The sequence below is a fragment of the Myotis nattereri genome (assembly GCF_964212035.1).
Source record: "Myotis nattereri genome assembly, chromosome: 11".
Lineage (NCBI taxonomy): Eukaryota > Metazoa > Chordata > Mammalia > Chiroptera > Vespertilionidae > Myotis > Myotis nattereri.
In genome coordinates, this window is record NC_138086.1 from 80,493,679 (window position 1) to 80,562,679 (window position 69,001).

At 57.3% G+C, this 69,001-nt stretch overlaps 2 protein-coding genes across 4 annotated transcripts; one reads left to right on the forward strand and one right to left on the reverse strand.

Moving 5' to 3' along the window:
* The first annotated feature begins 3,790 nt into the window (after positions 1-3,790).
* On the forward strand, positions 3,791-37,590 carry VOPP1 (VOPP1 WW domain binding protein). Of its 2 annotated transcripts, XM_081102048.1 has the most exons (5): positions 3,797-3,941; positions 25,785-25,843; positions 32,367-32,444; positions 33,231-33,367; positions 35,240-37,590. In XM_081102048.1, the coding sequence occupies exons 1-5, from the start codon at positions 3,888-3,890 to the stop codon at positions 35,428-35,430; spliced, it is 519 nt and encodes a 172-aa protein (XP_080958174.1). In that variant the 5' UTR covers positions 3,797-3,887; the 3' UTR covers positions 35,431-37,590. The 2 variants fall into 2 exon arrangements, with proteins under 2 accessions (XP_080958173.1, XP_080958174.1); XM_081102047.1 differs by lacking the exon at positions 25,785-25,843 and having other exon boundaries at positions 3,791-3,941.
* A 5,741-nt stretch (positions 37,591-43,331) lies between these two features.
* On the reverse strand, positions 43,332-54,523 carry LANCL2 (LanC like glutathione S-transferase 2). Of its 2 annotated transcripts, none has more exons than XM_081102158.1 (9): positions 54,198-54,523; positions 50,711-50,828; positions 50,060-50,267; positions 49,078-49,225; positions 47,720-47,866; positions 46,388-46,570; positions 45,393-45,569; positions 45,041-45,113; positions 43,332-44,305 (listed from the first exon to the last, which is right to left on the reverse strand). In XM_081102158.1, the coding sequence occupies exons 1-9, from the start codon at positions 54,402-54,404 to the stop codon at positions 44,202-44,204; spliced, it is 1,365 nt and encodes a 454-aa protein (XP_080958284.1). In that variant the 5' UTR covers positions 54,405-54,523; the 3' UTR covers positions 43,332-44,201. The 2 variants fall into 2 exon arrangements, with proteins under 2 accessions (XP_080958284.1, XP_080958283.1); XM_081102157.1 differs by lacking the exon at positions 54,198-54,523 and adding an exon at positions 53,380-54,014.
* Between the last annotated feature and the right edge of the window lie 14,478 nt (positions 54,524-69,001).

A 69,001-nucleotide genomic window follows, 5' to 3' on the forward strand; every position in this document is an offset into this window, starting at 1 on the left:
GTAGGTAAGGGCCTTGTTACCTATTCAGCTACTGTGTGTCCTTGGATGGGAGCACTTAATCCATTCCGTTCCTCCCCAACGGCCCTGGTGCTGTCCAGCCGCTGCCCCAGTGCTGGAGCTCCGAGGGAGTGAACCTGAGTAGGTCCGTGCCTGGGCCCTTTAAGAGGAACTACCTGGGGCTCCAGCAGCCTCCGTGTCACTCAGCCACATCCTTGCTGGTTTTTTACAGCCAGAATTTATGGGGAACTTTCTTCCTGGCACTGGGACCCTGGGCTGGGGGGCCTGGGGGTGGGGGGACACCTCCACAGCCAAGATAGCCTCCTGATTTTTTTAAACTATATTTTTACTGATTACAGAGAGGAAGAGAGAGAGAGAAACATCAATGAGAGAGAGAATCATTGATTGGCTGCCTCCTGCACGCCCCACACTGGGGATCAAGCCCGCAACCCGGGCATGTGCCATGACCGGGAATCGAACCGTGACCTCCTAGTCAATAGGTCAATGCTCAACCACTGAGCCACGCCAGCTGGGCTCTCGATTTTTATCTGCCTCACGTGGGTGTGGGACCAGCCCTCTCAGCGTCTCGGCCTCTCCTACCAGTCTCCATGTGGCTTCTTCTTTAAATCCCTATTCAGCTAGAATCCAGGTGGTTCTGAATGAGGGTGGTTCTGTGTCCAGGTGTCATTTTGACCTGGTTGTGGGAAGATCTGAGTCCTGCATTTCCCAACACCCACGGCTTGACCACAAGCTCTCTCCTGCTCCCTTTAAATTCTGAAACATGACTTACAACTCAAGCATGAATCCTCAGGGAAATGGATGGTGACCAGCTCATCCTCTCCGGATTCTCTTCCTGAATGAGGAGACCTCCTGCCACTTACCGTCTCACAAACAAATGCAGCAGGCGGACAATTGGAAAACGGTTAGTACTTTAACTATGGCTTCTCACATGCTAAAAACGACGCATTTCCTACACCCTAAAGTGACTGCAAATATTGCCACAAACAGACTAAATGAGAATTCTGTTCTGCATCTCCCCGGCCCCCAGCCTAGCAAACTTCTTTAAGATTGATGAGTTGGCATCCACTTCTGAACTGCTGTACGGTCACTGAGGGGCGCTCAGACTCGCTTTCTTATAGACTCGGAAGAAACAGTAACGGGACAGAGACGACGCCCCCGGGAGGGGAAATCTAGGACGTGTTTTCAAACTTTCATTCGGTACAGCCCATGGGAAGCCCAGGTGCTTTCCATATGACTTGCAGACGCCACAGGGGAACCTTTCACAATCACTTCCCTGCTCAGCTTGGGCCTAAAGCTTCACTGGAGTCCCCTGAGCTTGCCTTGCTGTGGCGTCCTCGTGTGGTGCACGCTGTGTGGCGCGCTCCTCCGGGCACCCTCGGGGGCTAGTTCGCAGCTGTGTGTGTGAGTGAAGTGAGCGGAGGTGGTCCCCGGCGGCCTGCACTGCTCCGATTTGCAGTGAGAGCTGCTCACTAACAGGGGAGACACCTGGTGCCCAAGGTGCTTTCAGGGGAAGGAGGTCAGTTCAGAAGGAGCCAGAGGCAGGAGCGCACATGCCACGTGTGATGCCGGAGGGAGCGGAAACGGTTGCTCAGACCTAGGACAGCTGGACGACCGACCCCTGGGGCAAGTGGCTACCAGGCTGGAAGGTCACCCAGGAGATGGTGGAGACCATAGGGACAGAGGGCTGGCCCGGGCAGTCAGGCCACCTGCCGTCTGCTCACCCAGGTGCCTTCCCTCCCCTGATCCTCCCCAGCTCCTACTCTCCGGGCCACCAAGTTGGGCCCCTAACCAGGCCTTCCTCCTCCTCCTCCTTCTCCTCCTCCTCCTCCTTCTTCTAATATATTTTTATTGATTTCAGAGCAGAAGGGAGAGGGAGAGAGAGATAGAAACATCAGTGATGAGATTCATGGATCAGCTGCCTCCTGCACGCCCCCGGCTGGGGATCAAGCCCACAACCCGGGCACGTGCCCTTGACTGGGATCAAAGCTGGGACCCTTCAGTCCACAGGCTGAGGTTCTATCCACTGAGCCAAACCGCTAGGACAGGAATTGTTAAACGCTGAGTGGACCTTTACCTGCTGCCCTTGCTACTGTTCCGATCCAGGGCGTTCTGAACTGGATGCTCTGAAGCCAAAGGGAACCGCCTCGCAGAGGCTTCCCCAGGGAATGCAGCCCACACAGGAACCGGCGGCTGTGCAGCCTCCATCGTGGTCCAGGCACAACTCTCCAGCTGGGGATCTAGAAAAACTGGCCAGAGCGGCCCAACAGCTGGCTTCAGAAAAAGAAACACCAGTTAGGCTGGGACTGTCACAATCGCTGGTTGGATAAAAGGGAACGCTCTGGTCCAGCCAAACACGGCCACGGGCTCCCAGGCCTGCTCGCGCTGAGGGGCAATCCTTCCTTTCGCCCCCATACATCCTCTTGGGGCGGGAATACCTAGTGATGCGGCTTCCCAGTGGACAGCACCCGTGTCACTACACCTGTTACCTAGCGAGCACCTGTCGCACTTGTGTTTGAATCCACTCACCAGGGAACCTGATGGTGACAGAGGAGTCACACGGGAATGCAGGCCACTGCCCTGCACACACAGCCAGTGGAAAGGGAGGGGCGGGAGGGAACTCTTGGGGTGAAATTGATAAATTAGGTAGAAAGCTGGTTAAGGTTCCGTCCCCAGCCGAGGGCATTTGCATTTCACAGGAGACCAGTCACCTCACCAGTGGGGGGTTAAGGCATTTGCATCTCTATTGACAACAAGGCTTGCGGCTTAGTTTCCAGCACAGTTAACTTTTGCCCTTAAAAGGCAGTGAGATGCCCCATTGGTAAACAGTCCCAGTTACTGGAGCCCAAAGACTCGGGGGCTTCTCTGCTGGCCCCGACCGGAGGGCAGGCCTCGCGCACCTCTGCTTGGCCTGCAGGTCTGGGTCCGGCAGGGAGAGTCCCCGGTGCCTGTTGCATGGTCACCAGGTGAGTTCTTGCATCGAAGGTTGGAAGGTGTTTGGGACTGGCCTTCGGTGACGTCTGTCTCCATGACCCCATGCCCTCCACTCTGGTCATGGGCGGTCCGTGTCCTCCGTGCCCTGTGCCATCCCACCCCGGGGGTCTGCACTCAGCACCCTGAACCATGGCTTCTTCGCTCCCTACACGGCTCTCCAGCTCAGGCTGCGGTACAAGTTCCATAGCTCGTTGAGTAACCGCAGGGAAGAGACGGGAACCGAGCCACGGTGTGAACCCCATAGGGTGGGGGCCGGGGGGGGGGCGCGGAGGGACGGCTCAGCGGAGGGGAGGACCCGCACACGCAGCCGCGGGAGGTGGACTTCCACGTGGGGTCCGGGTGAGGGCCGGGCGGGCGGGGCGGCATGAAGAGCCCTGACAAGCGAGAGGCCAGGCGCCGGGGCCTGCGGCTGGCAGGCGGCCTCCTGCGCCCTTGGGTTGTCCTTGCCGTCACGTGTGGGTTGGGTGCACGGCCCCTCGGTTCGCGGGGATCAGGGGGAGGGAAGAACCGAGGCCCCGGGTGCGAGAAGGAGCGATGGCTTCGGGGACAGCCACCTCCCTCCGGAGCGAGCCACACCCCGCGGAGACGTTGCGCCTTTGAAAACCCTCCCCGGGTCTATTTGGGGAAACAGGACGGCCCCCGGCGGAGGCGACCCCGGCCAGGCAGCTCCCCAGCCTCTCGCGGGGCCGGACGCCCATCCTGGGGTCCCCCCGCCGCCGAGCGCCCCGGGCGGGGCTCCAGGTGTCCGCGGGCGCGCGCCGGGCGCGTTCCGGCCGAGGGCGGGGCGCGGGGCGGAGCGCGGCGAGGGCGGCGGGTCCTGGCTCCTGCTGCCGCCGGCCGGGCCCAGCGGGGACGTGTCGCCGGGAGAGGACGGAGCCATGAGCCGCCTGCCCCCGAGCGCGGCGGCGCTGCTGCTGGCGCTGCTGGCGGAGGTAGGGCCGGGCGGCCGGGCGCGCGCCGGGGCGCGAACAATGCGGGGCGGGGAGCGGGGAGCGGCCGCGCCGCCCGGGTCCTGCGTGTGTCCGGCGCTGGGACGCGGAGGGACCCGAGGTCGGGGGGCTCCCCGCGGCGCCCGCTTCTGTCCCCACCCGGCCCGCCCCACCCCGGGGCCGGAGCGGCTGATTTCTCCCGCTTCCAGCGCCGCCCGGGACCGGGAGAGACCCTTCCGCGCAGCCCTGCCGGTCTCCTCCCCGCGGGGACGTGGATCCCGGGGTGGGGGTGGGGTGGGGGTGGGGGGCAGGATGAGGGGGGCGGGGGCGGCGCAGGCGCAGAGGCGGGGCGGGTGGGCGCGGGGAGAGTTTGGAGAGAAAGTCCCGGGAGCCGGCGAGATAGCGGGGCGGCGGGAGCGAGCGCTCCTGCGGGCGCCGAGGCGCGGGGCTCCCGGGGCGCGGGCGGGAGGGTGCGGGCAGCCCGGAGGGAACGGGGAGGAGGGGGGAGTGGTGAGCGCCCGGGGACCGCCTCCCTCCCGGGGACCCGGCTGTCCCAGGCGGCGGCTCTGCGCTGGGTTGCCCCGCGCCGCCGGCGTTTCCGGGCGTGGGAACGGGCTCCGTCCGCTCCGTCCGCTCCCGCGCTTGGAAGGACGTTTGCACGCGGTTCCTGGGCCGCGGGAGGTGGTCGGCGGGACCGGAGGCTGTGCGACTCCAGCGGTGCGAGCGCCCGGACCCCGGCTCCCCGTGCTGAGTGCGAGGAGTTGGGGTCACCGGCGGGTGAGGGGGACCCGCTCCCTGGGAGGGCGGCGGACGGGCAAGGTTTGGCCCCGGGCTCCGGTGGGTGCGTTCTGGCTGCCCCCGGCCGGCGCTCGTGCCTTTGTGGGCGCCTCCCGCTGGCAGGCTCCCCACGGCCGGGATGGTAAAACCGTAGGAACAACTTCCCCGGGTGAGGCACCGGCCGCTGTTTATCCAGAAGCACCGGCGCCGGGACCTCCCCGCCCCTTTAAGGTCCGCGCCGGCTGGACCCCAGCGGCCTGGCTGGTCATCGCTGTGTGTGGCCGGTGCCCTGCAGCCCAGACCAGACCGCCTCAGGGTTCTGGCCAAAAGAGCTGTTCGGGCCCTGGCTGGTGTGCTCAGTGGTTAGAGCGTTGGCCAGCGCGGGAGGGTCCCAGGTTCAATTCCCCGTCAAGGGCCAGTACCTGGGTTGCAGGCTCCATCCCTGGCCCTGGTCAGGGCAGTCAGGGCACCCAGGTGGGAGTCAACCAATCAATGCGTCTTTCTCCCATTGGTCGATGTTTCTCTCTCTCTCTCTCCCCCCCTCTCCCCCTCTCCTCCCTCCTCCATCCCTTCCGCTCGCACTAAAAATCAGTGGAAAAATACTCTGGAGTGAGGATTAACAACAACAAATGCCTGTTTTGTGGGTAGGCATTCCTCATCTGGGTGGAGAGTTCGGGTCTTGTCCGAGGGGTTGACGGGTCTTAAAAGTGAGCCTGTGGCCGCGCGGACTCCTCACCGTCAGCCGGGCTTGCTCTGCGCGGACGGGTGACTGTTCCACGGGCTGCGTGGTGCGGCCCATCTCGCGGTGATCGTCCTGAGGTGTGCGAGGAACTCGGGACATTCCTTTGTGACTCATCACGCGGAATCTTACACGGGAGATCGAGATCTGAGATGTTTGCCTCTTAAACTGGTCGCCCGGGTTTCGTCTCCAACCTGTTGTTATCAGAACGCCTTGGATGCGTTCCAGTCCCAAGCCACGCACACAGAGCCGCCCCCCCCCCCCCAGAGGTGTGTGGGGACGCAGGGGGCTCTCTTGCGTTTGAGGGCAGCCCAGTTGAGGGAGGCATCTGACGGCTCCCACAGCACCCGGATGCTTGTCTTTGTTCCGCTCGAGCTGCTTGCATTGCACTTGCTAGTTGATCATAAACCACCTGGAATGTCGGGCCCTGGTGACAGTGGTGGCTCCACGCTGACCGCTCGCCCCCTGCTCCTTGCTGGTACCGCCCAGGGTCACAATTGAGGGGACCTAACACCTGTTTGGAGAAGGGCTCCCTCCCCCCCATGACCTCCTCCACGCACTTCACCCCTTTGTAGAAACTCACGTACCTGTTAGACATAAAGGCTGAGGATTCGTGGTTTTCCTTAGCAAGCGCCTTGGTAGGGCGCTTCTTCTGTCAGCCGTTGCTCTGAGCACTTTACAAATATCCGCTCCCTAAAAGAAACAAAACAAAAGCAGAATCAACTCCTTCATCCTCTTGGCCATTCCTTTTCTCCCCATTTTCACTTCAAATGGGAGGGAGGTGCTGAAGAAATTGTCAGGAGGGTCCCTGCCGGTCCCTGGGGTGGAGATACACCCAGCCCCAGGGGCCGAGGGGCCCACCTGTCCGGCCGAGGCCTCGTGGCTGCAGGGAGGCCGCAGGCACGTTCATGCAGAGAGTTTACAAACAGGGTGTCCAGGCTGACGGCGACCTGGGCGGTGGTCATCCCATCACACACGGGAACCAGCGGCTGGGCCTCAGGACTCAGGCACAGGTCCTCAGGGGGCTGTACCATTTAGCATCCAACTCCTGACACCGGGGGAGGGACATGGGGCAGTGAGCCAGGGGGCCCCTCGGCCTCTCCAGAGCTGTCCGCCTGGTGGCAGGCTCGCCCGGAAACCCAGACAAGGCTTTAAGGAGCAGCCCTGACCGCACCCTCCTCCCCAGGTGGCTTCTCAGGACCCATCCGAAGTGACCTTTCCGTTTTTGTATATATAAATGTTGTTATTGATTTCAGAGCGGAAGGGAGAGGGAGGGAGAGAGAAACATCCATGATGAGAGAATCATGGATCAGCTGCCTCCTGCACGCCCCCTAGTGGGAATCGAACCCACCACCTGGGCATGTGCCCTGACTGGGAATCGAACCCGTGACCTCCTGGTTCATAGGTCGATGCTCAACCACTGAGCCACGCGGGCCGGGCCATGTAGTCATTTTTGTTCTAAGGGCTCCATTACTGAAGTGAGCCCAGAAATGGGTGCTCTGCCATTTGGTGTTAACCCCCCCCCCCGCCCCCCCCGTGCAGGGCTGGGGTTCACCGGTCGTTCCCGGGGGTGCCCCCCACCAGGTTATTTCAGTCAAGGCCCGGGCTCGGCATCTTCTTGATTCTCCCTGGAACTAGGACCCTGTACGCGAGGCTGCCATGTGTCTCCAAGTCGTTCTGGCAGGAGAACAGCCCGTCTTGGGCTAGAACAAGGGGGTCTGCTCTGAGGCGGTTGGACATGGGCCTTGTCTTCTAGCACTGGGGTCGGGAAGGGAAGGAGATCAGTGCGTGTTTTCATAAAGCCCTGTGTACGCTCACGCCCAGGAGTTTTGAATCGGAACCCAGTTACGTTTCAGAGTTTCTGTGGGATTTTTGTCTCATGCCAAATGTTTTTCATGCCCTGGGACCCAGTGAATGTGGCAGCCCCGGGTGCCAATTTTCTGAAATAATCCTCTTCAGGCCTCCCACTCGGTAGAGTTTTTGGAATCTGAGCAACATGCAATTTGAATGAAAAAGAAGCGTGGAGGGAGGTTTTCTCTGGAAGCTCCCGGGAGGCTGGGTGCCTGCAGGAGAGGTGACAGTGATGCATGAGCAGATGGGCGGGACTCTGCTGTGCCAAGGGGACCCCTGGCTCCTGGGGGCCGGGAGGGCCAGGCTCGTGCCCAGACTTGGACCCCTAACAGGCTCTGCTTCCTTTGGGCTTCAGTGACCCTAGACGTTCCTGGATGAGGCCACGGTTTCTCTCGCCAGGGGTGGCTGGTCATTTTCCCGGTTATCTTTTCTCACTCAAATGTCACCCTCTCAGTGAGCCTGTCTTGGCCACCGTATATAAGATGCCACCTCTTTCCCTTCCCAGCCCCCTCACTCTGCCAGTTCCCTCCCTGCTCTGTATCTGTTACCTCCCAGTATGATGGGATTTATTCTCTACCATCTAAGCATTAGAGGGTCAAAGGTTTTGCTCTCTCTTTTTTAAAAAATATTTTTATTGATTTCAGAGAGAAAGGGAGAGAGGGAGAGAGAGAGAGAAAGAGAAAGAGATAGAAACATAATGATGAGACAGAATCATTGATCGGCTGCCTCCTGCACGCCCCACACTGGAGATCAAGCCGGCAACCTGGGCCTGTGCCCTGACCAGGAATCAAACCGGTGACCTCCTGGTTCATAGGTCGATGCTCAACCACTGAGTCACACCAGCTGGGCTAATGATGTTTAATTACATTTCACATTACTTCTTTTATCTCATTTTCTTACACCTGTCAACATCTGTCTGAATACTGTTGTTATTTTTTATAATATAAAATTTTATCATGCTCACTTTAAAGGTGAGAAGTCTGGCCCATGTAGTGAGTAGGAAGGCACAGCATGAGGGTGAATTGCACAGCTTTAAAGGTGATGCTCTTCCTACTGCCCGTGGCTGACTTGGTCAGGGATGAGCTCCCTGTTCGCAGACCCTGGTGTTAATCCTGGTTCTGTCAAAACTGAGCAGCGTGACCGAGGACATTTTAATAAAGTGCAGTAGGCGAGGACACGTCTGTTATGCACAGAATCCAGCATCACTTCCTGCTCTCACGTTGAATGTTCTATACACCTTTACACTTACAAGTGTGTGTCTGAACCCTTTTTTTAAAAAACATTTGGTGTCCTTGATGGGTTTGTGCCATCTGCAGGTTTGATGATCATGCCATTGATCCAACTGATTAATAAAAAGGTTGAGCAGAGCTCCGTCGAAGCTGGAGGCTGATGCTGGGATTGAGACAGATGAGCGAGATTGTGACGTGGAGACACCGATGGCCTTCATTTTATTAACAAGTCAGGATTCCGCTTCAGATGGGATGTGTGTTGACGTGTTCGGTTGTTTGCCCTTGGTGGGGAGAGATGCACCACAAAGGGGAGTCCAGAGCGCCAGGAGCAGACGTCTACATGTGGGGGTTGTTTGCACTCAGGCGGCCCAGGGCCCAGCGGGAGCCCAGGCAAGGCCATTGTGTTGGGTGATTAGAAGTGTGACCTTCGCCGGTTGGGGTTAAGGAGTCCAGGGCTCCGGGAAGACAGGGAGGCAGTGGATATAGGCAGAGAGATCATTGCAGGGCGCACAGCTGCGGACTTCCACCCTCGGGAGGAGAGAATGGCAGCCTCGGGCCAGAGCAGAGAGAGAGAGTCCTATACCTCAGGTTTGGGAAGGACCCATTGTGGGCCTGAGGCACGGGAGCCCTGGACGTAGTTAAGTTTCCTGCCTGGAGGGTGTCTTGGTTGGTTGGGAGGGCTGTAACCTAATTCCCCCTCCTGGCTTGGGGACTTGGGACTGGGGCTGGGGACTGCACTAGGAACTGTCCCCTAAACCCCTCCTCTTTGGGAAAAAAAATTCCTGAATCCCAAAGACACAAATAGCTGGTATACCAGATGTACCTCGTTTCTCACAGCCTCCGGCGTGGCACGCCGTCAGGAGGGAGTTCACGAGACACAATCAGCTCGCGTGTCTCGTTAACTCCCCGAGTGCTTCCAAGCTTAATTTATTTTAGGGAGATTGACAGTTATAATTATGTTGTCAAGCCTTTGTCATTCTCACGGAAGTGACAACGTGGAAACCCAGACAGAAAGCCACGCCCTGGCTTTGCCTCGGGGCGGGCCTGGACCCGAGCCCTGGCAGCAACTGCGTCCGGGGAGCCTGTCTTGTCGCCATGGCGCCGGGTCGCCTGCCTGGGTGCGCACGGAGCTCAGGCCGAGGCTCTGGGGAGGACCGGCTCCCGGCCGCCGCCTCTCCTCCTGTAAGTGAAGGCCTTATTCAGGGACAGTAGGTCTGCTCTGCCTTAGGAGGGAGGTGGGTGCTCGACCTGGGTCTCCCCGAGTTTTCGGAGGTGATGGAATGTGGTGGGAAAACAGGCATCTTCGGAGCAGACAGACCTGAGTTTCCGGCGGACTCCAGCGTTTTCTTGTTTGTCACGCACGTGGCTTCCCCGAGTTCACTTACAACACCGGGCTCTCCTGCTTGCCTGGCAGGAGACGTGCTCTTAGAGATCCTGCCTGAGCCCTGGCCAGTTTGCTCAGTGGTTAGAGCATCAGCCCACAGACCAAGGGGTCCTGGGTTCCATTCCCAGTCAAGGGCATGGACCTCGGTTGGAGGTTCGATCCCCGGCCCCGGTCGGGCCACGTGGGAGGCAGCCAATCAATGTGTCTCTCTCACATTGATGTTTCTCTCTCTCACCCTCCCTCCTCCCTTCTCTCACTTTCTCTAAAAATCAATGGAAAAAAATATCCTTGGATGAGGATTAAAAACAACAAAAAAGATCCTGTGTGAGTGTGGAGGTTTGTCCAATAGTAAATAAGTGTCTGTCACAGCGGCTGCTGGCCCTACTGTGTGCCATTTGCATCTGATAGGGACAAGTGTGGAAGATGGGAATGGGAATGGGAACGGGAACATGTTGGCCCCCATTCTAGCCTCTGAAGGCGAGTCCAATCTCCCGGAGGCAGGCGTTTTGTGCAGAGCTTCTAAAATCAGCCATCTGGATCCCTTCTCTCGCCGCTGCTTCTCAGTCCAGAAGGCGCTTGTGTTTGTCCGAGTCACTTGTCCTTCAGTGGACGCCTCCCCCTGGGTGCCTGCCAAAGCCCGCAGAGGCACAGCCCTGACTGTGACGGGTCCCACGCCTCCCCTCCTCCCCTGTCCCTGGTCCCCACGCTGTCCCTCCCTCTCCCCGTCCTTGTCAACTCAACATCCATTTCGTATTTGTTCAGCTCTCATTTCCCCTTCCCTGGGGTTCCGTTTGCCCCCCTACGGTGTAAAAGGGGAACCGGCCCCCCTCCTCTGCCCAGGGGCCCCTCCCCCTTCAGCGTTTCTTTGGAGAAAGGGGTCGACCTTCCGTCCTCTTTCCTGCGCATTTAACCGTGGGCTTGGACGGAGCACGGGCCCGTGGGACGTGCGGGGAGGAGAGCTCGGAGTCGGATTGGACACAGAGCGCACTGTGTGCTGTGACCCCCACGCAGGGACACGGGGGGGGGGGCGGGCGGGGGGGGGTGCCTACCTGCACGCCGGGTCCCAGGTTGCCTCTCCTCACATCCAGGGCGTGGCCTGCATCTAAATGAGCACACCACTGACTTTAGAAGCCATTAGACTCCTGCAAGGGTGGCCCGATCCAGTTGATCCAGTTCCGTCCCGTGGCCTGCTACCGGGAATGGCAGCCTCAGGCCGGTGTTCAATGGGAAAGAAGTCGGGAAGAAAGCCGCTCAGACCGAGAGCCAGGGGGCTGTGGGTGAGGAGGGGGCGTGCTGGCTTCATGTGCCAGCCAAACCCCAGCGCCCAGAGTTTCTGAGCTAGAGGGCACCCCCCCTCGCTCCCCGCCCCGCCATCCAGCCCCCTTTGCTTCTGGTCATGCTGTTTCCTCCTCTCCTCTGGGAAAGGCTTCTCCATCTTTCTGTTCTCATTTCACATCCAGCCTTTCCCAGGAGGCCATTCTGACTGCTCGAGCCAACGGAATCTCTCACTTTCAGATGGTGGCGTTAGACCGGTGCTTTATTTAGTGCGAGAAGAAAGCTAATGCGTTCTAATTGCGGAGTAGCTGGGAGGGAGAGGCAGACACAGAGAAACAAGGATGCGGCCTCACAAGGCAGCACTCGGAGCTGCTGCTAAGCTGCTAAACCTGGTGGCGCTTCGCTCAAGGTTGAGCCATAAACATCCCGGACCCGCTGTTACAGGGACTTGACTTCCTCCTTGTAGTTTTTGCCCCTTCATTTGCATATTGGAACTAACCAATCCCTGTGGACCTAGCCTGATCCTTCATTTGCATGAAAGCATTACCCGCGTGGTTTCGCCTTTATAACCTCTCTGTCTTCTCCCCGGAGAGCTGTTGGGTTGCTCCCTGAATCCGAGCCTCCTGAGCTGCAGCCCCTTTTGCTCAAATAAATGCTTTTATATTCTTATTTACCATCTGAAAGTAATGCTGGTCGAAAGATTTTTCACAAAAAAGCTGGACATCTAGGTTTTCCTGTGATGTTACCTTATCTTACGGTAAAGCTACCAGTATTGTGAGCCAAAAAGCGCACGGGCCTGGGCGGCCGGGTGGAGGGGACCGCTCCTGACTCCGTTTCCAGTGAGCGCCTGAGTGACTGGCCCCCTTCGGTCTGTGTGCAGAGGTCTCTGCAGTTGCTGCTTCTGGAATTGACGTGACCCTGTAGCTCCCACGAAGCTAGCGAGACTGATGGGTATGAAGAGAGAAGTTGAAATGATCCCTATACTTAAACGTCAGAGAACAGGTCTCCGCTTTGAAAGTAGCCACAGTGCCCTGCTGAGCCTCAGGTTTGGGTGGCATCATAGTTAAAAAGAGCCAGAGAGGTTCCCTCGCTGCTGCTCCCCAAACTCCTCCCAGCTGGTAGCAGGGGTGTCACCTTGTCTTTCTCCCCAGCCTCAGAATGGGACAGGGCCTGGCCTGGCTGTCAGCGGGCCTCCTGGGGATACCAAGGCCCCTGCTACTTCCTAGAGCCGCGTGTCCCTCACAGCTGACCCGCCCCCCTCACAGCTCACCCGCCCCCCTCACAGCTCACCCGCCCCCCTCACAGCTCACCCGCCCCCCTCACAGCTCACCCGCCCCCCTCACAGCTCACCCGCCCCCCTCACAGCTGACCCGGCTGCAGCACCCAGCCCCGCTTTCATTTCCCCTGCAGTGGGTTTCTGTTTGCCCTCCCCCTTCCCCTCCCCCCCCCCCCCCCCATCAGCGTTTCTTAGGTAAAGCAGTCAACCTTCCATTCTTTTTCTCGCGCCTTTAGATGTGGGCTTGGACGGGAACACGGACCTGTGAGCCGTGCTGGGAGGAGCCCTAGGAGTCGGATTGGACACGGAGCACACTGTGTGCTGTGACCCCCACGCAGGGCACAGTGGGGAGTGCCTGCCTGCAAGCCGGGTTGTAATGTGGGTCAACAGAGCGCTTCCTCTCACTCACTCACATGCTGAGTAATCTCTGCTTTGCTGGTTCATGCATTTGCGAACCAGAGGCTGCCCTTGACCCAGGGCCTGAGGCATGCTGGGAGGGGCCTGATGCAGCCTTCGGGTGTCCCTGGCTCCCCATTACCCCCCTCCCCCCCAGACCAGAGTCCTACAAGGTGGCCAGAGGCCCTGGGTGGCCTGCACCCTCCCCGTCACCCAGGTCTGCTCTCTGCCTTCAGAGCCAGGGCCTTCCCTCCGGTTTCTGTTGCTGATCTGTTCTGGGCGCAGTATGCTTGTGACCAGCTTTAATTTGGGAACAACGTTAGATTTATAGGAAAGTTGCGAAGCTAATGCAGAGGTCCTGGTGCCTCTCACTAGCTGACACCAACTTCACACCCTCTATTGCCTTATCCATCTGCTACAAGAGAGACCTGTGTTGACATAGTCCCATTAAGGCAACTTCAGGCTTCATTTGTATCTCACTGGTTTTCCTCTGTTCCCGGACCTGTCCTGTCCCGATGCCTGATGGAATTCATGCTTCAGCTTCCCAAGCACTTCCTGCTCCTGACGCCGCCCTTCCCTTCTCTTAAGGTGTTCTCTCCGTAGAATCGCTCAAAACTGTGAATTCCCTGGGAAGAGTGACATATTCATCTGTGAACTGATTTTTAAACACCGGAGCCTTCGCCCCCTCCTTCCCCAGGGGTGGGCCTGCGGGCTTGGAAGGCATATGCCCTCAAACAGGAGCCAGCGGAGACCCCCCAGGAGTCGAGGGACAGGGTCAGAGCGGAGGCCCTTAGACACAGCTGTCACCCCTGAGCCCTGTCGGGTGTCACAGGGTGACGCTGAGCTGGGACTGCAGCTGCGGTCGTGTCTGTTTCACTTTCTGTCGCACCAGCGTGGGGTCGTGCCTGCGCTGTCCTCCAGGGCAGATGTGGCTATGCAGTGCCTGAGTGTATAAGGGGGAGAGGAGAGGACAGATCTCGGCCCCGGCCCAGGCGCGGGGGGTTGTGCCCAGGCCTCACCCATGCTGGCTGTGTGCTGCTCTGTGTTGGTGGTGGGACACTGGGAGGGGACAGGTAGGTCAGTCCTTGAGGGTGAGGGGCGACAGGACCAAAGTGACATTGATGGCTCCCGTGGTCTAGCCAGGCCAGATCCCTGGCACACGGTCATTTCTCTCCCGCTTGGTGGGGGCCTGGGGCGCAGTTGCAGACTCTGCAGCAAGCAGTTCAGGGCCAGTGCAGCTCAAGGACAGGCTGGGAGTCATTTATTTTATGGGCTTAGGAGGAATGTGGGGCCTCGCCAGGAAATGGAGCCGACATTTGTACCATTATTTCTGTGAGAAAGGGGTCCTCAACTCTAAATCACCAGTTTCCATACAGACTTTGGAAATACGATCCGTTTCTACGTTGGGATGTTTCGGTGTTAATTCATTGGTGTTCTTTTCAGTAGCTACTCCGAAACATGGGGGCCTGTGTGTGTGTCCAATTTTATGTCATATATGTATAAAACATTTACCCCTTGTGGGCCCCAAGAAGAATAGACCCACAAAAAGGACGCCTTGTGGTTCATCCCAGGTAAATTGTTTGCTGAGGTCCCTCACGCTCGCTGCATTTCCGACTGGGCTGCCAAGCCTCCTGCCCTCTGTCAACCAGGATAAGAGAGCTCCTAGGATCGAAATTCCACCAATAGGACTGAGACTTTCCCCGTCCAATCAGAGCTGGGCAGCTACATCCTCATTTGCATCTTCACTGAGTAATCTAGTGGTCCTCAACCTTCCTAATGCCTTGACCCTTTAATACAGTTCCTCATGTTGTGGTGACTCCCAATTTCATTGTTACAAATTGAACATAATTAAAGCAGAGTGATTAATCACAGAAACAATATGTAATTATATATGTGTTTCCGATGGTCTTAGGCGACCCCTGTGAAAGAAAGGGTCGTTCGACCCCCAAAGGGGTCGCCACCCACAGGTTGAGAACCACTGGACTAATCAGAGCATCTTTATTCTGGCAGAGCATTTATGGTGCTATTTGGACCAATCGTGGTGTGGGGTCCTCATTTGCATAGGAATGGACCAATCAGGAAATGGGGCGGGTAAATTTTCCTATAAGTGACAGCTTCACCTCTGCCTCAGGGGAGTGCACTTCAGTTTCCATGGAAGGCTGCATTGCCGGGGAGGGGCCGGTGCTGCAACATCCGAGCTGTGTCCACTGAATAAAGTCTCTCCCCTCCTTGCACCCCAGATTGGAGATTTCTGTCGGTGTTGAATTGATGACAGCGACCTTTAGGTGACACCCCATTCTTCTGCATCGTTGTTTGTATAGTTGGTTTAGCAACCATTTATTTATATTTAGTTAGTTTTACTTTTTTTATTGACTTTAGAGAGAGGAAGGGAGGGAGGGAGGGAGGGAGGGAGGGAGAGAGAGAGAGAGAGAGAGAGAGAGACAGACATTGATGTGAGAGAAACATGGGTCAGTTGCCTCCCGCAAGGGCCTTGACCTAGGATCGAACCTGCAACCCGGGTATGTGCTCTGACCAGGAATCGAACCTGCCGCCTTTTGGTGCACGGGACGCGATGCTCCAACCAGCGGAGCTACACCTGCCAGGGCACCAACCATTTCTCGATCCCACTACGGCCACCGTTGTCCCAGGAGCATGGCCGGAAGGCGGGATACCCAGGACTCTGTCCTCAAGGCCTCGCAGTCCATCAGGGAAGCGCCTGAACTCCAGCCAAGGCAGGGCCTGTGGCTCTTGCTCCCGGGAGACCTGGGTGTCCAGTGGTGAGTGTTCAGAGCCGGTTCCTCTTCCTTGGGGCCTGCATTTGGCCATCTCACAGCTCATTAGTTTTGCTTTAAGGACGGGCGGGGCGGGGGAGAGAGGAGCAGGGGGAAACGGAATTCAGTTGTCTGAAGCTTTGCTGCAAAGGGGCGAAATCCGAGTGGCGTGCCCTCTTACGTTACTTTCATCTGTGTTGGCCTCGCTGCCTGTTTTCATAGATAAGGGATCATGGATTAGATGGTTATAATTTCCTGAACAAAGTGAGGCATGAATGTGGTTTTAAAAGGTGTAAAACAATGTGAGCGCCTCTCCCTCCCACTGCCTCCCAACCTTAGACTTTCTCTGCAGGGGGAGTTACGGCTAAATTTCTTTCCCAGTCCTCTGGATTAAAAAATATATATACTCAGATACTTCGTTAAAAGTACCCAGATGGGGCCATATTATACACAGTGTTCCGCATCCTTCTTCTTTCTTTTGTGAGCGGTATTTCTTGGAGGCGTGCCTGTGTCGGCATGCACACACCCACTGCAGAATCACAGAGTGTTCTTTGGTAGGAATGAGCATTAACCGGCTTTCCTTCGATGGACGTGGAGTTTGTTTCTAGCTCCTTCCTGTTGAACACAATGTCCCGTGAAATGCTTGGCAAGCGTCTGCCTTCTGCTCTTTCGCAAGTTCGCGTGGAGGGATTGTTGCGTTTGTCATCCAGCCAGGGAAGGTCACGGTTGACGTGCCTCCCGGCTGGGCTGTGGGCCCGCCAGCCTTCGGATGGCACCTGAGGCCTCCGTCGCGTGTGGCGTGGGTGCGGCTTGGTCAGAAAGGTTCATGCTCTGATCTTGAGAAGGTGCTTGAACATCAAGTTACGAAAAGGCCCGAATAAAATCCTTCCTTTCAGGGGGCGGGGCTGCTTCCCTGCATCTTCGTATCACTTCCGAAGCGGGAAGGACCTGGCTACATGTTTGCTGGGGCTTGGAGGGGGCGGGAGGGGCCCCCGAGGTCAGAGACGCCAGGTCCTAGTAGCAGTCTGGTGGCCGTCTGTCTGTCCGTTCGTCCGCAGTGCGGCTGCGTGAGAGTTGGATTTGATGACGTGGTTTGGAAGAGTTGAGGGGGGAGAGGTGGCAGCGCTGGGAGGGGGTTGTTTGGTATGGCCTGGGGGAGGGGGGCAGTCCTATTTTTGTGCTTTGCACACATTCCTTCTAAAATGTCATTCACGCCCTGGCCGGTTTGGCTCAGTGAATAGAGCATTGGCCTGCGGACTGAAGGGTCCCAGGTTCGATTCCGGTCAAGGGCACATGCCCAGGTTGTGGGCTCGATCCCCAGTAGGGGACGTGCAAGAGGCACCTGATCAATGATTCCCTCATCATTGATGTTTCTATCTCTTTCTCTCTCCCTCTCCCTTCCTCTCTGAAATCAATAAAAATATATTTTAAAAAAATAAATAAAATGTCACTCTGCAGGGAGGGTAGTGGGCACCCTGAGGCCGGCAGTCCCTCTGCGCTTTCTGGCGTTTTGCTCCTGAAGCCGCTGTCCTTATCAGCCTCTGGGCATGTCTGTCCCAAGGCGAGACGCTGGTATTTCCCCGAGTCTGCTGGTTACCTGCTGGTTACGTTGTGGACCTGCTGGCAACGATTGCGGCCCAACTGGAAGGGAGTGGCAGGGAGAGAGAGGAACGTCAGTGATGAGAGACTCACCGATCCGCTGCCTCCTGCACGCCCCCTGCTGGGGACCGAGCCCGCAACCCGGGCCTATGCCCGGACCGGGAATCAAACTGTGACCTCCTGGTTCCTAGGTCAGTGCTCGACCACTGAGCCACGCCGGCCCGGCTGAAGGAGTGGTTTCTGAAAGACAGGTCTGTTCTCCCATGTGGGGGCCCTGAGTGACAAGGTTGGGCGCTCCCGACCTTTCCCTGTTCTCAGTCACTTCCTGTGATGGCAACACAGCCGGGTGCCCAGCTGTGACCTCTGCCCAGTGCTCCCTGTGCCCTGACAGCAGAGGTGCCACCGTCCTGGGTCCTGCCCTTAGGGAGCACGTCCGAGGTCCGGTCTCTGCCCAGTGCTCCCTGCCCAATGCTCCGCTGGACGTGGCCGGGCAGGGCTGATGGCCTTCATGTGGCGCTGGCAGAACCCGGCGCTGCTGTTCCCCTGTCACCGCGAGCAGCGCTAATTAAATCGCCGCCTCGGCCTGTGGGGGGGGGGGGTGCTGGGGGCCTGAGGGCAAATGGCCTGGCCGCAAACCTCCTTGGCTGCAGCCCACGCCTTCGTTTCCAGCTGCTCTGCGCCCTCACGCTGCCCTCGAGTGTTTTTAGCAGCTTCAAAGCCTCTTTGGAGGGAGCAAGAGGTTGGGGTGGCGGTGAGCCCCGGCGGGGGCCCTGGGCTCTGGGTGGGAGTTAATGGACAGGTCAGCCTCTGAGCAGATGGCAGCCTTCTTGGCAGAGCTGCTACGCCCTTGTCACGGCTGTTGTTCTGGGAGAACCAGTAATGAGGGTGCAGTGCTGAAGGGTGCTCTAGGCACAGCCCTAGGAGCTCCTATGGCCTGTTGGGGGGCTGGGAGGAGGGCGTTCATGTGGCTTCAGCATCATTCTCGTTTCCTCTGGGCCGAGAAGTAACACCCAAGGTTCACCTACGCCCGTGAGAGGGGCCGGGCGTCCCGACGATGGGGCCATGGGTGGGAGAGGCTCTGCTGCCCGTTCTTCCTCCTCTGAAGAAACGTTTATTTCTCACGGTTAAAATACATACCGATAACGTGCTTTAAAGGATCGCATACAACGAGCAGTGTCCATGATGTTCAACTTTCTATAACGGGCGTTTCAATTGCTGGCTCTGTATTTGTTTCAGTATACCTTTCCTTGTGTGTAAGTTTTCACAAACTCGGCTCATCTGTTACTTTTTACTTAACTCCTAATTGGGTAATGCTCACTTTTGTGAACCAATGATATTTCCTTAAATTAAATATCCCTTTACATTCACTCTCCATTTCTTTCTTTTTTCTTTTTTAAATATATTTTTATTGATTCCAGAGAGGAAGGAAGAGGGAGAGAGAGATAGAAACATCCATGATGAGAGAGAATCATGGATCGGCTGCCTCCTGCATGCCTCCCACTGGGGATCGAGCCCACAACCCGGGCCTGTGCCCTTGACCGGAATCGAACCTGGGACCTTTCAGTTCATAGGCTGACGCTCTATCCACTGAGCCAAACCAGCTAGGGTCACTCTCCATTTCTTCATTGGGCCATAAGTGATCTGCTTTTTTAAAAAAGTAAAATTTAATGGGAAATTTTAAAACAAAATGTTACAAGTTCCATACAGAAAACTTGGAGGCCAGTCACCAACATGTACAATGAAAAACAGATCATCTCTAATATCACCAAAAAGACCATTTATCGTCAGTGTTTTTGTACCTGTCTCCCCATATTATTTTCTCCTATTGGGTATAATATATGCTTCTAGACACACTCTTTAATTGGCTTCATTTTTCTGAGCAAAATGTTCTCATACTGTTACCCGTTTCCTTACCATCTGATAGGACATGCCTGCTCACATGTCTCTTGGATGTATTATTAGTTTGTTAACCAAGCACACGTTTTGAAACTCGGTTATTAAGAGCATGTATTCACAATTGTTACTCTCACGTTCCCGGGGTCAGTGTGACCACCCTGTGTAGGGGATGTACATTTTAAGGGCTTTTTGATCCGCATTGAAACACTGTCCTCTTGAGACGTTACATTTACATTCCACACACGTCGTGCGATGACTTTTCTCTCGTGCCCTCACGGCACTGGCTGCCGGGGTTTTGACAGATAAAACCTCCCACTGCACTTCACGTGTATTTCACTACTAATGAATCTTATCTTCTGAAATGGGCTTGTTGGCCTTTTTGTGTTTCTTCTTTGAAGAATTCTCCCATCTATTTCACTTTTTCCCTATTGGGATTTTTATCTTTTTCTTACTAAGTTATACACACCCCGTATTCTTTACAGACATTAACCTTATAATATGTCATTACGTTGCTCTCTTGTTTGCCTTTGAATTTTGGTTAGTGATTCATTTTCATGGCCTGGCGACAGGGCGTTTACCTCCTGGGATTAGGGACTTTGAGATCTGCCTCCGTACCTTCCTTTTGTTAAGAGCTCAGGCAGGGAAAGCAGACAACGCGACTTCATCCAGAGGAATTGCGAGAGTTCACGGGCTTTCCCGGGACCTGCAGCTGGAGCTAATCGCGGCCCAGCCTCACGTCCCAGCTGTAGATGGTGCTTTGTGTCTGCTGGCTCTTTGCTGGCACTGTAGGCATGGCTGATGTGGCTTCGTCTGCAAGACACTGGAGGGGCTCTTGCGTCTGTCTTTGTGTTTCTTTGCTCTCTTCCCTTTGATAAATGATGCTTGTGAGATGCCTCAGACTCTTATTTGTAAAAAAATAAATAAAAAAAAAATCAAGGTTCCTTGGAGCTGACATGTTCCTGAAAATCAGGCTGTTCGTCAGCCCAAGGAGGAAGTAATTGGCATGTAGGGATTGATTAAAATTCCAGCGCCGGAATTGAAAGCAGGGTCCTCCTGTCCTTTGACATTCAGGGACTTTGCGGTCATGAGCTGTCACCCCTCCTTGTGTTTTTTTGCTGTGATGGCGACAAGCCCGCTGCCTCTGTCCCTGGTCCTAAAACCCACCTGCCAGCATCCAGTGCCTCCTTTGTTCGGAGTCTGTGTGGAGCGTGGACTCTGATTGGCAGGCCCCGGGCGCAGCTGGGGTCTCAGGGCTGATGAAGGAGACAGCAGCACCCGGCGCCTCCCCTTCGACAAGGAGCCATCGGCTGGTCCTCGGGGGCCGCCTGGCCATTTGGAGGCAAATAGCGGCCTCACGGGCTCAGGACAGGCTGCCTGGCGCTTCCCCACAGTAAGTGGTCGGAGGGATTCGTGCTGGAGGGAGGCGTTCCCTTGGCAGCCGGCGATGCCTGTGAAGATCCCACCTCGCGCCCTGTGAACAAGGAGAAGGGGCAGAATTGGGTCAAACCCACAGTGTTTTGAACCCTAGACCCTAGCTCTTCGCTCCCCAGTGTCCAAAGTCACAGATTCCTCACGTTCTCTCAGCGCCGTGCAGGCTCCTCAGACACAGGTATTAGGGGAAGCGACGTTACCAAGCTCCTGAGAACCAAGATGCTAGACAGGTGATACCTTATGTATTCGTGTGGGAGTTTGCCAAACTCTCTGTAGGAAGAGCAAACATTTTTAAAAAATATATTTGTATTGATTTCAGAGAGGAAGGGAGAGGGAGATAGAAACATCAATGATGCGAGAGAATCATGGATCGGCTGCCTCCTGCAGGCCCCCTACCGGGGATTGAACCCCCAACCCGGACCTGTACCCTTGACGGGACTCGAAACTGGGACCCTTCAGTCCGCAGGCCAACACGCTATCCACTGAGCCAAACCAGCCAGGGCCCAAGAAATGTTTAAAAAGTGAATAAGCTATGAAAAAAATCCATGTCAGGGTTTTATGTCCCCCTAAAAGTAGCTCTGCCCTCTCTGTGAAGATTTCCACTGTGGTTTCCTAAGACGCGCCCGTCCGCTGACCAAGAAAATGTGTGTGTGAAGAGTGGCCAGGTCAGCGCTTGCTGTCAGCCCCCGAGCACCCGCCATAACTGGGGTGCTGCCCACGGCTCTGCTCTGCATGGACTGCAGCCCCTCCGTAATCACTGGGGTGCGGTTACTTTCTAAACTGGGAACAGAAAAAGGACGTCTATTCCTTTTATCCAACGGTGGCATCGGGGCTCCTGAACTGAGCAGGGCTGGATGCAGACTAATTTACATCAGTGAGAGGATTTCCGCTGGGGGTCAGCGAGGATTTGTTCTTCGGGCGTATTTAGGTGCTCACTTCGGATGACTATATTTAGGAGGGCTCAGCTGCAGTGATGCACAGCCTGGTCTTTGAATAAGGCCGCCAGTTTAATGTCAGCCTCCCTCCGTGGAATGGCTCCTCAGTGGATGCTTTCTCACAAGCCTGCGCGCTCTGCTTTGTTAATGGTTTGTAAATTGTCGGTGTCTACTCTCTTTTTTATATATAGTTTTTATTCATTTCAGAGAGGAAGGAAGAGGGAGAGAGATAGAAACATCATTGATGGGAGAGAATCATTGATTGTCTTCCTCCTGCATGCCCCCGCTGGGGATCGAGCCTGCAACCTGGGCATGTGCCCTTGACCGGAATCGAACCGGGGACCCTGTATTCCGCAGGTCAATGCTCTATCCACTGAGCCAAACCAGCCAGGACTAGGTGTCTACTCTTACGATCACTTCAAGAAGTAGATAGCGATGTTCCATCAGAGAGACAGGTGCCACAGCGTCTCACTCACAGGTGGAATCGAATGAAAAAAATAAACTGCTGATCAAAATAGATCCAGAGACACAGAGCCATGGAACAGATGCGGAACCTCACAGGGAAGGCGGGGGTGGGTGGGAAGTGATCAACTGAAGAACTTGTGAGCATAGATGCATGGCCCATGGACACTGACAATAGGGGGTGAGGGCCTGGGATGGGGGCAGGGGCAGGCAAAAGGGGTCAATGGGGGAAAGGGGACCTATGTAATACTTTCAACAATAAAGATTAAAAAATAATTTAAAAAATAGATGGCTGTGCTATTGCTTCCCTGACACCCCTGGAAGGAATATTAATTATGAGCCCAGGGAGGGGCTGCGGTCCATGTAGAACCGTGGACAGCGCTCTGGTTGTGGCGGGTGCTCAGCACACACACTGGCTTTCCCAGCAGAGGAGCGATGCTTAAGCAGCCACGGAGGAAGGCTTTGCAGTGGGTAGAGCTCTTTTCCTGGGTGGACATAAGACCCTGAAATGGATTTTCCTTAGTTCACTTTTTAAACACCTTTTTGGAGATGGGTTTGCTCTTTCTGGGGAGCCTTTGGAATACGACCACACGAATAAATGTCAGGAGTTGCATGTCTAGCTCCCTTGTTCCGGGGGCCTGGCAGCCCTGCGTCTGCTTCGGTGACCGAGGGTCCCAGGAGAACGAACCCTGGAAGCCGCTGGGTCCGGATCTGGTGGTTCCTCTGATGCGTCCGACCAAAGTCCACTGGAACCTTCTGGAAAGGACTCACCATCTCGGTGCCACTAGAGACACTTGTGGTCGTGGGAGGAGGTCACAAGATGAACGTCGGCAGGCGTTTAAGAGAAGGTGACCCCAGCCCTCAGGGCGACTTGGAGGGGTCAGGACTTCAGAGGGTTCAAGACGTGGCAGAAGCAGCAGGATGAGAAGTGGGGCCAGAGGGAGGGACTGCACGGCTGCTTCTCCCGGCAGCTCTGCCAGCAAACGGGCATGCGGCCCGCCGGGCGCGAGTCTGACCTGCTTGCCAGGAGCTGTTCCCCAGGGTCGGGCAGAGAATGCGGGTTCTCGAGGTGGCTCCCCCCACCCCCGGGGAGATGCCGTGAGGACAGCTGGAAGGACAGCGGGGACCGAACATCACGCACGGCCAGGCCGTGGAGCAGCGGCGGGTCCGAGGTTCGGACTCCGCTTTTGGAAGAGGTGCTGCTGCGGGTCACGCTGTCCGACCGCGTCGCGTGCTGCAGAGCGGAGCCCAGGGACGCGGCCGCCGCCACTGCCTGCAGCCACCCCCAGTGAGCGGGACCCTCGCCACAGAGATGCGGGCTGCAGGCTCCGACGGTGGTTGGCATGTTTGAGCAGTAAAGCGCTTTTGGTTTTTTAAATATATTTTATTGATTTTTTACAGAGCAAAAGGGACAGGGATAGAGAGTTAGAAACATCGATGAGAGAGAAACATCCATCAGCTGCCTCCTGCACACTCCCTACTGGGGATGTGCCCGCAACCCAGGTACATGCCCTTGACCGGAATCGAACCTGGGACCCTTCAGTCCGCAGGCCGACGCTCTATCCACTGAGCCAAACCGGTCAGGGCAGCAGAGCGCTTTTTAAATGAAGGTGTGCGCTCGATCCTTTAGACGTGATGCTGTTGCACACTTAGGAGCCTCCAGGGCAGTGCGAACGTGACTTGTATGTGCACCCCAAAACAAAGACGTTCACGGCGCTGCGTGCGGGGAGCCGCGCTCCACTGCGGTCTGCCCCGACCCTGCACTGTCCCCGAGGCCTGCCTGCTTGGCTGCGCATGGTCACAATGCTGCTTCGGACCGCGACGTCCCACTGGTACCACAGTGGTCCCGTAAGACTCTAATGGAGCTGAACAGCTTCTGTTGCCTAGCGACGTAGCCATGGTAACATTGCAACACAACACATTGCATGTCTGTGGTGATGCTGGTGTCAACACTTGCTGCCCTGCCGGGCGCATGACAGTAGATCACATACAGTTATGTGCATGCAGTATGTCACCTTGATAATGGACATAAGTGACTGTTCTGGTTCAGGTACTTACTATACTATGCTTTTTATTGTTATTTTAGAGTGTACTCTTTCTGCTTACTAAAAAAATTGCTGTAGTCCGGCCGGCGTGGCTCAGTGGTTGAGTGTTGACCTATGAACCAGCAGGTCCCAGGGGCAATTCTTGGTCAGGGCACCCGCCTGGAATGTGGGCTCGATCCCCAGTCGGGGGCCAATCAATGGTTCTCTCTCGTCATTGATGTTTCTCTCTCTCTCCCCTTCCTTCCTCTCTGAAATCAATAAAAAAAAATGGAAAGACATTGCTGTAAACCAGCAGCCATGCTACCCCAGCGGCAGCCTTGTGCATCTCGTGTTGACTGCATCTGTTGAGCTTGATTCCCTCTCCGGCGGTTTTATAAATTTAGTGCAGCCTGAGGGTGCAGTGTCGTCAAGTCCACAGCCGTGTCCAGTCACGTCCTGGGCCTTCACGTGCCCCCGCCACTCACTCCCTGACTCGAGGAGCGTCGCCCAGTCCCGCGGGCTGCCTTCAGGGCGAGCCCTGTCCTGGTGCACCACCTGTCCCTTTATGAAGCCGTGTGCGGGGCTCTTCTCTGTTTGGATGTGTGTAGACACACAGATACCACGCGTCACAGGTGCCCACAGCTCATCACAGACACAAGCTGAACAGGTCTGCAGAGGCGGTAGCATCCAGGTGCGTGTACACGCCTCTGGGCTGCTGGCCAGCGACGACATCGGACATGGCTGATGCTGCGTGTCTCGGACGCTGTATTTTTTTAAAAGATATTTTCATTTATTTCAGAGACAGGAAGGGGGAGGGGGAGAGAGGGAAACATCAATGATGAGAGAGAATCATGGATCGGCTGCCTCCTCCTGCACGCCCCACGCTGGGGATCGAGCCCACAACCCAGGCATGTGCCCTGACGGGAATCGAACCGTGACCTCCTGGTTCATAGGTGGACGCTCAACCACTGAGCCACGCCGGCCGGGCTGTCCTGTATTATTTCGAAGGCGCTATATATCCACCAGGGGTCAGTGGACAGATCGTGGCGGTAGGAGGTGGTGAATTAAAACAGAGATGGCACGAGGGGCATGAGTTTAGAAAACACCCGTTCGGAGAGGTCGGAGCAGTCCTGCTCAGCGTCCTCATGTGCAGGGGGTGCGCCTGGCCGCTGTCCCTGTGAGAGTCCCCCACCAGCTGGCTTCCCACCTGCTCTGCCCGCCCCTCCGGAATGCCAGGTGCCTGGCTTCTTTGGGAAGCACAGGGGGCTCCTGTGGTCTTTTCTGCCCCCCCTTCTCACCCTGGAAATGGGGGAGGGGGCCGTGAATCCTGACTTAGAGTCCATCCGGCACAGGGCTGCATGGGGGACCTGTGATTTAGATGTGGCTTTTAGAATATTCTGGAATATAAAGATCTAGGAAGGTGAAAACTATGGGCAATGTCTTTCACAAATGGAAATGGGGGGAGGGGTGGAAATCTTTGGAATGTCTGCTTCTAGCGTTCTTTACATATCAGCACCACGTGCATTTGACATGGATTGCCTTTGCCTTTTCATAAATGGGCTACCAGTGCGTTCAGAGAGATGATAGGCTAGAGAAATCATCGGGAAATACTTGTTTTCCTACGTTTCTTTTCCCTTTTAAGAAACTTAAAGCAAAGGTCCGGGTGGGGCCTCTCCCCGTCGCCGCCTCTCCCAGGGCCAGCTCCCCGCCTGCGGCCCCGCCCTCTCTCCCGCCTGTGTCCTCTGGGCTGTCTCCCCACCGGGCAGGCGCCCCAATGACCGCGCTTCTCTTCTCTTTGCAGTGCACGGAGGCCAAAAAGCACTGCTGGTATTTCGAAGGACTCTACCCGACATACTACATGTGAGTACCTGCCCGCCCGCTGATGCTGTGGTTACGGTTCTTTCACGGGACTGGTTATGGGACGGGGAAAGCCCTGTTGGGAGGCCCTCAGCCGGCTCACCGGCCTCTGCTCACTGGTGCGCAGAGACCCCCCGGGACACCACCCGCTCAGGCCAGGAGGACGGCGCTGTGGTGCCTCCCACGCGATTGGTCAAAAGGGGCAAGATGTGTGGGCAAGGCCAGCGTGACGCTGGCTTGTATGGCTTCTAGGCCGAGGGTGTGAGGACACGGGGAGTGGGATTTTGAACTTGAGCGGGAAAAACAACCCCCTCGGCTGCTGTGACCGTGTGTGTGTGTGTGTGTGTGTGTGTGTGTGTGTGTGTCCCTGTGCCCCGCACCTGCCAGCCTCGCTCTAGGAAGGCACCGGTGCGTTCCCCGTTTGCATGCGTTTTTCATTTCTGCCGTCTTAGTCACTGGCTGTTCTTGCACCACCTGCCTAGGCGGCCAGGTTAACTATCGAGGTTTCCAATTATTGTTATCACTGGAGGCCTGGTGCATGAAATTCGTGCACTCGGGGCGGTGGGGCTCTCTCAGTCCCGCCTGCGCCCTCTCACAGTCCAGGAGCCCTCGGGGGTGTCCGCTCCCTATGGGGAGCAGGCCTAAGCCGGCAGTCAGACCTTCTTCGCGTTGCCTCAGAGGCGGGAGAGCTTTGCCAGTTGTGAGCCCGGCTGTGGCTGAGCGGCGCTCCCCCTGTGGGAGCACCCTGACCCCCAGGGGGCGGCTTCCGAGTTGAGCATCTGCCCCTGGTGGTCAGTGCATGTCATAGCGACCAGTTATTCTACCATTCAGTTGATTTGCACATTAGCCTTTTATTATATAGGATTATTTAAAAATTGTAAATGTATTTATTGATTTTTAGAGAGAGAGGAAGGGAGAGGGAGAAAGAGAGAGAAACATTGATTGGCTGCCTCCTGTATGCGTCCAACCCGGGCATGTGCCCTGACCAGGAATCGAACCCGTGACCTCCTAGCGGGACTCAGTGATTACTTTTGATTGTGTTTTGATGTCCCATAGTTTTGCAGGAATGCCTCAAACCAGCCCTCCCCCCCCCAAGACTGTTATTTTTAGCATTGAGTTTTGCAAAACATGAGATTTTTCGTAATACATTTAATGTTACAGCAGAAACGCCATATATTGTGGTGTCCAGGAAAAGGGGGCAGGAAATATATAACAGCGGCCAGAAGGGTGATTGCTTCACTGGCCAGTACGTACATCTTTCTTGCCGGTCGCCCCAGGGGTTTCTGCTCCTGAGGAGGCAGGTGGGCGGGGAGGGCTGCTGGCCGTGCGAGGAAGCGCAGGAGAGGGGCCGAGAGGGGCCGCTTCCGTGTGGCTTTGTGTTGAGACACCTGACACGCGGAGCCCTGACGCCCCACCAGAGAGTCTGTTCCCAGCATCTGAGTCTTTAACAGTCATTGTAACAGCAATGCAGGCGGTGGATGCTCCTGTTACAGACTTACTGTCTGCATAGTAATGCAAGTCAGCGTTATCTATAACAATAAAAGCATGATATGCTAATTAGGCTGGACGACCTTCCGGTCGAAGCCGGGGCTGCAAGGGAATCCCGGGTCCCGGGTGCCAGAGGGAAGCCGGTGCCGGCAGCCAGGGGAAGGAAGGCCTACTCTGGCACGGATTTCGTGCATCAGGCCTCTAGTTAGAAAAGAAAATCTCTGCCCCTAACGAGACTTCGCATTAATGTGAAAGAAGTTTTGACCCTAAAGTTTAAACAAGAAGTCGTTTTTCACTGATAAAATAATTGAAACATGACTGACTCTGCAAGTCCTTTGTAATTTTTATTATTTTTATTTTTTCCGTCACCATTTATCCCCTCTCCGCCCTCTTCCCTCTCCGCCCTCCCCCTCCCCTCCAATCTTTTTGACAAATGCTTCGGAAGTCATCAGAGGGGAGTTTTTTCCCGGGCCCCCTTTCTCCTGCCCTCTATTCTCCGTCCCTCTCAGCAGGTCACACGAGGAATGCAAACTCAAGAATTCCAGGTGAGAGGTATACTTCTGCCTCAGAGAAACCACTACCTCCTCTGTGTAGTGAAAACAAAATAAGAAATTGAATAGAACCAGACTTTTCTCAAAAAACAAATCCAAGCTGAGAAAAACAAATACAGATTAGGGTGTAAATAAGGGTATTTCTGGAAAACAGGTGTTTCCTCTCTTTCTACTAGAAATAGCAGAACGCCCCCTAATACTTGCTTTTCTTTCCCGATTGCCTGGTTCACTAGCATGCGTCCCAGCAGGGCGATCGGAGAACATTGCTAGGCAGAGGCACTGACGGGATTTCCTCCGAAGATGTGGCTAATTCTGCGGCCGAGAAAACAGTGTTTGGGCTCTAATTAGTCAGGAAACAGCGCCGATCTCGTTTTGAGGCGTCAGCCAGTGTGACCCAGCGAACCTCTGGGGAGGGCGCCTTCCAACAGAGGTCTCCCAGGACCCAGAGGTGCTCCGTGACCTGGAGCCCTTTGGCTGTTCTCTCCTGGAAGGACGGAGAGGTGGTGAGCCCACACCCGCCACGAAGGATGCGGGTTCCCTGTGAGGCTGGTCACGGGACCTCACAGTGAGCGCAGCGTCCCTCATCAAAGTGGCTCCAGCCCCTCTGCCCTCAGCTGTGTCTTTGCTGCCACTGACATACGTGGACCCGACCGTGGCCGGTGTCTCTGGGGACGGCTGTGTAGGGCGTCCTTGGTCTTCCTTCTCCTTGGGTTCTCACTGGACTTTGACAGCCTGTTTCCTAGAGACGTTCTCCCCCCACCGCTGTGCTATCTGGGCCCTGCAGCCGGCAGCGGGGATGGGCAGGAAGGGCGGCGCTGGGCTGTCAGCGAGGCGGGCAGGCGGGCTCCAGGCCAGGGGCCGGGCGGGAACCAGCGAGTCCTGGCAGGAAGCCTGGCTCCTGGGGAAAGCAGAGCCTTGGGAACTGAGGCAGCAGCGGGGAGACGGGGGTCCGGTCGCAGCGCCGCCCGGTGGAGGGGAAGGGGCTGGGCAGCGGGGGAGCGCACGCTTAGTTCTTCTGGGAACAGTGGCCTTTCCTGGTCGGCTCTGCTTCCTTGACTCCGCTCGGGCAGGCGTGGCCACCCTTGTCCCGTGACACGGCCTTCCTCATGTTTCATAGATTAGCCAGGGCGCATCCCCCGGCTCCCAGAGGCTGCAGGGGGGCCGTTCCTGTTTCATTGTTGATCTGTTCCCGATTTCCTGGCTCAGGATGGAGGCGAACGTCTTTGCTGTGGACGGAGAAGACGAAGGCGAGCCGTTCCTGTCACTCAGACCTGCTGGTCTGGGCTCTGTCGCCCCCTCCCTCCCCCTAGTGAGGGGAAGGGGCCTGAGAAGTTAAAACTGTCCTCACTCTGTTATTAGAGCTCCGAAAAGCCGTTGCCACCATCAACATCAGGGCTTCTTCCCCACGTGGCGGGGGGGGGGGGGGCGGGGGGGGGCGGGCAGGGGAGGAGGCAGCAGGAGGAGGAGCTGGTGCCAGGCACGCAGACTCGTGAGTCCGATTGTGGGGCAGGGACCCCAGGCCGTCTCCGAAGGCCAAGGAGGAGAAAGACCCTGACAGGGGGGTGGGGGGTGGGGGTGGGGGCCAGTGCGACCTCACACTGATGCCCCCGTCTGGCATCACCGGGGCCCACCCAGTTCCCACATCTCCCTCAGACCGAGACAGAGAGTGTGTCCTTGATTTCCCAGACGGGCCCCCCACGGAGTCAGGGGGGATCTATATACATAAAAGGCTAATATGCGAAGTGTTCCCTCGGGAATTCCATCGCTTGCTATGACGTACACTGACCACCAGGGGGCGGCGTGGAATATGGCAGGCGACCAACAGCGGCAGTGGGGTGCTGAGGGAGCGAGGGAAGGAGGAGGTGGGGAGGCGGGGAGACGGGGAACCTGATAGGCCCTGGTCACCGGTCAGGCCTAGGGACCCTACCCATGCATGCATTTTGCGCACCGGGCCCCTAGTTACTTATAACAAAGACTGACTGTGATCACAGCTGACATGTCCCCTCCCTGGACTGGGAGCTGGTGGAGGGCCGGAGCCGGTGACTTCCACACCTCCAGTGACCTGGAAGGCGCTCCTACACACGCAGGACCCAGGGAAGGGCAGCGAGGAACCGGGGACTGGCAGCCTGCCCTGGTGCTGGGAAGTGTTTCGGGGGCTGGCAGTCAGACCTTCTCCAGTCCTGCTCTGCTGCTGTGTGATCTTGGGCAGACCTCCTCCCCTCTCTGGGCCCCAGTCGCCTGTGCCGGATTATCTCCAAGGTCCGATCCTGCTTCTGGGACTCGCTCGGGCGGCTGCACGGAATAATTTAGAGCGGCCCCGCCGATGATGTGTTGTGGCAGCGACAAGCGTACAGATGTCAGAGGGATCGGAGCTCCCACCTGCCTGCCAAGTGCAAGCAGCCGCTCAAGTTTCCCTTCGAAGGGGGTCGTCTTTCTCCCGCGGGCCTCGGGGTGACACACCGGGGAAGGGCGTGCATCGCAGCGGCAGCGCCTGGGCCCCAGGAGCCGTGAGCGCTCAGTTCCAGCTGCTGAGGTCCTCAGGCAGCCGTGCCGGTGCCGGTGCCGGTGCCGGTGCGGGCGGGAGCTTCCCACAGTCAGCCACGGGCATCGTCTGACGTGGCGACTTTCTTCATGCGATGCTGCCAGTGAGTCAGAGAAGGCCGGTGACTCAGAGGAGCCAGCTTCCTGCTCTTCAGGAATGGAAATGACTGGAATTCGGCCCAGAAGACGGGGTGGGGAGAAGCGGGTTGGGCTCCTTAGCTGGCCTCCAGGGATTTGCGAGCGAGAACAGGCCGTGGCCTCTGGCAGGGGGTCCTTGTCACCTGCATTTTACTGAGAAAACCTTAGGGCCAGCGGACTAGTTTCATGAGTGACATCGCCGATGGCGGAGGTGTCAACCCTTCCCTGGGCTCCTGTGCGACTGGTCCCTCTCGGGTGGTGGATGCAGCAGGGTGCTGGGTGCTGGGTGCTGGGTGTCCTGTGTACACACTTGTAGTTTGGGGTTCGGATCGCAGTGCCGCTGAAGGAGAGAAGCGGGGGGCTCTGAAGTCAGCGGCACGGAGATGAGGCAGCCCACACCCCTTGCCCCGCCGCGGGGAGGAGGCAGGAGACCGACAGGTGCAGGGAAGGCGTCCGCTCAGTGCGACAGGAGATGGGACGGGGATTAGTGACGCGGTGACAGAATCAGTGAGCACGCCCAGCAGCTCACGCCTCGATGCCTCTGGGTCCGTGGAGACCAGTCACTTCCACGCCCCTGAAGGGGCCAGGGACGAGCGTGTGGGCACCGTGGGACTGAGGACAAGGGCGGCAGGCTCGCCCTGCAGGAACTCCGGCCTGGCTTACCCTCTGCACCCCCTGACCCCCCACCGACCCCGCACCCCCAGTGCGTGCCGGGGCGGGCAGAGCCCACTCCTCCTGCTGCCTGCTCTGCCTGTGGCCTTGACCAGGTCATTCCGGGCCCTGTCCCCAGCCTCCCGTCGGGGTGTGCCGCTCCTTTAGACGGGGCTCACCTCAGCCTCAGCCTGGCTGACTGTGTCTGGTGCGTCCTCGCTGTGAATAATGGATGGCGTGAGTGGGGAGGTGCTGTTCGCAGGTGTCTGAGCAGGAGGCGGAAGCAGCTCCATAGAGCCAGTGCCTGGCCGGCTGCCCGACCTGCCTGCTGGCGCTGGAGAGCCAGACCAGGTCCGGAGGCGCTGGTGTGCCCACCTCCTGGCTCCTGGCAGACCTGGGCCTGATGGGCCCCTCTGTGCGGGTGAGGTCAGCTCTCCTGCTTGGGGTGTGCGGGGTGGGAAGGGCGGGGCACAAATAGTGAAGGAGGCAGCGATGAGGCCTCGAGGCCTGGGGGGGTCCCGTCCCTGGCGAGGGCCTTCCTCGGCTCCTCTTCTGGGGGAGGAACAGCCCCCTGAGTGTCCACAGGAGCCTGAAGCCTCAGGCGTGGGGTGCGGGAGGGCTGGCGAGGGCAGGGACAGTGCCTGTGGGCACTTCTGTAAGGACAGCGGCACCGTGACCGTGTCCTGTCCTCGCGCCCATTTTGCTCAGGAAACTGAGGCTCCCAGAGGCCCCACCATTAGTGGCAAGACCAGGAGAAGCCCCCTAGCCGGTCCGGCCCTGCAGGCTCTGTCTTTAACCCCCTGCCCCCTGAGCGCTGCCGTCCCGTCTTTGGAACCGTTGGGGGTCGGGCCGAGCAGGACTCACAGTGCTCAGTGCCAGCCTGTGGCAGAACCGGCGGGTCACACGCTCCTTGGCTGTGGCGCTTCCCCGGAGGAGCCGTCGTGATTGGGCGCACGGGGCCTGCGGGACGTGGTGCCGTGAATTACACTGACAGTGTCTGTCTCGCACCTTCCATTTGGGCCACGAGACAGACGTGGTCAGCGTGGCCGTTTCGTGGCCTGCGGCGGTGGCTGTCCGTCCTCTGGCCTGAGCTCTGCCCAGGTCTCTGACAGTCCGCCCTTCCCGGGATCGGCCCTGACCCTGTGCCTCTCCCGCAGATGCCGCCCCTACGAGGACTGCTGCGGGTCCCGGTGCTGCGTGCGGGCGCTCTCCATCCAGCGGCTGTGGTACTTCTGGTAGGTCACACCCCGCCTGCCCATGGCTTCTCCCCCTACCCCGGGGCCCTGGGGCGCCACCTTCCTGTCGCCTTCCCGGGTCACTGTCTCGGGGGCTGCCTCGTAGCAGGCAGGTGTGTCTGCCTGGCCTCGCGGTAGCATTTCTGCTCCCCGAGTTGCCGGGAGCCCCTCCCGGGTCCCAGGCAGCGGCTGGGGGAGAAGGCTGATTCCTTCAGACGGGGGCTGGGCAGCACCTCATCCTCCAGCAGCTCCTGGCCAGTGTCCGAAACAACACTCAGGTCAACTGTCCTTTTATTGTTAAAGATATTTTAGGGGGGTCGGCGGGGAGAGAGAGAGAAACACTGATGTGAGAGAGAGACATGCATCAGCCGCCTCCTGCACACCCCCTCCCGGGGATCGAGCTCACAACCCGCACATGTGCCCTGACTGGGAATCGAACAGGCGACTTCTGTGCAGGGGACCAGGCCCAACCAGCCCAGCCACACGGGCCAGGGCTCAGCCTCCTAAAGATCAGAGAGTCTGCAAATCTCACGGTAAAATTCCTGCTGCCTCGGCGTCTCCCCTTCTCATCGTGTGGGCTGCCTCCCGACTCGGGACAGACGCTGGGCCCTGCCATGGCCAGCTCTCCGAGGGAGGAGGCCCCCGCCAGCGGCCAGGCTGCAGGGCAGTGTCTGCACAGACCCTTACCGGGGAGCCGAGGCCCGGGCTCCGGGCAGCGCGGCCTCTGACCCGCAGAGTGGGAGCCTGGGCCGCCCTGGCCCTCACGCTGGGCCTGTGCCCCCCCAGGTTCCTCCTCATGATGGGCGTCCTCTTCTGCTGCGGAGCCGGCTTCTTCATCCGGAGGCGCATGTACCCGCCGCCGCTGATCGAGGAGCCCGCCTTCAACGTGTCCTACTCCAGGCAGCCCCCGAACCCGGCGCCAGGTCAGCCGCCCCTCCGGCCTCGCCCCTCCCGCCGTCCAGGCGTCTTCCTAAACATTCTGCGTTCCCTTTGCTGCGGGGACACGGCCCCACTTCACCATCCTAGGCCTCCCAGCCCCCTTGGCATTCTCCTCATCCTCCGTGAATACCGGGTTCTCTTCCTGTCGCCACTGTCAGGCTTCCCCACCGCCCGCTCCTCGGCCATGTGTCCCTGCCTGCACACTGCGTGGGTGGCTGTAACCACCATGGACCGGTCCCCGCCCCGCCCTTCTCCTGAGCTCGGCCCTCCTCCTGTAGAACCTCCCTCCTCCTGTAGCTCCGCCCTCCTCCTGTAGCCCCGCCCTCCTGTAGCTCCGCCCTCCTCCTGTAGCCCCGCCCTCCTGTAGAACCGCCTTTCTCCTGTAGCCCCGCCCCTCTCCTGTAACCTTGCTCTTGCTCCGTGGGACCTCTATCAAGGCCAGAAGCCAGTCATTTCTATGTAGACCTCTTCTCTGTCCCATGCAGTCCACACTGGGTTTGCCCCCAGGTCCTCCCGAATACCTCTTCTTCTCGACTCCCCATTTCGTCTCTCCTCTTCGGAGCCTCCCATTGCCTATCCTGGACTATTACAATAGCTTCTTTTTAAAATCTTAATCTTTAAGATATAAAGGGATCGGAGATAAATAAAGCATAACCTCTGCCTTTCGGAAACTCATGGGAGGTGAAGGGCTTGTGGGCAGACATGGCCCAGGGCAGTGGGCGGCCGCACCAGGGAAGCAGGTGCCGCCTGTCAGACGTGCAGGAGAGAGAGGAGGCCCCGGCTGGCAGATTGCCCTCCTGCCGACTCCTTCAGATGCACTTAAGGCCTCGTGTTTCTGTTCTCATTCTCCCCGCAGCACGGGAGGTCCCAGGCCTGACGTGTGCAGGCGTGAGACCCCTCGCACACCCGGTGGGCATCTTGGCGGGCATCAGACCGCCATGCAGTTAAACTAGCACAGGGAGACCCTCCGCCATATGTACTGGGACGAAGGCTCTGAGGCTCCCAGTGTCTCCGGGGCTAAAGGAGGCCTCGCTCAAACAGACCTGCGTCCACTCAGTCAGCTTAGCCCAGCGAGCCCCAAGCTCCCGCTCCGTGTCCTGGTTCTTTGTGTGTGTTCAGTGCTCTGTCCATGGTATCAGCATGACCAGAGGAAGCAGATCTGAGACACATGCTCCAGAGCAGCAGCTCAGATCGAGCTGAGGGGGTCACCTTGGAGCAGAGCCGCTCCCACCAGCATCGGTACACAGGTGCCCAGCCGCCCGTAGCGTCCCCCGTGGCGGCCTCCCTGTCTGAGCCGGGCTCACCTATGCCAGGTGGTCCTCTCCCTGATCAAATGTTCCCCGGCCGGTGGGAATGGCGGCCGTACTTCTGACTTGAGTCTCAGCAGATGGTTCTCGAAGGGCCGTGGAGCTGCGGAGTGGGGGGATGGTGGGGGTGAGGGGGTGGGGGTGGGGGGATTCTGGCCGAGACTCAGGAAATCGGCTCTTGCCGAGTTCATTAGCTGGGAAGTGACTTCCCTTGCCGCCGGTTTTGTTGACTCGGCAGTGCGGGCGCCCTCTCTGCTGGTCGTGTTTCCGGCGCGTGCTCCCCAGGCCTCCGCAGAGTGGCCTTGGCTCTCCGTCCAGGTTCCGGTTGGCGAGGTCCGAGCCCTCAGCCCACCTGTGCCCTGTCCCTTAGCCACCTGGGGTGTGTGTCACTGGATGCCCGCACCCGGAGGTTAGAAGCTCCAGGAGGCCAGGTGCTGAGGGCCCGGCACCTTGTCGGCCACACTGGCCCCGGAGGCCTGGCCGCTGGAGGAGCTGGGGTCGATGGGCAGCGGGGTGTCTGCTGGGCTCACACTGCTCTCTCTCTTTCAGGAGCCCAGCCGCCGGGGCTGCCATATTACACCGACCCCGGAGGACCCGGCATGAATCCTGCCGTGAATCCCATGGCGATGGCTTTCCAGGTTCAACCCAACTCACCCCAGGGGAGCGTGCCCTACCCCCCGCCCCCTTCCTACTGCAACACGCCCCCACCCCCCTACGAACAGGTGGTGAAGGCCAAGTAGCGGGGTGCTGCCCGGAGCCGGCCTGGGCGGCGCTGTGGACACGGAGGAGCCGTCGCCGGCCGCCCGCGTCCCATCAGCGCTGGCTTCCCGAACGGTCTTAGGAGCCACAAGGGCACGTCCCTCTTCGACACCCTCAGAGCAAGCACAGCCCCTCCCGTTTTCTATAGATGACCAATCTCTGCACTCGCCGCGTCCTGTTTCTGATGTCGCCTGTGCTTCGGCAGAGTGTGGACAGTCCCCGAGGGCCGGCCCCCGAAGGTGGCGCGCCCTCAGCCTCAGGCAGGACTAGAGGGAGCCAGTGAGGGCCGGGCGTGGGGAGAGCACGGGAGACGCCTCCCCCGCTGGAGCCCTGAGCCAGGCGGCCGCTGGACTGAGGCCCCACAGGGTCAGCTTTGGGGCCTCTCGTCCCGTCCGTTTTCCTCTTGAAGAAGCTGCTAGAGAGACGTTTGGTGAACAAGGACCTCCCGCACTTTCTGTCTCCATCGCTCCCCAGAGAGGAGGGACACCCCTCTGCCCAGCCAGGGCCGGGAGTGAGGGCCCGGGTGGGTGTCTGCAGTTGCCTGCAGGTCACTGAGGAACGCTCTGTGTTCGTGGGACATCGCTCCGCGCCTCGAGCCGGGACGTGGCATTTAGGAGCTTGTCTGACTTGGGGAGAAATCGCGTTCCCCCCTTTTGAGTGCATTTATGGAAGTGCGTGTAGAGCGCTGTCCTTTGAGGTCAGACTCTCATCGGTGTCTCCCAGAGTGTCAGCAGTTCCCCGGTCTTTGATCGCAACCAGCAGTCTCCACAGCCTCCCCAGCAGCTCTGGCCCCGGGTTTTGATGAAGGACACTTTCAAAGCAAAGGCACCGCGGTGGGCGGGCGGGGCTGTGTGTGGCCTGTGTGGGTCAGCAGCTGTGTGGGCTCGAAGAGGAGCTTGCTGAGAAAGACGGGACTGCAGGGAGATCGTCACAAGTTCCCGTAGATTCACTGACAACTTAACCAATGTGCGAATCAAGAAGATGCGGTCAGGATGCAGACCTGGCTCAGAACCCCTCCCCAGGGCTGTGGGCAGCCCCCAGGATTGCTGATGGCCGTCCTGGGGTTGCGGACAGTGAATGGGAGCCCCGTTCCTCTGTGCAGTTAGTGATGCCGCTAGTGTGTGTGCGCCCAGACTGAGCCCTGCTGGCTAGTGCGTAGGAAGGGCAAGGCAGCGTAGCCAGACCGTAGGTAGATCCCTGTATGTGTGGCGGTTCCACGGTGGGGGTGGGGGGTGGAGGGAGCCTACTTTTGAAATGAACTAATCAGAGCCTCTTGAGAAAAGTTACTCATTGGACTGGAGCATCGGGACATGTCACTGCAGGGGCTGCCGGTGGTTTCTGTTCCCCAGGCCAGGAGTCTTGCTGTCCCTGGGCTCCGGCCTGTCTCCAGGGCAGTGGCGAGGAGTCAGGGTGGGGCCATTGTCACTGCTCAGAGGGACCTTCCTGGGAGGATGGAGACCCTGGGAGCCTCCCGGGGAATTCCAGGGGAGACGCCTGGGACCAAGCCAGCGCCCTGGGGAGCAGTTAGTGAGCGCAGACTCGTGCTCATGTCTTTGGTCACCCTCGTGCGACCTGTGAACCCCTGTCCCCGACTGCAGGCCCTCCACACACCCGGGTCCTCGAGTGAAATGAGTTGACAAAGCACAACATTTGCTGTTTACAACCAACGACAACAAGGGTCTAAAAGTTCCTCTTCCTCCAGGTCACTGGTTTTGCATTTTTAACTTCAATTGGCCCCTTGGCTTTTTTCTTAAATAACGAAGCACCCTCGAGCTGCCCGGCCCTGGACCAGGTGCGGGTGAAGAGGCCCCACCTGTCCATGCAAAATCTTACGTACCTTTTGGATAGCAAGAGCCTGGGCGGTCTCAGCAGCACCGGCAGTTTTATATCCCACGTTTGTGTAAGATACATTTTGTTGCCCCTAGAACTTGGGTGAGAACCTGCTCCACAGGTGGGAGTCCCTCTTGCCGAGGTTCGAGCGTGGGTGCTCCTGGCGGGGGAGGCCCCGGAGAGCCCGCGGTGAGGAGGGAACTGGGGGCAGACTGCGCACGTGTCTGCAGCACGTGGTTCCGTGCTCTTCTGTTCTCTTCCACAGCGTCCTGTTTCATATGTTCGCAGAATAAAAACGCCTTTGGACGTGTGCTCTGACTATTTGTGCTGGGAGCGGAAGGAGGGCAGAGTGAGGCACCTGCTGAGGCACCTGCAGTGGGTTCCCTCGGCAGGTGGGGGTGGGAGGTGGGGGTGGGGGGTGTGACGCAGCCAATCTCTGGAAAACTGGACTAGACGCCATCAGAGAATATAAGGAAGTTTTGGTTCATCAACACATTTTGTTTTTATTTAAAAATATTTTTTTAATGATTCCAGAGAGAGAGAGAGAGAGATAGAAATGAGAGAATCATGGATCAGCTGCCTCCTGAACGCCCCACACTGCGATTGAGCCCATAACCCGGGCCTGTGCCCTGACCTGGAATCAAACCGCAACCTCCTGGTTCCTAGGTTGACGCTCAACCACTGAGCCACTCCGGCCAGGCTCATTTTAAAAATCTAATGAAGGAAATGTGATCTGAGCAGGTGGGAAGGGAGGGGCAGCAATCAGGTAAACTCAGCCCAGACCGGCTTCCCACAGGCAGGCGAGCCTGGATTTTACCTGTGGTTCTGCTTGTGCGTCTCACAGACCTATTGGCGGGTGTATTGGCTGCACTTAGATGAGTCACCGTGGAGATCACGTGGAAAAAGCAGCATCTTCTCTCGCTCTGAAGACAGCACAGGAAACAGGCTGGACGAGGCAGCAGCTCCTGGTGGCTGGGTCCCAGCTGGCTCACACGCCTCTCGCCTCTCCGGGCAGCGGCCTGCCACCAGCTACCCCTGCAGAGGGACGCAGGGTCCCATACAGGCCCAGGTCAGGACTGGGGATGGAAGCCGAGGCTCGCTTTTATCTGCCTCTCACATTGAACTTCAAAAAAATGCAGGTGGCCCTGGCTGGTGTGCTCAGTGGGTAGAGCCTGCACGCTGGAGCGTCTCGGGTTTGATTCCCCGTCAAGGGCATGCGCTGGGTTGCAAGTTCAATCCTTGGCCCCAGCGGAGTTGTGCAGGAGGCAACCAAGCGATGTGTCTCTCACATCCACGTTTCTCCCCACCCCCCTCCACTCTCTAAAAATCAATGGAAAACATACCCTCGGGTGAGGATTTAATAAAAAAAAGAAAAAAAGAAAGAAAAGTCCATCGTGGCTCTCAAGGCACACAAGTACGAAAACAAGAATCTGGAGCAGTTTCGGAACTGGAAGAAGACAGATCGGAGCAGATGGAAGCCGGGTCTGCGGAAAAGGCGGCGGGGGAGACGCTGTCAGTTTCCAGGCTGGGGCCCAGCAGGCGCCGGGGCGGGGGTGGGCGGGCAGGGGCCATGGGCCGGCGGGGCGGAGGCGCCGGCCGCGCGCGCCTCCCACGGAAGCCGGGCGGCTGGGACAGGGCACTGTGTAGAGAGGTGCCGCGACCTGAGCCGTTGGCGGCATTATTTAACTTAGAGAAGGGGTGCAGGGGCGTCAGCACCACACCCTCCTGGACAGCGGACCCTTCGCTTCCGGTTCCTGGGTTCAGGTTCCGCTTGTGTCCCCGTCCTGTAGTTCCGTGCATGTAGGGAGGGGAGGGCGAGACTTTGGTTCCGGAAGCAGCTGGGAGTCAGAGTTCTCCGCACCTGTTTTGGCTGCCTGACATGGGTTTTGGTCTCTTGTCTCTGAAAAGCAACTCAGTGTCTCCATACGCGGGACAGGGCCATTTTGAGGTGGTTCTGAGGTTACACAGCTCTCTCCTTCTTACCCCTTCGCTTTTTTTGGTTTGTTTTTGTTTTTAAACCATGTCTTTTGGCTGTACCCGCAGTGTGGAATTTGCAGATGGCATCGCCACGGTGTTTGCATTTCGTGTACATTGGTAGTTCTATAGAGAAGTGTGATTGGACTCAGGTCCTCCTTTTGTTTGGAAGGAATACGTCAGAGATGGTGGGTGCATTTCCAGAGGAGCACAGTGTTGCTTGTGTCCTGCTAGCCGCAGACAGTCATTGCTGGGGCTCGCCGATTGCTTATGTCCGAGCAGTAACATTTACTATAGTGTCCCATGAATACACAGTAGGCTGAAGCACTGAGAACCGTAATTGCTCGAATGCGGTATAAAACAGGAATGGAAAGCTCACGTGTGTGATTTAATGCTTAGATGCGGAGCATACCTTTGCTGTCCTTGTCCACTAAGATGTTGTGCAGTTACTTCGCTGCACATTCTAATGGCTTATCTCCCTCACCCTCCAGCGAGAATGGGAGTTAGTTCCATTTTCATCCTTGACCTGGAAATATTTGTTGCTACTCCTGTAAATTCGGGTCTCATGGAATCTGTGCCTCCCCGCCCCAGGTTGCCTCCCAGGTAGAGAAATGTGGCAGGGAAACCGCCACACAGGCTCCTGTGGGGCCAGATTGGATCACCAAATGCGATAGGCTTATCAAGGACTTCACACGGTGCCCAACTCGACAGTCAATATTGTACATTAGAGAGGCCATGCTCTCCAGAGCTTAACCCTGTTAAATGGAGGAGAGCCTAGAGTAGAGAATGGAGAGTCACTCTGGCTATATCCCTGAGTAGGCCACTGGGAATAGTACCGATGAATCATATGTGCTGATTGTAAATGACACACCACGTCCCCCTAGCAGAGCTGGCCATCTGTGGGTGTGCGGCGGAAGCTCAGCACCAAAGTGGGAGCGGCCAGCAGCTCCCTGAAGGACTGTCATTCCAGAAAAAAGAACAGGGATGTGGGGCTGGAGCCGCAAAATCCCATGAAAACTGCCTTCCTGGGGGTGGGGCCAGCCTGCTGCTCCAGGGGCGAGGGAGGGGGTGCCAGCCAGTCCACCATCACAATCCTTTCCCCGTGAGTGAGCGTCATCTGAGGTCACCCCTTAATCCCCCAGTTCACAGAGAAGGCATGATGTTAGGTTCTTGGATTATTTGATCTCATCCTCCCAACAACCCTGGAAGGCAGAGCTGAATGTGGCATCATGAGCCTGAGCCCACAGCAAGGACAGCAGGAGCCCCCCAGGCAGTTACCCAGGCCCTGGCCCTGGGCTGTGGGATGGGCAGCACCCAGGGGCTCTGGGTGGCAGGGAGGAGGTTTGGCCACTGGCTATTCAGCTGCCAGTCAGCTCTGTGGAGGCCTTTCCTGCCGCCCAGCAGGGTCAGGGCCCTCCCCTACCTAGAGGTTCTCTTCTGGAGAGAACACTGGTCTTTGGCCCAGAGGACACGAGGTCAGGGTGAAGGCCAGAGTGCCCTCTGGTGAAGATGGCCCCCGGCTCGCTTTCCCCTTCCCTCTGTCACCTGCAGCCGGAGACTGGGCATCGGCTGGGCGGGCGCTGGTGGGCTCCAGAAACAGGCCCAGCGTTTCCCCGGTGAAAAGATCCAGCCATGTCAACCCTGTGGGCAAGAATTCCCCATGAGCTCCAGTCCCCAGCACACAGCTCTGCGAGGCTTTGGGCAGCCCTGAGCTAACTAGCAGACCCTCTGACACGAGAGACTAAAGCCAGCAAACAGGACAAAGCAACTCAGACAAACCCAGCTAACCAGCGAGCTGAGCATGGCTGGAGGAACACCACAGCCCACCCACTGGTCTCCCTATGTCCACAACCACATGGGCCTGGATGCCATCATGCCAGGCACCCCCGTGTCCAGACCAGCCTTCCTGGGGTGACCAGAGGAACCAGGGACCCACGGGCAAGTTCCCCTGATGTGTGGGGTCCCCGGGGCAGCAGCACCAGCATCACCCTGGACTTGGCAGGAGATGCCCCCAGGCCCCACCTAGACCTACTGGATCCGGCCGGCCCAGAAACCCGTTTCCACAAGCCTCCCAGTGACTGCTGCGCGGCTGGCATTTGAGAGCCGCTCATCACCCTCCGCCCTTCTCCTGGCGATCTTCACACTCTCTCTTCTCACTTCCAGTCCCCACACCTCCTCCTCCATCTTCACTCAGCAGATGCTGCCCCGCTGAGAACACTGAAGAAATCAGACTTCCACCGCGCCCACCACCCCCTCTGCGCCCACAGCGTCTGCGCCCATCTGTGAGCGAGAGACGTGGAATGCGGGCTCCCAGCTCCGCGCCCCGCTGGTCTGGGCCTGGGCACCAGCTCCCCCTCCTGTTCCCCCTTTCTGTGCCACGTCACGTTTCAAACACTGCCCTTTGGGTCCTGCCCATGGATTCACAAACGCGCTGTTAATTTTTTGAACTTAAAGTATATTCTTTTTTTTTTTTTTTTAATATATTTTATTGATTTTTCACAGAGAGGCAGGAAGAGAGATAGAGAGTTAGAAACATCGATGAGAGAGAAACATCGATCAGCTGCCTCCTGCACATCTCCTACTGGGGATATGCCCGCAACCCAGGTACATGCCCCCGACCGGAACCGAACCCGGGACCCCTCAGTCCGCAGGCCGACGCTCTATCCACTGAGCCAAACTGGTTTCGGCTTAAAGTATATTCTTGATCCCCTTTCTCTCGCATGGCCAATTCTTTCCTCTCCGGAAGAGCCGATCACTCCCCCCCCCCCCCCCTTCCTCCCTCACGGCTTCCAGGAGAGCACAGCCCCCGCCCCAGGGGCTGCGCTTCCTCTCCTCTCAGCCCCCTAATGCTGCTGGGCTGTCTGTGCCCCTTCCCTGTTGTGCACCCTCACTGCCCAGAGCGCTTCAAAGACATCAATATGCAGTCCACTCCAAAATGACATGTGCCTGACCCTGACCGTGCCTGATGCTAAGCCTGATGCTCACTGTACCTGACCCTGACCCTGGCCCACGCCACGTCCCCTCCATGGGGGCCTGAGCTACAATGGCTGGTGAGCAGTCACTGGGCCGCACACTGCGCACTGCTGACACCAGTGGGAAGGAGGGAGGTGTCAGTCCTCCCGGCCAGGAGCAAACCTGTAAGTACAAGCGCCTCGTTTATTCTGCAGGCACTTTACCTGTCCCTCACGTGTTAGCCCGAAAGAAGCCCTTGTCACACATGGAGGATTCGCAGGTGACCAAGCATCACCCTCATTGCTTGGGGACATGTGGCCAGGATGCGCCCCTCTGGCTGGGACACCCTGTCCTGGGGCCTGGGGGTGAGTCCTGTGCAGCCCCTGGGGCCTCCCCGGGCCACGCGACAGCGCGGGCCACGCTCCTGTCATGGCCTCACAGGCTGGGGGGTGAGGGTGCAGGACCCTGGGAGCGGCTGGGCGTGGATGGGGGCGGGGAGCAGGTTGTCTGGTTGGGCTCAGCTCACTCATGTCCTCCAGGTGACAGGGCGCTGGCTGCCCAGGAAGCCCCTGAAAAACAACCCTGAGGACTGTGTCCCGGGAAGTCACCAGCCCCACGTGAGGGAACAGTCGTGACTTGAAAACAGCGTGTGTGGCGAAGGCTCCTGAGCTGTCATTCCCATCAGGCCAGCCCGGCAGCGCTCAGCAGCGCCAGGATTCCCCGCGACCGCCTTCCGCACGGACTCCTTCACGAGGGCGCAGAGGGGGCTGCTGGCGTCCAGACATGGACCAGGCCTCAGAGATCTCGCGTGTCCCCCTGACCCCGCCTCAGCTCGCAAGGCGAGATGTTCCAGACCAGCTGTCCCAGGAGGGAAAGCCCTTCTACACTGAACCCGCGGGGCAGGACTGGGGCTCACCCAGAGCAGCGCCTGTTTTACACGAACGTGTGCCAGGCTCTCGCTGGATCACATTTCCCGCGTGGATAAGTGAAGACCAGTCCTTTCACGTGTCATCAACGTGACCCTGTCATCACCCAACTGGTCAAAGCACAGGAAGGTACTGATCCCGCGCGGATGCCTTGATCACGGACCAGGTTTGACGTAGTTTAATCGCAGGGACACGGAACAGAGACCTGCCTGGACCTTTATTCACTGAACTTCAAGCCACACACTTAACGCGATGGACAGGGGAGCCGTCTGCTTTAGTAACGCACCAGGCCCAGGACTGCGGATGCTCAGGGCCCCGATGCACAGCGATCACAGGAAGGTTCACCTGGACGGCCGCCTGTCCCGAGGCCACTCCGCTGAGGACCGGCCCAGAGAGCGAGGCACCCAGCTTCGCAAACCACCAGGGCGAGCCCGGGCCGGTGGCTCAGTGGTTGGAGCGTCAGCCCTGTACACCCAAAGGCTGCGAGTTCGAGTCCTCGTCAGGGCACATATGGGAGGCAATCTCTCTCCTCTACTCTCTCTCTAAAACCAGAAAAATATATCCCAGGTAAGGATTTAAAGAAAATTAAAAAACGACGACAACAAAAAACACCGAGGGGAGCACAAAACCCTCGTGGGAAGGCCGAGCCTGTATCTGCTCAGCCTCTCGGTCCTGGAGCAGCGAGGCGGCGCGGGTGCGAGCACTGGGTGTCACCGGCCTCTGCCCAAGGCTCCCGCTGGGAAGTGACTTACAGGGAAGGGGCTGCCGCGTGTCCCGGGCCAGCGCCGCTCGAGGGCACGGGGGGGCTTTCTGCTGAGCACAGCAGTACCTACACAACAAACACCAAGAGACATGCAGACGCTGCGAGAACGGGGTGAGAGCGGGCGTGGCCGCGGGAGGGCCGTGACAGGCGGGAAGGGAGCTGCCACTGGGCTCCAGGTCCAGGGTCACCGCACACAGGGCCCCGCCTGTCTGCTCTCCGCCTCCCCCGCGGGATTCACAGCTGGTTCCCCACCAGGCACGGAGCAGTCTCATGGCTTTTGGTCCAAATGGGGCGCTTAGGAGTCTTTTTACATCTTTTTATCCATCTGCGAAGAGCTAAGTTCAAATGCTGGGAACCGGGATGTCTCAGGAGCCAGGATGTCGGAGAGAAAGTGGATCGCGCCGGCCATGCCTGCAAGTCAAGGGGGTCCTTTAGGAAGGGCCCTGGGAGGGAACAGCCCCTTGACCGCTCCTTGTCAGGAGCCACCGAGGCAACAGTCACAAAACAGCACACACGCTCACACATGTGCACACGCACACTCACACACATGTGCACGCATACACTCATACACACACATGCACACGCACACCCCAGGGCTCTCTGTAGAACTAATTTGCTTTCCCGGATTATGTTTTACATACTGTGCCTGCAGCAGACTGTTAATATCGTTTTCTCACTTCCTGTCATTGCTCTTGATTTTCAGAGCTTTCTTCGATATTCTCATAACTTTTTCCAACTATTAATATTTCTAGGTATTAATGTCCTTTAAATGCTAATATTGATTAGTCACATTTGTTTATGTAACTGAAGTAATTAGATACATGTAAGTAGCTAACAGGCCCTGTGACAGAGCAGTGGCACGCACGCAACACCGCACAGGGTGCAGAGGAGGAACTTAGCCTGTCCTCGTTACCAAGCAGCAAGCGCCCTATGTTCTGTCTGCATTTACTGCACAAGAGACCAAAACACCGGGAAGACATTCACAGGAGCACACAGCAGGCGGCAGGGAGACTAATGTAAACTTCAGCCGTGAACTCCTGTGTGAGTATGTGTGGCTGTGGGGTCATCGCTCGAGCAAGACCGGAGGCGTTGGTGCCAATCCCACAGAGATGGGGGCCCGATCACCCACACCTGGGGCCCCCTCACCTTCGAAGAGTGAATAGGGCCTGTCGGGGATGCGGCACCCGTGGGCGCCATAGTCCAGACACCACTCTGCAAACTAAGAAGAAGACATTGCTTGTCAAGACTGAGAGTTCACTCGAGGAGGCAGCAAAGCAGAACCTCGATGACCTCCCCGAGCCACGGCCGGGAGGCTGCGCCCAGTGCAGAGGGCGGGGCGGGCTGTGCAGAGGGCGGGCGTGGCCTCTGACTCCCGGGAGGCGCGGTGGACTGCGGCCAGGACCGGGTGCCTGGGAAACAAGCGGGGGGGGGGGAAAGGAGGGGGAGCTGCGCGTGGGCTCCGCCTGCAGTGTCCAGGCTGCTGGGACAGAGGCCTCACCTTGCAAGCGCGGTAGAGGTACTTCCTGTCCTGGGTGAGGTGGTACAGGGACAGGAAGGCGTAGCCATTGCCGGCCGTGCCGTGGCAGAGCCCGTAGCCCTTGCGCAGCAGGCCGCGCTGCCAGATCACGTCGCTGCACTCCACGGCGTCCTTCAGGTACTTCTCCTCCCTGAACGCCTGGCAGGAGACGCAGGGCAGTGGGAGGAGGGTTCTCAGCGGGAGTCGGCGCGACACTGCCCTTCCCGGTTAGGGAACCATCGGACGCTCGGCCGCCTGACGGCCCTGGGCAGACAGCACCCCCTCTTCCTGACAGCCCTGGGCAGACAGCACCCCCTCCTCCTGACGGCCCTGGGCAGACAGCACCCCCTCTTCCTGACGGCCCTGGGCAGACAGCACCCCTCCCCCTGACGGCCCTGGGCAGACAGCACCCCCTCCTCCTGACGGCCCTGGGCAGACAGCACCCCCTCTTCCTGACGGCCCTGGGCAGACAGCACCCCCTCTTCCTGACGGCCCTGGGCAGACAGCACCCCCTCTTCCTGACGGCCCTGGGCAGACAGCACCCCTCCCCCTGACGGCCCTGGGCAGACAGCACCCCCTCCTCCTGACGGCCCTGGGCAGACAGCACCCCCTCTTTCTGACGGCCCCGGGGCAGACAGCACCCCCTCTTTCTGACGGCCTTGGGCAGACAGCACCCCCTCTTTCTGACGGCCCCGGGGCAGACAGCACCCCCTCTTTCTGATGGCCTTGGGCAGACAGCACCCCCTCTTTCTGACGGCCCTGGGGCAGACAGCACCCCCTCCCCCTGACGGCCCTGGGCAGACAGCACCCCCTCCTCCTGACGGCCCTGGGGCAGACAGCACCCCCTCCCCCTGACGGCCCTGGGCAGACAGCACCCCCTCCCCCTGACGGCCCTGGGCAGACAGCACCCCCTCCTCCTTCAGCAGCTCGGGCAGCCCGAGGCCCACTGAGGAGCGGGGGGTGCGGACGGCACTGACCTTGTACGCTTGCATCAGCATGTGGATGACCCCCGAGGCCCCGTGGCACCAGTGGACCAGTCGGTCCGTTTCGTTGCTAAGAGACGACGGGTAGTTCCCGGAGCGGAAGCGCTTGTGGCGGACGTAATCGATGCTGGGCTTCACCATCTCGGCCAGGGTTTCCTGGTCCACTTTTGCTGCTGGCTTTAAACAAACAAAACAAAACATTTAATCTATTTTTCTAAAGTTCCTTTTCTTTTAAAAAACCTCTATCTTATGGCAACAAAGTACCAATTACCTAGAATACTGAGAAGCATATAAAATTAGAATCAATTCAATTATTGGATTCATTAAGTCTAGGGCAGATCTTCCACCCATTTAAATACAAACCTCACCCAAAATACCTCACAGGAACATTCAGGATAACTTTAACCACATCTCTTGGCACCGTGAGTAAATATCAAGTTAACACATAAAGTTAGCACAGATAGCAGGCCTGTTTGTGGTTTTTTTTTTTTTTTAAAAATATATTTTATTGATTTTTTACAGAGAGGAAGGGAGAGGGATAGAGAGTTAGAAACATTGATGAGAGAGAAGCATCGATCAGCTGCCTCCTGCACATCTCCTACTGGGGATGTGCCTGCAACCAAGGTACATGCCCTTGACCGGAATCGAACCTGGGGCCCTTGAGTCCGCAGGCTGAGGCTCTATCCAGTGAGTCAAACCAGCCAGGGCTGTTTGTGTATTTAATATATATATTTTTTATTGATTTCAGAGAGGAAGGGAGAGAGAAGTCTGTCCCAATCTGGTGTGTTGCTGCTTTTTTTATTCACACACTTACATATTTTTTCTCTTTCTATATATTGGTAATGATAAAGCTTAAAATGCTTACTCTATGAAATAAGCACACGTAAGTGATTTATGTTTCAGAAACTAAAGTTGAAAACATCTTCCATACCCTCAGATTCAGGCTATTCTGGTGGCCGGGCTTTCCCTCAGCTGTGAGCTGCCGTGGCTCACGAGAACAGTAATGGCCAAGCCCGTTTCTCACCCAGGGCCGTGGACAGGAGGCCGAGTGCTCCCGGGAACTTTCCCGATGGGAAGGGCAACTCCTCCCACAGCAGCAGGACCCGCATGGGAGTGTGGGCGGAGGCACCTGATCTGCGCAGACACCTGCGGACTCAGCTCCCGGAGCTCACTGCTTGGGTGAGTGCAGCAAAGCTTAGGTGTCGTGGTTCAAAGGACCCTTGGTGCAGCCTGCATGGTTTGTGAGCCAAGTTTAGCTCTGTTTTCCTATTTGATCTACTGCTTGATGTCTGGTTGCCGTGCCAGTATTCCAGGGCGTTCTCCCACCTGCATCAGCATGTAGTAGATCCCGGCCATGCCGTGGGCTGCCCCCACGTACTGCTTCCTGTGCCACTGGTATAGCAGGGGGCAGCGCTCAGCCTTCCTCTCCTCCCTCGACAGAGCCTTGCCCGACTCAATAATAGCAGTGACGACCTGCAGACATAAGGATACAGTTTATGTCTGAAAAACTTACATGTATCCTGTTTCAGTCTAATACCACTAACAGCATGTCCTTAGATAGCTTCATCTAGAAATCTCCAGGCACTCAGCAGCCAGCACTGTTATCTTTATTTTTGTGAATTAATAGATATAGGCAGAGAGAAATCCGTAGACAATCTCGGAGTAGAAAAAGTCAAACCATGAAACCAAAACTTTTTTGCATAAAAAGTTTACTAGAGTCTAAAAAAACTTCCTATAAAAATATTCTAGACTACTTAGTTGCTTTGGAGCTACAATGTTTCCCCCAAAAGACTGGTGATTTCCTATAAAACGCTGCAGGAACTGACTATGTGTGGGAAAGGCTGCAGGAACCGGCTGTGTGTGGGAAAGGCTGCAGGAACCGGCTGTGTGTGGGAAAGGCTGCAGAACTGGCTCTGTGGGAAAGACTGCAGGAACCAGCTGTGTGTGGGAAAGGCTGCAGGAACCGGCTGTGTGTGGGAAAGGCTGCAGGAACCAGCTGTGTGTGGGAAAGGCTGCAGAACTGGCTCTGTGGGAAAGCCTAGTGACATGAGGTCCGCTGTGGCATGCAGAGCTTTAGTTAGCTCAAAAGAAGACTCGCGTAGCTGTAATGAGGCTGCAGCACAGATCCTGACTGGCTCCTAATATCCTGACTCCCTTCATACTTTTGGTAACTGTGCTACAAGTTTTAGCTGGGCCTCCTGGCCTCTTAGCCCCAGAGAGCTTGACACTGCCACCTGGCTCAGTTCTGCATGTGGGATGTGAGCAGAAGTGAGAAGAGCAGCTTCATGTTCTTGGCCTTACAAGGAAGCTGCTCGTACTCCACTTACTCACTTGCCCCTGGGCACAGGTGCTCACCTAGCTTTGGCCATGCAGACAAGGGCACGGCCCTAGAATGTGGGAGGACAAGATAGAAGGGTCCCCTGCCAGCTTCCCAGGACTGCCCACCAGTTCAGACATCTCGTGAAAGAGAGACATGCTATCTCTCTGAAGCTGGGGTTGTTTGATTCTAGTAAAAACAGCTGATTGGATACAGACCTAAGAGGAGTAGAGATTAAAAACAAAAACCTTCCTAGAAGACCCAGGAAGGAGCAACTCGTTAGTTTTATGAGATGCTTTTAGAAGTCACGTTTTTAGGGGCAGAGTGCAGACGGGTGAGAGGATGCCCGGGTTGTGGGTGACCCTACCTCTCTAACGGCCGAATCACAAACGGTGCCTGGCCCGATCTCCGTGTTCAGGTAGAGGAGGGCGTACAGATACCCGGCCCGGCCATAGAGCAGCTCGTCCGGAAGGTCCGAATCTTGGCAGACAATGGATCTCTGGAGCTGCAAAAGCCTACCCAACAAGAAAGGGTCTCTGTTCCCCGAGAAGGTCTAGGATACCTCCCCGAAACTGTAGATAACCCCGTTCCTTTAGGAATTGCCTGTTATTTATTTTCAATTTAAATGGTTTAAAAAATATATCAAAAAACAGAAGAGAAAACCTTGTCCATTTCACTCATTTCTCTCTCAGATATCACAATGAGTAACAAAACATCGTTATGGTCAAAATGTCTACCGTGCATCTACCCTAGCCATGTAAGAGAAGACACTCAATTGTGAAATCCAGAGTTAGAAGAAAGTAACTTCAACTCTAAATGAAAACGGTAGTAAAATGTAGCCAATGCTTGGGAATTAGCCCGAGTTGCCTGTCATTCAATAAACAGGAACAGACCAGCATGAGCTGGAGACCACAGCCGCGGTCGTGAGCGCCGACTTCTGCTTCTCCAGAGAAGAACAGAAGCCAACAGCTGCTCACACAGCGGGCTCTCTAACTGTCCCATCGCAACTGCACCTGAGGACAACGATCACAGTAAGTCTGAGGCATACAAGCTACTTTCCATGCACTGACGGCAGCCAAAAATTACCTCAGAAAAATGATCAAAGCAACACAAAGAAACATGTGTGTGCGCCGCCCCCCTCTCCTCCTCCCCGAGTTAAGGCCAGCAGAGCTGGGTAGAAAGTGAGGCCATGATCCCACACTCTGCTCAGAATTCACACACAAACTTCACTTCTCGGAGAGATCTGTAGCAGCAGATGAATTAAAAAATGTCTTCGTTTTTCATTATGTTTTGACAGCAGGACCTTGCCCTGAGAGTCTGGAGAAGAGACTTCAATGTTAAGCGCTCACTTCGCGATGCACTCCTGGGACTCGCCATCACTTCTGAGTTTGTGGTACACCACCGCGCCCACGGCCAGCGGCCCAGCGTCTCCGCAGAGGAAAGTGACCCTGCGGCCATTCAGATTCCGAAGGGTCCTCTTGACGTAATCCAGGGACCGCAGCAGGTGCGTCTGGTCACACGTCACCCGGTACAACTGCAGGTACAGCAGGGCTATGCCTGGGAAAGTCCCCAAGAAGAGCATCAGTCCCGTTCCCTTTTGCCTTTTGGACATGATTTTACATTGACGTGAAAACCTATAGAAAACCTGTATTTCTGAAGGGCAACAGGAAAGACTTGAAAAAAAAAAAACTCAGGGTAGAAAAAAGGTAGCACAAACACTGACCCTGGGGCAAGTGTGCTCTGATCACACATTTTTGTAGACGCCGTATGTGAGGGCAAATAATGTCATAGACATGCGGCAGACGACGTATCAGGTTCCAACTGCCAGGCAGAATTTTTTAGAAATAAAATTCCAAAGCATCTCCTCTAGGAAGACAGTTCAAAACTTCATCTAAAGGGTAGAGAACTTTACCATTTTACAAGAGAAAGGAGTTTTAAACCCAAGTCTTACATCTCACAATCTAAGAATAGGACACACTAGTCAGGCAGCCCCTTCTCACCTGTCCAGCCCGTATACGCAGAGCAGTCATGTGGGTCCGCGGTCCTCAGCCCTTCTTCCATCTGCTGCAGCAGATCTTTGATTTTGGTCTGGACCCGCCTTGCGAATGTGTGAATGATCTGAGAACCAAAAGACATCAATATAAATGGCACAAGAACAGGACAACGCTGTAATAACTACTCTAACAGGCTAAGTCGTAAGAACGTTAACAGGCAGAAATTACATTGCCTGGCCCATTTTAATGCTTCATTGGTTGGAGAGTGTACCTTTTTTTTTTTTTTTTAAATATATTTTATTGATTTCTTACAGAGAGGAAGGGAGATAGATAGCTAGAAACATCGATGAGAGAGAAACATCGATCAGCTGCCTCCTGCACATCTCCTACTGGGGATGTGCCCACAACCCAGGTACATGCCCTTGACCGGAATCGAACCTGGGACCTTTCAGTCTGCAGGCTGACGCTCTATCCACTGAGCCAAACCGGTTTCGGCTACCTTGGTTTTTTTAAGGTAAGTTTTTAAATGCAATAATGCCCTACACAGACTACAAGTCTTAAGTAGGATTACACAAAATAAGTTGCAGAATCAAAGGAACAAAACCATTGAAAAGTGATGGATTTGATTACACAAATATTTTAACTTCTATAAGTGAAAGAAAATAAGATGGTTTAAAAGTTAATGACAAAAACTTGCAGACACAGACAACACTATGGTGGTTACCAGAGGGGGAAGGGGGATGGGGAGGTAGAAGAGGGTAAAGGGGTGAAAATGGTGATGGAAGGAGACTTCACTTTGGCTGGTGAACACACAGCACAATGTATGATGTATTTCGGAAGTATACACATGAAACCTATATAATTTTATTAACTAATGTTGCGCCAATAAATTTAAGTCAGAAAGTTAATGACAAGGGAGAAATACTTATAAATAAAAAGAAAACTAGAATACAGAAATATCCTAAAATTATCAATGCACCTCATAAAAAAAGTCAAGTGACAGGCATATGCAAAAATGGTCAATCACTTTAGCAATCAATGCAGTGCAAATAAGTACAAATATTATGGTGTGCCTATCCTACATAATAAAAGGCTAATATGCAAATCAACCAAAGAGCAGAATGACCGGTCGCTATGATGCCCACTGACCACCAGGGGGCAGACACTCATTGCAGGAGCTGCCCTCTGGTGGTCAGAGCACTCCCACATGGGAAGCACTGCTCAGACAGAAGCTGGGCTCACGGCTGGTGAGGGCTCCCAGACTGGGAGAGGGTGCAGGCCAGGCTGAGGGATCCCCCGACAGTGCACGAGTTTCATGCACCGGGCCTCTAGTCAGATGATAATAAAATATTTTAAAAGTATTACGTACCAACACTGTTAACAGCGAAGGAAGGAGGTATTCTCACCCACTGCCCGCAGTCTTCCTCAAGGGAAACTTAGCACCGTTCTTACAGGTGCAGTTGTTCAGATGTTTCTGTCTTTGACGATTTTTAAAAGATTTAGTTGCTATGCCAACTGCGGAGGTGCATTACAATCCCTGATGGCAGACATGTCTATCGTCTATTTCTTCCTTTAATTCTGCACTTTTTATTTATTTTTTTTGCTTTCGTGTATTTTGTAGTCTGTTATTAGGTACAGACAAATGTACAATTGTGTCTTCCTCACAAACTGACTTGCTACCATAATGAAATGTCCTTCTGTGGACCCAGAGAGAAAAGGTGTTTATGCAATTGAAAAGGAAAAGGAATTCATGGCTCCATGTAAATAAGAAGTCCAAGGAAGAAAAAGAAAAACAGAAAGTGATTTTATGTTCCTGCACATTGGGTGCTTTCAGGGCAAATTTTACTGAAATTTGTGGGTGTGGAGTCAAAGCAAACCCTAGAAATTAAGTGACCGGAGTGTAAGGTGTGAGAACTCCATAGGTTTACTTAACTCTGGAGGCACCTGTTAGTTTACACCTTAAACGGGTGCAAGGCCCTGGAACGGAACACCAGTGGATTTCTTTTTCACAGAAAGGCTCATGTGCCTTCCAACACTGAGAGTTAAGACGCCGGGAGGACACCTTCCCCGAGGGGAGGGGCCCTGGCCTCTCTCCCCTGCACAGAAAGACCTGCCTTAACTCAGGACATTTCCTAACAGGGAAACAAGCTCCCGTGGGGAGGTGTCCTGGGGAGGGCTCGGCACAACTTCCTGGGAGACACCATTCCACCCATAACGTCCTTGTGTTCATGAAATTCCATGTCTCTCAAGCCAAATGCATACTTTTGATATTATCGATCTTCATTACAGTCTTGACATAATATTTTAACGATAAAAATGTAATGATCAGCCAACCATAAAGTATCTGTATGAAAGATAGTGGAACTTAATCCATCTTCATTTAATCTTGTGACTTTTCCCCCTTTTAACATCACAACACCACCCCCCCCCCCATGTCCAAAAACACAATTCCCACGCCCGTCTCCTTCCGAGAGCGCTCACCGGCCCGGTGCCCACCCTGACATCGTCGCCATCTCTAACCGCACAGAGAGGACACAAGCCGCAGGAGTTATTTGTGCTGTGACAGGAGTCCGTTTGCACATGCAGGAGTGAGCAAAGGTAGGTTACAGCTGTCCACATAGAATATGTAATGCAATGATAACAATACAAGAAAAAACATTGCTTTGTGAACTCACAGCTGTCAACCCGCTGCTGCCCGCCCCTGTAGTTGGGGTGAAAATCACATTCACTGCATACAAAGGGTAAAAAGGGGGAAAAGGCATTTTCACAGTCAGCGTGCATCGCATGCTGCCCGGCTCTTCCTGCTCCCCCGGGCTCTCCGGGCGGGGCTCGCTCCCGCACCGGCACCGGCACCGGCACCGGCACCGCGCAGGCAGCAGCCTCCTCACTGAGGGCGGCGGCGGGGCAGCTGGTGCTCGGCGTGAACCATGGGTTGTGTAATGCTCGCCAGCCGTCAACATAAGCCTTTTATTATAAAAAACGTGAATCCTAAGTGACAAACAGGACGAGAAAATGGAAGACGCCGTAGCCGCGGGAACACCGGGGGCCGGTTCGCAGCGCGTGCGTTTGGCTCGCGCAGAGGCGGAGTGAAGGGCGTCGCCCGCCATCAAACCTGCGCCTCCACCACCCGGGGCGCCCGAGCAGACCCCCCATCAGGGCAGCTCCAGGGCCGAGGGCACGCGGCGCCGGGGGGAAAGAGGCCCCAAACCAGCAGTGTCCACACCCCCGGGGCTGCGCCGCCAGGAAGGGCCCAGCGGGGCAGGGGCGAGGGGCGAGCAGACACCGGTACGCGCTCCCCACGCCCGGCGAGGGCGAGACGCTGGCCGGTGCAGCGAGCGGCGCGCAGGTGGGCGGGGCCGATGACGCCAGCGCGCAGGTGGGCGGGGCCAATGACGCCAGCGCGCAGGTGGGCGGGGCGGGTGGACGCTACCACCGCGCGGGCTCCCCCCACCCGGCGCGGCCCAAGGCCGGGCCCTCGCCGGCCGCCACTCACCTTCCCGTCGTCGTGAAAGGGGAGGCCGAGCTCGTCGGGGGCGGGCGCGGGGCAAGCCCCGTCCGTGTCCTCGGCCGCGGCGGAGGCAGCGGCGTCCGCGGAGGCGGCGGCCTCGTAGTCCGGGAAGCGGTTGGGGAACGCGCGCTCCTCCATCTCCGCCTCGGCGCCCAGGTGCAACCTGAGCCTCTTGGACATGGTCTCGCCCATCGCCGCGCGCTGGGCCGGCGCCGCGCGGGACGGTGCGCGCGCGGGGACAAACCTCCGGCGGGGCGTTCGCCCGAGGGACGCTCGGGGACCCCGCGGGGCCGGGCTTCCTCTAGGAGGGCGGCGGGCCGCGGGGGCGGGCGCGGCCGGGGAGCGCGCGGGAGCCTGTGCGCGGGGCCGCGGGCCGGCACATCTGGCCGCCGCCGGCGCGCCCCACGTGGTGCCCGCCCGGCCGGACGCTGCCCGGGCCGCGGGGAGCGCTGGGCGGCTCGGCCGCCGGCCCCGTCCCTTCGCCGCCCGCCCGGCCCGCGCTCGGCAGGGCCGGAGCCCCGGCTGGAAGTGCCTCCCGCGGCCGAGCCCGCCCCACGATCCCCGGGAGGACCGGGCGGCCGCGAGGGGCGGTTCCCGCAGGGAGCCCGGGAGCGGACTCTCCGTCATCCAAGGCGCCCGCGGCCTCCGGGCGCGCCGTCCTCCCTCTGCATCTCCTCCCGCCGGCCCCGGGCTGGGAGCAGCTCCTGGTTCCGATCCGGGAGACACCGCCTCGGGAAGATGGCAGAACCGCCAGCACCGCACGGACGGAGTCTGGGGGGGCGGGGGGGCGCGCGGCCCTCCCGTTCCTCCGGCCGGGAGGGGTGGCGGGGGAGGAGCCACCGGCCTTTTTTTTTTTTTAATTTATTTTCAGTCCCTTTGTTTTGAATGAACGAATGTCTTTGTTACCAAGACACAGTGTGAGGGCACATTTGATCCAAACACTGAACGGGCGCCAAGGGTCCCCCGACGCTCACGGGAGGACGGGCAGGAAGGAGCCTTTGCCTCCCTGGACAGGGCTCACCGCACCGGCTGTCGCTTCTCTCTGCTCGTGGCTCTTTCATTATTTGGAACCAAATCGATGCAATGATTTCTCCTCCTCCAGGGAAATATTTTACTTTTTTCCTCCCCCTTTAAACAGTGATTGAGTGCCAGTTGGTACCAGGCGATGACAAAGCAGAGGGAAAGGAAGTTCCTGCGCTCGGACCCGGTGTCAGTGGTGAGGGCGAAGGGCCACAGGACACACGGGGGGGTCCTGTGTGGAGCCGAGCGAGGGGCACAGTGGCATGAGCAGTGACAGGACCGGGGAAGCCGACCGAGCACCGGGAAGGCGGGCCAGGCCTGGCTCCCCACCTGCCTGCCTGATGGCTGACCGAGGGGTGTGTGTGTGTGTGTGTGTGAGTGACCATCTTAAGGGGGTTACTGAGCACCCTGTCCTCAGAGCTACAGGGAGCAGCTGGTCCCACAGGGCCTGCTGAGGAGGCCCCCTGGAGGCCCGCCCACCCCCTGCCTCCCCCTCTTTCTAAAATCAGTAAAAACACTTCCTAGGGTGAGGGTTAATAAAACACACCTTGAGACAAATGGAAATGGAAATATGTCACAACGCAAGGAATGCAGCACAAGAGTTTTCAGGGGGAAGTTCATAGTGATACATGCTTACGTTCAGGAAAAAGAAAGATCTCAAACAATTTACATGTCAGGAAAAGAACACCTGAAGGCAGATTGGTAGACGAAGGCAGTAACGGGCGCGGGCCACCTGCTGCCTATCCAGCCGTGTGGGGAGCCCCGCTGCTTCTCATTTTACTCGAGAGGTGGGAGAAACCAGAGGCCCTTAGGCGTGACGGGCTTGCACAACCCGAGGACACAAACCTCTCCAGGGCCATGGCCTGAGTCCAAGTTCAGCAGGGACTCTGCGGCCAGCAGGCCTGGTGTGAGCAGGGACTGGAGCGGAGCTAGGGTGTCTGAGCGCTGCCTGTTTCTCTACAATAAGGAGGCACCCTCCTAATAGAGGTGAGGAAGTGGGGGCCAACCTGGAGGCCGCTGAGGAGACCTACATGGGTAGGGACAGACCCTGAGGGGCGTACTGTCTCAGAAGAATTGACAATAATAAAAATGACTGGCGTCCACCTGTGATCACTGTGCCCTGGGCATTCGACACTGTGGCGATGGCAGCATGGGGTTACAGCGGACGGGAAGGGAGAATGTGGAAGAGGTTGTGTTACCGGATCACGAAAGTATTTGCGTATTTATTTAGTTGTGTGTCTCCTCCACGAGCCCACAGCACCGTGAGGGCAGGGGTTGTGCTTGCATCAGGTATTACTTTACCATGGCCTCACATAGTGCGGGCACGTCATAGGCATTTAAAATATTTCATGAATGAATGCATGCATGGATGGTTGGGTAGGTGGATGGATGGATGGATGGATGGATGGATGGGTAGGTGGATGGATGGATGCATGGATGGATGGGTAGGTGGATGGATGGATGGATGGATGGATGGGTAGGTGGATGGATGGATGGATGGATGGATGGGTAGGTGGATGGATGGATGGATGGATGGATGGATGGATGGATGGATGGATGGGTAGGTGGATGGATGGATGGATGGATGGATGGGTAGGTGGATGGATGGATGGATGGATGGGTAGGTGGATGGATGAGGAAATGAATGAAATCATTTCGTCTGAAAGGGCCTTGGAGAGTGAGATTAAGCTGACTTAGCATTTGTACATGACTTTTCCATTTTTAAAGGACTTCAACATTCATATTCTCGTTTGAGCAAACGTGAGAGGTTGCTAATGTTTGTGACTCTGAGGGTGAGGGCCTTTCAGAGGCACAGGGTGTGCCCGCACGCAGGAGGTGCCCTGGCAGGACTGGGGTTGGAAGCGGTCTCTGACTTGTCCCATCTCGTCCGCTTCCTACTTTCCCAGAGGAGGAAACGAGGGCCACGACGGTAAAAGAACGTTCACAGGGTTACACAATAGGTCACACGAAGACAGAATCATGGTGGAAACCTGTCTGGTAAAAACAGCCGTATTCCCTTCAAATGTTTTCCTGCGGTCCTTTCACTCTGACCCCAGGCAGGTTCCCAGCGGCTGTTGAAACACATTTTCCTGCCCGGCCAGCGGAGTGGCTGTGGCTGAGTGTCCACCTATGAACCAGGAGGTCACGGTTTGATTCCCAGTCAGGGCACATGCGGGGATTGTGGGCTCGATCCCGTGTGGGGCGTGCAGGAGGCAGCCGATCGATGATTCTCTCTCATCATTGATCTTTCTATCTTTCTCTCCCTTCCTCTCTGAGACCCCTTATTTTCCAGCAACGTGGAAACAGGAACTCAGGACACAGCTGGGGTGTGGCAGAAGCAGAGCAGGTACCTGGATGTGACCCAGGGCCCATCGGGGACTAACCCACGTGGGTCCACCAGACAGCTCGACCGTGGCCTCACCAGCAGTGAGTCTCATGCTTTAGCCCGGCCCGCGTGGCTCAGGTGTCGAGCATCGACCTATGAACCAGGAGGTCACGGTTCAATTCCCAGTCAGGGCACATGCGGGGATTTTGGGCTCGATCCCCAGTGTGGGGCATGCAGGAGGCAGCTGATCCAGGATTCTCTCTCATCATTGATGTTTCTCTTTTTCTCCCTCTTGCTTCCTTTCTAAAATCAATAAATATATATATTAAAAGTCTCATGCTTTAGAATCTAAAGTTTAGATAATACACAACCTATACACCTGCAGTGAAAGAATTAAAGAGCGCGGCAATGGACAACCACAGCGGGAGGGGGGTGGGGGGGAGGGAGTGGGTGGGCGTGTGTGTGTGGGGGGAGGGGGGATTGCTTTGCTGCCTGTGGGTTGTTGCCTCCCAGGGTTCAGCCCACGGGAAAGACTCACACGCGCTCGGAAACCCCAGCTAGCTCTGCCCCCTCCCCCCAGGTGTCTCCCAGTCTCCCAGGAAGTCGAAACGCCGAGATGAACTAGGCGGCCCGGGGTTTCATTGCTTCTGCGCTGGCTGTGACGGTCCAGGTCCCAAACCTTGGCAAGAACGTGCGATGGATTTCCACGCTCTCGGGAACAGACCCCTGGTGAGCTCTGCGGACCCTCTGCTCAGACTGGACCGGACCACGGAGGCGGGGCGGGGGGGAGGGAGGGGGGACCACCTGTGGGATGTCCGGAAGTCACCGGCAGGAGAGCTGGGGCTGGTATTCAGCTCCTTCCCGTCTGAGTGAGAGCTAACTCCCCACTCTGCCATTTCTGAGACCTACCTACCTACCAGGAGGCAAGACGTCATCCTTTATGTTGTACATGCCACAGCCCACCAGCAGGGGGCACCATCGACCCGTTGGCATTTCAGGACCGCTGGGGTCTGGCCCAGGCACTGGTAGGCTGGCCTTCCTATTTGACAAGTACATTATGGGGATCTTGCACCCACGGAGGGTAAGGACGGACACGGGGCGCTGGACGGCGCTGGCTGTGTGAGGCCGATGCCCCAGAGCCGGTGGGCACACTGGGAAGCAGGGTTTCGGCGCTGGCTGTGTGAGGTCAATGCCTCAGAGCCGGTGGGCACACTGGGAAGCAGGGTTTCGGCGCTGGCTGTGTGAGGCCGATGCCTCAGAGCCGGTGGGCACACTGGGAAGCAGGGTTTCGGCGCTGGCTGTGTGAGGCCGATGCCTCAGAGCCGGTGGGCACACTGGGAAGCAGGGTTTCGGCGCTGGCTGTGTGAGGCCGATGCCTCAGAGCCGGTGGGCACACTGGGAAGCAGGGTTTCGGCGCTGGCTGTGTGAGGCCGATGCCTCAGAGCCGGTGGGCACACTGGGAAGCAGGGTTTCGGCGCTGGCTGTGTGAGGCCGATGCCCCAGAGCCGGTGGGCACACTGGGAAGCAGGGTTTCGGCGCTGGCTGCGCACAGGGAACCCCTGAAAGTCTGTTCCTGTGTTACTTCCGGGCACAGAAACGCCTGGATGGCACCGAGAGAGAAACAGGTGGCAAACATCGGACTCATCCTCTCTTTTTATTTTATTTTTAACAATTTTTTGTTAACCCTCCCCTGAGGATATCTTTCCATTGATTTTTAGAGAGAGAGGGAGGGAGAGAGACACAGAGAGAGAAACTTTGATGCGAAGGAGACACATCGATTAGCCCTGACCCGGGGCTGGGATCGAGCCTGCAACCGATTCCCTGGACCAGATTTGAACCTGGGCCCACGCTCTAGCCCAGGGGTGGGCAAACTTTTTGACTCGAGGGCCACAGTGGGTTCTAAACTGGACCGGAGGGCCGGAACAAAAGCATGGATGGAGTGTTTGTGTGAACTAATATAAATTCAAACTAAACATTATTACATAAAAGGGTGCGGTCTTTTTTTTTTTTTTTTAGTTTTATTCATTTCAAACGGGCCGGACCCGGCCCGAGGGCCGTAGTTTGCTCACGGCTGCTCTAGCCACTGAACCGCACTGGTTAAGGAAACGGGGACTCAGGACACGGCTGGGACTTGGCGTAAGCAGAGCTGGCACCTGGCTGTGGCCCAGGGCCCATCGGGGACTTACCCCCATGGGGCCACAGGACAGCTCGCCCGGGGCCTCACCAGCAGAGAGCCTCATGCTTTAGAACAGCCGTGGGCAAACTACGGCCCGCGGGCGGATCCGGCCCGTTTGAAATGAATGAAACTAAAAAAAAAAAGACCGTACCCTTTTATGTAATGATGTTTACTTTGAATTTATATTAGTTCACACAAACACTCCATCCATGCTTTTGTTCCGGCCCTCCGGTCCAGTTTAAGAACCCACTGTGGCCCTCAAGTCAAAAAGTTTGCCCACCCCTGGGCTAGAATCTAAATACCCAGCCCGCACAGCCAGTGTTCCCATTCAGAACAATTCCGCACAAACGCACGCGGTGCCAGGCTGTGCCGCCTGGCCGGTGTCGTAAAGCTCGCAGCCCACTTCCTTCCAGCGGGAGGCTGGGGAGCGTCCGCGAAAGACAAGAGTGGACAGCGGCGCTGTGGGCGCCCACCAGAGACCATCCCCGGTTTCCAGGGACTCCTCCCTGGAGGTCGCAGTTAACGCAGCCACCGAGGAGCCTCTGAATTGCGGTGCTTGCCTCAGCCACGCCGGAGGGAGGCGCCCGTGGGGACTCACACTGCCCCTGCAGGCAGCTCTGGCTGTGCGTCTGGCTCTCCCTCCAGGCCTGGGGACGGCACATCCAACCGGAGTGAATCCCCGACACCCACGGGGCCATGCGGGCTGGAGGCAGTCTCCTGCCTGCTTTCACTCTCTCACTGTGGCTTGGCCCGGAGAGCTCTCCAGGCCGCGAGAAGGAATGGGCCTTTCCTTGGACCTGGCAGTCACCCGCTGCAAGGACACACACACACACACACACGCACACGCACATGCACACACACGCAGGGGTCCGGGCGGCTGTGCCTCGTGCCCTGCCCTGGCCGCGTGCCTCCCACATGGCAGATGCAGCAGCTCTAGTGCCCACACCCGGGGGCCCAGCTCTGCCTGGTTACAGGTGTGGAGACGGTCACAGGCGTGGAGACGGTTACAGGCACGGACACGGTCCCAGGCGTGGAGACGCACGCAGGAGCGCGTGGGCATTCGGCGGAGGGGGTTCCCATTGCAAACTCCCCATCACAAACGCCTCAGCATTTCCCTCCGCCCCTGACCTCCCTCCTGGACTCAGCAGCCTCCTAACCCCCTGCAAGTCCGCAAGCCCAGGCCTCGCTGGCTGCCTACACCGTGTCTTCCTAGACCTTCCCACCCGTGTCCTTGCTTATGTCGAACCATCTCCCCCTTGATCTTCACCTTCAGCCCTCGGCGACCCCACACGCCTTCTCTGTGGCACTTGCTCCCACACCCAGGCTGTGGGCGGTAAAAGGGTCTGGTCTCCCGTTTCTCTGCAATAAACAGTCCCTGGACTTTTAGCCGGTCGCGTGGCCACCCAGACTCCGTCACTCCCCAGCGCCCGTCCGGCGAGGTGTGGCCGTGGGTGTGCCGGACCCATGGGAGGGAAGCGAGCGTGGCCTCGGCTTCCGAGAAATGTCCTGTGAGCGGGCGGCGCCCGCCTTTCCTGCCTTTGTTTCCCCTCTGCCTGGAATGCGGATGCGTGATGGCCGCCACACCCATCTGGGCGCAGAGGGGACGCTGTGTGCTGAGCAGGGCAGGTGCCCCTGGAGGAGACGCAGGGCCCCTGCTGGGTGGTCCAACACGTTCTTTACACGAGAAGAAAAGCTCTACGTTTTCTTCGTTGTATTTTTTTCTACACGCAGCATTTTTATTTTTTAATTTAATGTAATTTTTTAAAGTCCTCCCCCAAGGATATTTTCCCATTGGTTTTTAGAGAGAGTGGAAGAGAGAGGGAAAGACAGAGAGAGAAACATCGATGCGAGAGAAGCATTGAGGGGCCCGGGCCGGGGAGGAGTCTGCAGCCTAAGTACGTGCCCTGGACCAGAATCCAGCCCGGGACCCTTGGGTCTGCAGGCCGACGCTCTATCCACTGAGCCAAACCGGCCAGGGCTACATGCAACATTTTTATAATCAGAAAAAACCCCATAAAATCCCACCCGTGGAGGCCTATTTAAAATTTCACTGTCTCTTTTAAGAGTTCCATTCTTTTCTCCTGTCAAAGAAGATAAGTAAAATCATTGATAATGTAATTCTTAAAATACACTGTTTTTTTTTGGTTTAAAACCAAATCCACTGTTTTGGTTTAAAAAAAGGTGTGGAAGTGCTGGTGGCAGCATTTGCTCTCTGTGGCCTGGCCAAGGTCACTGTGCGTCCCGGGCCCTGGTTTCATCCTGGAAGGGATGCCCACACCACCCCCGCCCTCCCGGGCCCCGCTGCCCCCCAGCCTGGCGGCAGGGCCAGCGCGCCCCTCCCTGCTTCCCTCCCGAGTTCCTGCTGAGCAGGGGGCAGAGGGCCTATCCAGGCTCCCCCTGCCCTCCCGCTGGCACTCCCAGTGGCCCGGCCCTCGCGGGCACCTGAGCCAACGCAGCGGCGTGGCCGTCCTCAGCACAAGCTCCTGCCCCGGCTCTGCACCTGTCCGCCCTCACGCTGTCCCTCTGCCTCAGATGTTCCACCACCGGTCCTCAGCCGCCCGCCTGACCCGCCTGGTCCTGACCGACGGGTCCAGGGCTCCAGTGTGACCGTGGGCCTGTCGCTTCCCTCGCAGGCCGTGGGGCTCCGTTGTTGGGCGCATCCACGTGAGGACTGGGTGCCCCTTTCATCCCTGATCGTGTCCCCTGCTTTGAGCTCGCTCCCTCTGAGGTTGGCCTCTCCTGCTTTCTGGGGATAAGTGCCAGTGCCTTTGCCTTCCTCCTTCCCTTCCCTTGGCTTGGGTTAGGGCCAAGGTTAGGGTTAGGGCCTGGGCTAGGGTTAGGTTTAGGGTTAGGAATAGGGTTAGGGATAGGGATAGAGTTAGGGTTAGGGTTAGGGTTACGCTTAGGGTTAGTGTTAGGGTTAGGGCTAGCGTTAGGGTTAGGGTAAAGGTTAGGGTTTGATTGAGGTCTAGGACTAGGCTTTGGGTTAGTGTTTGGGCAGGGCTACGGCTAGGCTTTAGGACCAGCAGTATTGTTATGGTTATGGCTAGAGATAGAGTTTCGGCTAGGGTTAGGGTTAGCTATTTGGTTCAGTTACAAGGAGCCCTGTCTCTCAGCATTTGAGCTCAGGTATTGCCGGCATGAGGGGTGCTGGTGAAGTGGGTAAAGCTATGATTGTTCCGCGGGGGCGCAGGGCTGGAATCAGCTGAGCTTGGCCTGGGCATCTGGTCCCCACCTGATGGGTGGGCTCTATGATGACCTCTAGATGATCGGCGTGGTGCCCTGGAAAGTTTGTTTTATTATTATTTTAAAATATATATTTGTATTGATATCAGAGAGGAAGGGAGATGGAGAGAGAGAGAGAGACAGCAATGATGAGAGAGAATCATTGGTTGGCTGCCTCCTGCACGCGCCCTACTGTTGATTGAAACCACAACCCGGGCTTGTGCCCTTGACTGGAATCGAACCCTGGACCCTTCAGTGTGCAGGCCGATGCTCTCTCCATTGAGCCAAACCCGCCAGGGCAGAAAGTTTATTTTAAACACCTGCCCAGGTGGTTTTGAGGTGGGTGGTGAGCAGGTCACGGGGAATCATTGAAAACACCAGGGCCTGGCAAGGCTGGAGCGGGAGGGGCAGGTCGAGGTCCCTCCCCCGGCACTGGAATGTGGGTGAATGTTGGCTCGGCTACAGGTGGATGGACCTGAGTGGCGAGGCAGCCCTCCTTAGAGGCCAGGGAATCCCCTCCATCGCGTTAGAGCCCTGAGGCTGGGCCTCGGGGGGCGGGGGGAGGAGGCTGAGACAATCATGGGGGCGGCTGCTCAGGGCTCTGGGCAGAGGGCAGAAGCTTCCCGCTCTTTGGTTGCAGGATCTCCTGAGTCTTGGCTCAGCCTCAGTCCCCTGAGTGTCTTTCCTGTGCCTGGCTCTGTGTTTTGAGGTCAGAGGTCATTCCCAAAACTTAGACTTTGGAAACAGCCGGAAGGGTCCTGTCTCCATGAGGTCACAGGAGCCCCCAGGACACTCTACGTGGATGTAAAGAGTGACACGTTCATTGCAAATGGGGTCTTTAGTTCCCTGATTCCACACTAACATGCACAATACAGTGCGACTTCTTTTTTAAAAAAAATATTTTATTGATTTTAGGGAAGAAGGGATAGGGACAGAGAGACAGAAACATCACTGATGAGAGAATCATTGTCCAGCTGCCTTCTGCACACCCCACACTGGGGATCGAGCCTGCAACCTGGGCATGGGCCGCGACCAGGAATCGAACTGGTGAGTTCATAGCTTGAGGCCCAACCACTGAGCCACCGTGGCCGGCAGTGTGCCTTCTAATGCGCACGCTCATCAGCAGAGCTGGGTCTGGGGAACGAAGCCCTGCAGGACACTCCGGGCTGCCCCCGGGGGCGTGGGCGATGGCGTGGGCAGGGCTCCGTCCTGCCCCAGGTGGGCTGGGGACAGGGACAGGGACAGGGGTGCAGCTCTCTCAGCCTCCGGGGCCCTTAGGCCTGCTGCCCCTGCTCTCACCCGCTACGCCCCACCTGTGCCCCTGGGAGCCGCTCTGGCCCTCACCAGCACCCATGAACGGGGCCCCCTCCGGGCCCGTCTCCCCAGTGGGGGGCCCACCTGTTGGGAGTGTTGAGCGGCTGCATGATTGACATACCAACTGTTAGCCGGGCCCAGAGGGAGGCAAATGACACCAACAGTTTACAGCATCGAAAGGCACCTTTCTGGCCCGGCCGGTGAGGCTCAGTGATTGAGGCAGCGGATCCACGATTCTCTCTCGTCATTGATGTTCCTATCTCTCTCTCTCTCTCTCCCTTCCTCTCTGAAATCAATAAAAATATATTTTAACAAATATCTGAACCCAGATTCCCTTTGCACGAAGCTTTTAAGGAGCAAAGGAGACAAAGATTAGGGGGCACGCAAAGGGCAGGGCTGTCGGGGGAGAAAAATACTCAATTCTCTTCCCGCTCCTGCTTTTCAGGAAGCTGATAACATGTATTGTCGAGAGGAGGTGGTTGGTTGCTGGGCCTTTTCTAGTACTCACTCCCCATCCAACTTGGACCACAACAGCGGGAGCAGGAAATGCTTTGCCATCTTCTCACCCTCGGACGCAGCCCTGACGCGGCTCTGGGCCCAGGCAGGCGCTCCTCGCCTCCCGGTGGGCATGGGTTGGGAGCCTGACTGCCCGCTGCCCCGAGTTCCGAGCCTCAGCCAATTGGAATCACCTGGGAGCCCTGGCCAGGATCTTGGACGGTGCGGGCAGCCTCCTGCTTTTGCAATCTTAGTGGGACGGGGAGAGGCCGCTTGCCCGGTCCTCCTCCCTTCCCCTAAACTTGGGTCTGGTTCCGAAAGGAGGCGGCATTGCTGTCACTTGATGGTAAAACCAGACCGAAGAGGGTCTGGTTCTAGATTTTCCTCTTCCGGTTTTCTGAGATTCAGAGATGCGAGTCTCTGCAAACTCCGACTGGAGCCACGCCTCCGCTGCCAACAGTGCGAGGGAGCCTGGTGTTCTGGCTCTTCCCGACCTTTTCCCCCACAGGGGCTCCATTCACAGGACCGTCTCTCTCTCTCCATTGTCACACGATCTGTGTTGTGTCATGTATGGTGACATGAGGGGCCCCAGGACAGAGGGACACAAGCAGCAGTTGATGGGAGTGTGGCTCTGGAAGAGGTCAGTGAGGCTGTGGGGGAGGGCTAGGGCTAGGGCTAGGGTTAGGGTTATGGTTATGGTTATGGTTATGGTTAGGGTTAGGGTTAGGGTTAGGGCTAGGGCTAGGGCTAGAGTTAGGGTTAGGGCTAGGGCTAGGGCTAGGGTTAGGGTTAGGGCTAGGGCTAGGGCTAGGGTTAGGGTTAGGGTTAGGGTTTTAGGGCTAGGGCTAGGGTTAGGGTTAGGGTTAGGGTTAGGGTTTTAGGGCTAGGGCTAGGGCTAGGGTTAGGGTTAGGGTTAGGGTTTTAGGGCTAGGGCTAGGGTTAGGGTTAGGGTTAGGGTTAGGGCTAGGGCTAGGGTTAGGCTTAGGGTTAGGGTTAGGGTTATGGTTAGGGCTAGGGCTAGGGCTAGGGTAGAGTTAGGGCTAGGGTTAGGGTTAGGGTTAGGGTTAGGGTTATGGTTAGGGCTAGGGCTAGGGTTAGGGTTAGGGTTTGGGCTAGGTCTAGGGTTAAGTCAAGCATATTGTTAGGGTTAGGCTCGTAGTAGGGTTAGATTACCGGAGTACAGGGAGTTTGAGCAGCCTGTGCTGACCCAGGAAGGTGAGGTTGGCTTGATCACGTATCCCACTTTCTTCCTCATTGTGTGCAGTGTTTTTGGAAGGGTGTGGGGATTCGGGGAATTTTGCAGTTTTGGGCACATCCCTAAGGAAGGAGTTATAATCTATCTGTCACAGGCTGGACTTGTCTCAAACCAGAGCCAGCCTTCCTGAGGAGAGTGGGGTGACTCCAGGGAGGGGGTGGTAGAGTGGGAGCAGAGAGGCTTGCCTGAGTCATTTTAAAGACATCCTCACCCAAGGGTATGCTTTTATTGATTTTTATAGAGAAAAGAAGGGAGGGATGGAGAGAGAGAGAGACATCGATGTGAGAGAGAAACTCCCACTGGTTGCCTCCTGCCTGCACCCCAACTGGGATTGAACCTACAACCTTTTGGTGCACAGGATGGTCCTCTAAGTGCCCGAGCCACAGCAGCCAGGCCTTGTCTGAGCTGCTTGAGTGTGAAATTGCCGAACTCATGGGTCAAAGAAAATACCAACGGCTCCCAGTGCAAAGTAAACAAAACTAGGAAAAGCCACCAAGTCCCCCACCGGGGCGGCGTCCCAAACATGTGAGGTGTGACGGGGCAGCTCGGAGGGAGAATGGGAGCAGCCTTCTGTGGTTCCCGAGCCCCTTGGTCCCGCCACACCCCGTGGTCCCCCCTGCACCCCAGGGTCCCGCTGCCGCGCTCAGCCCTGCGGGGACTGGCGCCCCAGTGGGCAGCGGCCCAGCTCACACTGCGCCGACCATCAGGGGACCTGCACTGTGCAGGCCCGTGTTTTTCTGTGTTCATTAGGGGGCATCATGGAGAGCCCCCTTCTCCATCTACTCGTCTTGTATTGGGTCGGACTCAGGAGCTCCTGTTTGATTCGTGGCCAGAGGCCTCTCCCTGGACCCCGAGGAAAGCGAGGCCCCGTGTGCGCCCTGAACGGCCCGGGTCACCAGCTCTCGAGGGGAAGTCAGGGCTCCAACCCCGTTTGCGTCCACGGCCCTTGGTCCCCTCCAAGTGCAGCTGCTCCTGAAGCAGAGACGCGGCAGGGGAGCGGGAGGCCCGAGGCGGGCGCAGGTGGGGGACGGGAGGGGGCAGGAAGGATGCAAACCGGGAGCAAAACCTGCCAGAGTCCGTCTGTCCTCTTCGTGAAACGGCGGCTCCACCCGCAGACATGGGCATGTGGCTGTGGGACCTCCAGCGCCGTCTGCACCCGGCCCGGTGCCAAGGACTCGCCGGCTGCAGGCGTCGCGGGGGGCGGGGGGCAGGTGGAGGGTGGGGGGGGGGACTTGCATTCCTGCGGGCACCGAGGGCCTGGCCTGGGCGGGACTCCAGCGAGGTGCGGGCGGGCCTTCCCAGGGCCTATCTCTGCGGACAGAGCCCCTGGCTCTCCTGGCTCCTCGCCCGGACGTCGGCTTCAGAAAAGCAGCTCAGCCCGTGCCAGGGGGCCAGCTGGGCCCTGGGTGCCGTCTAGCACCCCTGACGCCAGTGGCTGGGTGCGGCCGGTGCCCGCCCTGCCCTCCGCTCCAGCCTCCTCTCCTGGCAGAACGGGGAGAAGGCGGGAGGGCGGAGGCGGCCCCCGGGGCTGACCCCTGGTTACCACTGTCCACCGGGGTCTCAGTGCCCGACCTTCATGTCCCCAAACTGGACCCGAGTGGCCGTCGCCTCCTGACCGCATGCTTGCCCGCGAGCTGGGAGCGTGATGCACAGAGTCCCTGCACCCTCCAAGCGGGGTCCCCGCCCGGCGCGTGGCTGTCCCCAAGGTAGGGACCAGGCTGGGCACGTGGCGGCTACGAAATATTTACTCCGAATGGACAGCACGCTGTGCTTGCGTGTTCAAGCGTCTGCTTCCTCAAGATGTGCCGTCAGAAATGGCAAAGCAGCCCGGCCCGTGTGGCTCAGCAGTTAGAGCGTCAACCTATGAACCAGGAGGTCACGGTTAGGTTTCCGGTCAGGGCACAGGCCTGGGTTGTGGGCTCCATCCCCAGTAGGGGGTGAGCAGGAGGCAGCTGATCCATGATTCTCTCTCGTCATTGATGTTTCTATCTCTCTCTTCCTCTCCCTTCCTCTCTGACATCAATAAAAAATATATATATATAAAGAAAGCTTGCCAGGCTCCACAGGGGTGCGCAACCCACTGGAGCCCCCAGTCCTTGGGGTGGGAGGGAGCTGTGCTCTGGCCCCAGGAGGAAGAGGGCCGGTTGTGGGCTTGGTCTTCAGGGTGGAGGTGGCTGACTACCTCCCCGGCAGCCAGCAGTGCCCATGAGCCCTCTGGGACGGCTGTCCAGGCTCGGACAGAGGCTGCCAGGGTGGCCGGCCCTTCCCGCTCCCCCTTCTGCCACGGCTCTGCCAGAAACACTGGAGAAGCGATTCCAGGTTGTCCGGGAGTCCCACAGGCTCCTTCCGGCGGGGCCCAGGGCTGGTCCCCGGCCTCAGGCTCCGTGGGTGGTGAGGCAGGACTGGCAAGCTGAGAGCTGGGGGCCCCTGGGGATGTGAGAGCTGGGAGGTGGGAGCGGGGGGGGGGGGGGAGGCCGGGGGGCGGATGCGAGCAGATGGAGTGAGGGCTGAGGACCCAGCGGGAGGGGACGAGGTGTGGAAGGGTCGGTGGGGCGCCGGCCAGGGACAGAAGCCACCCCCACAGCAGGGTGTGTGGCCCAGCACAGAGGCTCTGAGCGTAAGAAGAGGAGCGTGAAGCGCCCGAGGCAGAGAACACGGCAAACACCGCTGCGTCCTCGGGGGAGGGGCCTTCTAAGCCAGATGCCCTGAGCAAATACCATGGAAAATGCACTTAATATAAAAAATGTTAGAATTGCGTTTCCCCGATGATAGCATTTACAGGAGCTAATGTATATGCTGAGGAGATTGGGAACCAGCGTCCCAGGTACAGAGTGAACGTCTGTAAGTCAACACAGAGGAGGCAGCCGTCCCGGCCTCAAAAGGTCAAACGGGATTGGGATGGGGAGTAAAACACGGGAGACGAACACGCTTCATGCCTGATCTCACATTTACCCATGCGGCTGTGTTTTCTGTACAAT

Coding starts and splice junctions, on each gene's coding strand:
- VOPP1 (XM_081102047.1), top strand. CDS start 3,888: ATGAGCCGCCTGCCCCCGAGCGCGGCGGCGCTGCTGCTGGCGCTGCTG. Junction 32,445..33,230: donor CAGCGGCTGTGGTACTTCTG/GTAGGTCACACC, acceptor GTGCCCCCCCAG/GTTCCTCCTCATGATGGGCG. Junction 33,368..35,239: donor GCCCCCGAACCCGGCGCCAG/GTCAGCCGCCCC, acceptor TCTCTCTTTCAG/GAGCCCAGCCGCCGGGGCTG.
- LANCL2 (XM_081102157.1), bottom strand. CDS start 53,811: ATGGCGGGCGACGCCCTTCACTCCGCCTCTGCGCGAGCCAAACGCACG. Junction 49,226..50,059: donor TCCCAGGAGTGCATCGCGAA/GTGAGCGCTTAA, acceptor CTTGTTGGGTAG/GCTTTTGCAGCTCCAGAGAT. Junction 45,570..46,387: donor TGCTGATGCAAGCGTACAAG/GTCAGTGCCGTC, acceptor GTCTCCTGCCAG/GCGTTCAGGGAGGAGAAGTA.